This window comes from Miscanthus floridulus, chromosome 18 (assembly GCF_019320115.1).
Source record: "Miscanthus floridulus cultivar M001 chromosome 18, ASM1932011v1, whole genome shotgun sequence".
NCBI classification, from domain to species: domain Eukaryota; kingdom Viridiplantae; phylum Streptophyta; class Magnoliopsida; order Poales; family Poaceae; genus Miscanthus; species Miscanthus floridulus.
The window spans coordinates 122,369,100-122,441,188 of record NC_089597.1 but is presented as its reverse complement, the minus strand read 5'-3'; the positions used below and the strand labels follow the sequence as shown (position 1 = coordinate 122,441,188).

Here is a 72,089-nt window from a genome sequence, read left to right as displayed (position 1 = left end):
CCACCAACTTTGGAAGAGCAACAAGATTGAGTGCACGAAGGGAGCACAACCCGCTCATGGCTTCCTCTGGTTCCATCAGATCAAGCACAATACAATTATTAATAACCAACTTCTGGAGTTCGGAGAGCTGACTCATGGCAGAGGGAAGAGAATGCAACTTTGGACAGTCGAAGATGCGTAGGTCTCTGAGGGAAGCCAAGCAGCCAAGTCCCTCTGTCAATGATGCTAGCTCAAGGCAGTTCTTCAATTGTAGAACTGACAGAGAAGGCCAACCACAAAACCCATCTTTTAACAAATGTTTCTGCTTTGAAGTCAAGAAGAGAAACGTCAGGTTAACAAGTCCATGCACGTCTCTTGGTAGCTCCACTAGTTGGTTACACTCACTAAGATGGAGCGTTTGTAGATTCACTAGCTTGCATAAAGAATTTGGTAGGTATTTGATTTTTCTATTCCATTGTAGATCTAGATACCTTAGGTGCCTTAAATTTCCAATCGAACTTGGCAGCTCTTCAAATCCAGCATAAGAAAAAACTAGGACACGAAGGTGCTTGAAAGTTGAGAAAAGGTCTTCAAGAAAGGCTTTACTCACAGTACCATAGCTTTGTGTGCTTATAAATGTCCTCGCCCTACGGGCCCTTTTTAGCTGCTTTGGAAATTTCATATCCATTGAGAAGTCTTGGCTGTCCCACTCTAGGTGTCTAATTCCTCTCAGAGACATCAAATTTTTTCACAACTGACAACTGTATGTTCCTTTTGGGACACTTTTATTGAAAAGGTCATGAATAAGATCATGCATTTTACAATACTGTATAGTAGAGTACAAAAATAATATACTGATCTTGTAAAAGTGATCTTCCTAAAAGTTCATGACAGTATTCTTGGCCAATACTGATAATGTCATTGCTTTCCTTTCCTCCGTCCAACAATCCTAATGCCATCCAGAACATAACAAGATCTTCTGTAAAAAGGTTGTAGTCTTTTGGAAAAGTGGACAAGGAAGCAAAACATGCCCGTAGATGGGGTGGTAGTGCATCATAACTTAGTTTTAGTGCTGCCAAAATTCCAACGTTATCTTGCTTCACATTCCATAATTTCAATTCGTTGATGCGATGCCACTCTCCAACATCTCGACTGCTTAACAACTGGGAACCCAATGTCTTTGCAACCAAAGGGACACCATAGCATTTCTCAACAATTGACGTGTCCAATTTTTAACAACTTAGCATCCCTTTTTTCGTCACCTTTGAATGCATATCGGAAAAATACTTCCGTGCACTCTTCTTGTGGTAGCTTTGCTACTTCATATGGCTCCAGTGTCTTCACCACTGATGCAACATTTGAACCACGTGTGGTTACTATAATTACACTTCCATTACGACCACTACATAGAAGGCTTCTCAAGTCTTCCCATTCACTCACTTCTTCATTCCACATATCATCTAGCACAAGAAAATATCTCTTTTCATGTAAAATCCCACGCAACATACACTGTAGCGCCTCAAGGTTTAGTTCTTTGTGGCTTGCACCAGAAGATGATTGTATTATGTCATCCAAGATCTTCTTAAGATCATATTACATCAGAGACACATGCCCATAACTTCATGTCAAATTTGTTGGTAATCTGCACATCATTGTAAATTAGTTTGGCCAATGCAGTCTTCCCAATGCCTCCTAAACCAACAATGGGAAGTATAGACAAAGGACTCGTGGAATCTGCAGCAGCTAGAATCCTTTCAACTATCTCATCTTTAGCACCATCTCTCCCAATAATGTTTGGTTCAATGATGGAGTGCGTTTCCCTACTACTACTTTTGGTTGCAGGGAAATCAATTAGCTTTTCAGCTAATCCAAACTGTGATTTGTTGGCTGCTATCTCATCAAGATTATCACGGACTTCTTTTATTCTGTGACTCAGTTCGAAGGGAGAAACCAGTAGATGTCGAAATTGAGCACATAAACCTTTATGTACTTCTTGCTCCCGAACTCTGGTAGCCACATCATCCATTACATCATCTATGTTGTATACTGCGTCCTTCAAGTTGTCCAACCACTCTTGGAGGGCATGCGAACTAGACTGCTTGCTCTCGGCATCTTGAAGAACAGCACAAATCGATCTCAGTGACCTTTCCAACTTCCCTATTTCTTTCTTGACGTTCCAGGCCGACTTGAGCTCATTAACAGCCCATTCTGTACCAAAGGATGTGACCTTCTGGAGAACAGAGGTTGCGAAGTGTGATAAAATAGCCTCAGCCATATCAGAGTGTCCGGCAATCTAGCCACTGAAAGCAAAAGAAAAACATCCATCAGGCTTTTACACTTACACAGATATGTATTTTGTTTTGTGGAACTCATCGATGCAAAACAAGGTTTCATGCTTGGATAGTTGCAGAAACAAAACAGAGTATATTTGGAAGATTAAATGCTACTAGTACCTTGATTTATTGAAGAAGAATACGGGGCCTATTTGCAGCAGATTGTAGCAAAGAACTAGTAGTAGTATGGAACTACTAGTGGTGCCATGTCGTCTAGTTTAGATGAGGCGAGTAGCATGGAGACGCAGTTCACGTCATATTCGTGATGTGCTCCTTGCCTTTTGAGTCACATGCTTGACAGTGAAGGGAACTGAGAGTTGAATGCAGAAACATCAAACAGGCAAGCCACGAAGAAGCAGCGTTCTAGTTAAGGTTAGGTTCTCTGAACAAAAAAGGATATCAAGATTGAACTGTAACGACGCACATACCAGGGAAACGGCGACTGAGAGCGCAGTAGTAGTCACTGATCCCCTAAGCGGTCCGAGGAGAGATGCAATTCTTGCTTCTTGTCCGTTCTCCCTGCCGGCGTTGAGGATTGAAATGCCGGGCAATGCAAGAGACGACTTGAGGTCGTCTTTGTTTTCGGAGTAGTAGGTGGTGAGAGCTAGCGATAATGATCGACTTCAGCAGACCGATAGAGTTAGTGATGCATCTTTCCGTACGTGCAGTAAAATATACGAGGTGTTTGCCTTTCCACCACGACAATGGGGGAAAAGACGAGCTGTTTCAAAAGTCTGCACGATAATTCGCGGCTTTGGCATCTCGACGCGCCAGCGCGTGCTTTGTCTGAATTGTTAATTAAAGAACCTCACCTGCCCAAGCATTGGTTCCATCAAAGCTTTTTTTTAGCCAGCAAGAAAACTTGCATCGCGGATCAACGGCCATGAGACGGAGCACATCCAGCACCTCGCATGATCAGGCAAACCAACCTAGACGACTTGAGGGCTGAGGTCGTCTTTGTTTTCCGCGTAGGTGGTGAGAGTAATGATCGACATCAGCCGCCCGGAGTTAGTGGTGCATCTTTCGTGCAGTAAAATGAACGAGTTGGTGTGCCTTTCCACCACGACAGTAGGGAAAAAGGCGAGCTCTTTGAGAATTCCACACAATAATTCGCTGCTTTGGCATCTGAGACGCGTTAGCGTGTGCTTTTGTCTCAATCGTTAATTAATGAACCCCAGCAGCTCAAGCATCAAGCTCCATAGAAGCTTGCATCGCGGACGATGGCCATGACACGGAGCAGATGATCCACCTACTTGCTGTTATTGCAGGGATACCACAGGAAGTGTGTATGCTTATCTCAGAGCTCACTGTATCGCAGCATGCTCTTTTAGCCAAGGGACGTGCTAGCGCCCGGAGATCCGACCGGATAGGATTCCGTCGGACGGCCGATTCCCGCGCGCACCTGCACAGTCCACCCTCCGTCCACTAATTCGCCCGGCCCGCATGCGCATCGCACCGTCGTCGCGTCCGTACAACTCGCAATACGCCCCGTCCGCCTCGACTTGACTCGCCCCCATCCACGCACCCCACCCCCATCCGTCGCCCCGCCCCGCAGGCGCACCCCGCCCCATCGTGCCCCTGACCGCCGGCCCCCAGCACGCTGCGTGCCACGTCCGCCGGCCACCGGCTCGCCGTGCCCCATTCCCGTCGCCCGTGCCGTGCCACCATCACTCCCCCATGCCCCTGACTCTCCCAACAACATGAAACTAGTGCAACATGAAACACTTGAATGCAACATACGTTAAAAACAGATGAAACATCTAGAAAATACACTTCCAACATATGTGCGAAAACATATGCAACATCCATATAGAACACTTGCAAGTTGTGTTGAAACTTGCGGTTTCTAACTACGTGGAAGAGGCCAAGGCCTCCGCCTGACGGACGGTCGGCCTCGGGCGGAGGCTTGGGAAGGAAAATGACAAAGGGGGAGAATGTTGAGTAAGGGAATGACTCGGAAAACTAGGGTTTCATTAATTCATTCACCAACCATCGCCACGGTTACAAGTGTCCCCTATTTATAGGACTCAACTACCACATAACAGAATTTATTACAATGCCCCTCAACTACTACAGTACATTCCTGGAATATTCTGCTGCTAGCCTTTTAATCGCGGGGCAGTCCCGCCATGCCGTTTCTAAGCAATGGGCCTCCACGAGCGGTCGGCCACTGTAGCTGGTCTTCGGCCCAAAGGCCTGGCTCCCCGGCGCCGGCCTTCATCCCCACGGCGTGCCGCTCCCTTGGCGGGCCTCCGCCGGGCAGTCGGAGACGCTCTCCGCGCGCCGCTGGCCTTCGCGTTCAGGGGCACGCTGTTGCCTCGGAGAGTCCCCGCCGGTCCGGGCGGAGACATCACCAGCTGGTCTCCGCCCGGCCCCTGGCCTCGGAGCCTTCGCCCTTAGTGGCGCGCTGTTGCCTTGGAGGGTCCCCGCCGGTCCAGGCGGAGACATCATCTGTAGGTCTCCGCCCGGCCGAGCATGGGCCATGTTGGCGCGCTTGCGCCCACCGCGAGCGCCCGCGCTTGAGTACCTGCGCACACTTGGGCAAAATAGTTCGTTTGGTTAGTTTAGAGATAAGGCTGCCTCGGCCCATAATACCGGAGACGCCCGCCTGAGCGGTCGGCGGGGTGCATGCCTGGCCTCGGCGGAGTCCGTGATGACCCCTCGAGCACGGTCAAGAAATCTCCTAGTCAGCGCCCGATCTTCGCCCGCTCGAAGACGCCTTGACGACACCCCACGGTCAAGGGCCTTCGCCACCCGCCAGGAGCCATGCTACAACAGTTCCCCCCTTTTGAGACCATGGTTCGCCAGAGCGTGCCGTGAGCTCAAAACGCATTAGCCGAAGGCGTGCGCGGGGGCGGAGGCCACTTTCGGCGTCTTCGATCGAGACCCCGCCACTTCCCCCCTGGCCCGCTCTGGCGTAGCCGTTGGTCTCATCGAGAATAGCCGTTGGGCGGCAAATGTAGCCGTTGCCCCGCGTCGCGGCCGTTTCCACTGTGTCAGAGTCCGTTACGTTCTCTGCGATTTTTTCGGAGGTGACCGTTGTGCGGCGGGTGAAACTTCCAGAGATGACCGTTGTGCCCGCTGCCTATATAAGGGTGCTCTTGGTGGCGGGTCCCCCCACACACCGCTCACTCGCTTTCATTGCGTCAGAGAAAACGTTCTCTGCCCTCTTCGCTTTCGCCTCTCGCTGCCCTTGCTCGCTCCGTCTTTCTGTTTGCATCTCGCGCATAGGTTGCTGTCGCGGTGGCTCTCCTTTCCGCTTCCACCCAAACTCACCGGCCTGCCTTCTCCAGACCCTACCGCCGCCTTCTCGGCGTTAGGGCCGTCAGCTGGGGTGCACGCTTTGAGGAGTGCATGCTTGCCTCTGCCTCCGCGTTGGAGTTGGAAAAGCTGGTGGAGGAGGATTTGGGGAGCGTCTCTGCGTCCATCGGAGACCTAGTCGCTGCGGACTCTGGGGACATGGCGATAAAATCTTGGGACTTTGGCCCGTCCTCTATTACTGAGGAGGCAATCACGGAGATGCTGAAGGAGTCATGTTTTCCTTCTTCCTGGGTGAAGATCCCTCCACCGGGTTAGACTGTTCCGGAGCCGGAGGAAGGATATGCGGTGGTCTTCCGGGACTTCTTCACCTGCGGCCTCTGATTTCCTTACATTCCCTTCCTCCGCCGAGTGTTGGAGACCTTCAACGTTTAGCTCCATCATCTGACTCCCACTGCTTTCCTGACTCTTAGCAAGTTTTGCTGGGCGTGCGTCTCTTATGGTGCCGAGCCAGATGTGGACACCTTTTGCACGTACTATGAACTGTAGAAGCAGCCGAAGAGGAAGAAGGAGGTGCGAGATGGCAAGGAGGTGGAAGTGACCTATCAGTACGGTAGTTGCACTTTCATGTCCAAGAGGAACCAAGGTGTGGATCGTCTGGAGATATCTTTTTGCCAGAAGGGCAAGTGGGACCGCGACTGGCTCGAGCAATGGTTCTACGTGAAGACTTATGGGGTCCGCAGCACAACTGAGGATGGCGAGGAAGTCTCGGAGTATCCACTGACTTCTCGGATGGAGGAGATGGCGCCACACACGCGCGTGGATCCGCCGAAGGAGGTGTCTCCGACGCGGGAGGCCTGTGATCGGGCTTTTGCAGCCGCGTCCCGCTACTCTGGTGGTCACGATCTGGTGGAGGAGATCATGGCCTCCAACTACTGGCCCTTGGGCAAAAACAACCCAGCTTTTCAGCTGGAACAGGTCAAGGTTCCCGTTTTCGGGCCGGAGGCCGGGATTCCGTTCCCTCGCTTTGGTCAATCTTTGGGGGAGGGAGTAATGGAGGACGGTTTCGTCTCCGAAGTCGAGGAGGCCGCGATAGGGTTGGTCGGCAAGATTTCCGAGCGTGAGTACACGTCTCGGATGGCCGTGGCAGGCACCATGCCGCGGCTTAATCGAGTTTTTGAGGAGGTCGGGATTATCTACCGGGAGCGCGAGGTTCCCGCTGAGGTCCTGGCCTCGATTGAGAAGAAAAAGAAGAAGCCTATGCAAAGAATGTTACGGCGGAGGCTGAGTCTAAAAAGAAGAAAGGCGTCGTCGGCTCTCGGGCGCCTGTGAAAAAGAGGAAGAAAAGCGGAGCTCCGTTGATCGCGCCGGCCTTTTCTTCTGCTGGCAGCGCGGGCGCTGCCTCCGTTGGCAACGAAGACGTCGAGAGCTCCTCCGCCCCATCAGCGGATGCTCGAGTTGTGAGCGGAGGGGATCGTAGCGCTCCCGCAGCTCTGGTGTGCCCAGCGGGCGGAGCCATGAGCGGTGTCGGGCGGTCGAAAACCGGCGTTGCCCCGGCGCGCTTCTCGCATGGTGCTACGAGCGTCAGCGAATAGCCGGAAGGTAGCGCCATCGAGCCTATGCCCGACATTCTTGGTGGGCTGTGCTCGAGCTCTGAAGAGGACACGGAGGCCATCCCGCGGCATGCTCCTTCATCCCCTACCGTTGTCGCGCCTTCGCCCGTGCCTATGGCCGACGTCGAGCGGCGGGATGCCGCTCCTGCGAGGAGGCCCCGGCAGCTCGGGCTTCCTTGGGTCCTCCATCCTCCGGGCCGCTGGCTAATGAAGTCCGGCTCCTTGGGCCTTCGCCACACGATACGGTGGAGACTTCTGCTCAGAGGGCGCAGGAAGCTGCCCTACCAGGGCTTTATATGTGTAGGTCTATCTGGCGCACACCTTTGTGTTTATTGTCTTCGCCCGTCTGATTCCTTTGCGTGTTGGGCTAAGTGCCACTACTGTGCATCTGCTGCTTTGCAGATGATGTCATGGCTGGGCTTCTCACCCCGGAGGAACGAGCGGTCGCTAGGGGCGCTAGGTTCGGTCCGGGGCAACCGGGGCCGACGGAGCCGGGTCCGAGTAAGTAGAAAATGTTTTTACTTTGGTCATCATCTGGCTTGTTTTTGATCTGTTCTCTGACCTGAGCTGTCGTTGTTGTTGTGTATTTTTTGTGTAGGTTCCTCCGACACTTCTATCTCAGGTTGGGAGGAGTGTTATCTTGCCATTCTTGGAGACGTCGGAGGTGGTCTTTGGTTGTTGGTGTGTTTATCGTGAGATCTGCTTCTCACCTTATCGTTTTGTGTTTGTTTCTTCTTGTTTGGATAGATCGCTTTAAACGGCGTCTGAGGGATATGGATTTCTTCCAGCTTCTCCATGTTCACCTCGAACACCAGTGCCTGGTTCGTCTCCGGCGGTTTTGCCCCTTTCCTTCTTTTACTATTTTTCGTGTATGTTCACTTGTAGACTTGTTCTTGATTTCGCCGCTGTTTGCTTTGGTTTTTTTTTCTGGCCGCAGGGGTATCACACGGGTGTTGTTATGGAGGAACGCTGTACCCGCGAGGTCATGGACCGTGACGTCGCGATCGAGGCGCTCAAGGCGGAAGTCGAGCGCCTGGAAGGTGAAAAAGGGGGTTTGTCGGACTCTGTCGCGGCTCTCCGCCTGTCTCTTACGGAGAAAGAGCGAGAAAAGGATGGCTTAAGGGCCGATGCCGCAAAGGCCCGGGAGGCGGAGGCATTGTTCGCCGAGCAGGCCCATAGGGCGAGTGAGCTGACCAAGGGTCTCCGTCGAGAGCTTGCCTCCGAGAAGGAATCCGCAGCGGCGGTGAAAGAGCAGCTTTCTCTGATGACGAGGCGCCTGGACTCGGTCAAGGGGGTCCTCGCTGCGACCATTGGTCATTACCGGGCCACCGTTGCTGAGGTCGGAGGCGAAACCTCCGCTCCTCCGGAGGAAGACAGCGTTTACGCCCTCGCCTCCTGGCTAAAACGTCATCTTGCGAAGCTCCCCGGTCTGATCAACGGTTGCACGGACTACGGGGCGCTGGCGGGAGTGACGAACTATGCCAAACTTTTGGCACGCGGCGGGTGTACGCACACCGAAGGTATTCCGGAGGGGGCGCTGCCTGGTCCGGAGGAACTCGGTGAGACTTCTCTTGGTTTGCGAAAAGCCTTGAGAAATTTCATCGGGCACTTTTGGGCTCCATTTGGGAGATCAGCAGCCCGGAAACTGGCGGAGGACAAGAGGGCGAAGGTATTTATAGTTTGTGTAGTCGGCCTTCCTTTTTTTTGTTTCTTGACATTCTGGCCTGTGTTGCAGGATGCGCAGAAAGGTCTTGCGGGCAGGCCTCCGTCGATTCCGCACTCGGCGACTGCGGTTGTGGCCTTGGCCACCAGTGGTGTTCCGGGGGGATCTACGATTGGCGGAGGCGGTGGTCGAGGGCCGTGCCCGCCCACCGTTGATACGAGCTCCGCTCCAGAGACTTCTGCTGCGGCCAATGCGCCGGAGGTCTAGGCCCTTTGTAGCATTTAGTTGTACTGGCTTGTATCTTGCAGTCCAACTGGGCTTTTTATGAATAAAGTATATTTTTTCCTAAATGTTTTTGTGGAAAATTTTAACCTTGCGCAGGTTCTGAACCAGGAGCCTGCGCAAGATGTTGCTCCTTTGACTCTCTACAACGACGGTCTTTACGTGAGCGAAGAGCTCTAGGAGTATTGGCGTTCGGCCTTTCCCCGCAGCGTTGCGCACGACGTTTTTGAGTTAGTTAGGTTTGACATAGACGACGAGCGCGCTGAGTTTACTCGCGCGCTTGCTTGGCGTGGACCTCCGCCACAATAGTTAGTATTTTATTTCAAGTTGGTGTCCTGTAAGAATGTTTCTTGATGCTTTATGGAATACAAGACAGGTTGACTTTCTTGATTGTTTGAGCTGTGGCTTGATCCCGTTGTGGTGGTTTACATATTTCATCTAGTCCCGAGCTCGCGCACCATTGTCCTTCGCCTTGGCGATCGAGCGCGATACAGAGGTGGTGGCTAGGACCTTCGCCCCATTTTTTCTCCTTCTCTGTGCTTGCTTGATGGCCGGGGTAGAAGTCTCTGCCATTTTTCGACCAGCGGAGGCGTACTTGAAGTCCGCCTGGCGAGGCTTGCCAGATTGGTGTTTGATCCGACTAGAGGTTTGGCGCAGCTTGTGCAGACGGCGGAGACTTTTGATGTTTCTTTAGCTGGGTGTTTTAGCTGTCTGGAGGCATGGGTCTCTGACGCCGTACTCCCGTGGGACATGGTTGATCTTTGGAGATGGCAGGTTTGGTCTCCGGAGTCAGGGGGATGTTACGAGTTTTCGTGCGATATCCCCCTGCTTCCATAGGCCTTCGTCGGTCATCACCGTGCCATAGGCCCTCTCTCTTTTCCCACTGTCTCCGACTATCTACCGTTGCTTCCGCCCTTACGAGTTTTCGTACAATATCTACGGTGGACTTGGATATTTAAGGAGACCCCTGCCTCCATGGCTATCGCTGTGGCTTTTGCCTATGTTGCGCCTTGCTCCCCCCTTGCGCCCTTGCGCCTTATGCCGACTGAGTTCCTTTGGGGTATGGGGGGAATCCATTTTTATAGTGTGGTGGTTGCCTTCGTGGGTTAATATTTTTGTACGTTGTTAGTTGGAACATATCTTGGCTTTGATGGCCTGTATCTTGCCTTATTTATTTGTTCCCCTTGAGATCTTTTTGAAGTAAAGAGGTCTGGCACCGCATTGGCGGCAGTGTTTGGTCGGGCATTTATTGGTTTTCCTGTTTTGGATGGCGGAGACGTTTTTCTTGGGTTGGATGCATGTTTTGTCAAAAGAGAATTTTGTCTTGATGCCTGACTTTTGTCAGGTCTTTGTCAAGGGTCGGAGGCCTGTTTGACCAAAAGAAATTTTGCCCTGATGCCTGTCTTTGGGCAGGTCTTTGTCAAGGGTCGGAGGCCTTTTTGGCCAAAAGAAATTTTGCCCTGATGCCTGTCTTTGGGCAGGTCTTTGTCAAGGGTCGGAGGCCTTTTTGGCCAAAGGAAAATTTTGCCCTGACGCCTGACTTTGGTCAGGTCTTTGTCAAGGGTCGGAGGCCTTTTTGGCCAAAGGAAAATTTTGCCCTGATGCCTGACTTTGGTCAGGTCTTTGTCAAGAGCGAAGGCCTGTTTGGCTGTAGAGGTCGTTTCAAATTGCCCTTGCCTATGGCTGGCGCTTTGAAAGGACCTGTTGTTTTTGTTTACCAAATATTGCGGCGCCATAGCTGGCCGCTTTCGGTTTTGTGTTATTTGAGGCGTTATTTTGGGGAATTACCTCTTTATACTTGTAGAGGATTTTTACACTGAGCCTGCCTCGTTAAAAACCTCACCTCCGTTTGGAGTTCCCCTGTGAGGAAAAGAGTGTAGGCTCTTTTACATTTTGTTTTGAATGAAAGAAAAAACTTAGGTAATTGCATATAGGGGCCTCCGCTTATATTTTGCGAAGGTTGCCCTTGTATGCTAGTAGTATCTCCGAAGGCTGTCGATATTCCATGTGTGGGTTGTTGTGACACCTTCGCTGTCGGTCAAGTGGAAAGAACCAGGTCGGCCTGCTGCCGTTGCTGTGTATGGGCCTTCCCATTTCGGTTGCAACTTACCGACAAGTTGTGCGTTTGGTTTTCTCCTGAGTACGAGGTCTCCGTGTTTTATATCTTTCCTTACCACCTGAGAGTCTCTCCACTTCTTGGTCTATGACTGATATTTTGCAATGTTGTCGACTGCTTCCAGTCTGGTGGCTTCTATTGTTTCTTTTGCATACTCTTCATCTTGCAACATCAGCTGGCTTGTTGTGCGGAGGCTTTCGTGCTTTATTTCTTCTGGCATCATGGCTTCTTCTCCATAGAGCAGTTTGAATGGTGTGAATCCTGTTGTTCTTGATACGGATGTGTTGTGTGACCAAATAACTCTAGGTAGTTCATCTATCCATCTTCCTTTGCGTAGGCCCAGCAGTGTCTTTGATATTGCTGAAAAGACTATTCTGTTTGCTCTTTCAACTGCTCCATTGGACTCTGGGTGGTATACAGAGGCGAAGGCTAATTTCGTCCCTATGCTTTTGCAGAATTCTTTGAAGTTCTCTGAATCGAATTATTTTCCATTGTCTACTGTCAAGATCCTTGGTACACCGAATCTGCAAACGATGTTCTGCCAGAAGAATTTTCTGATAGTTTATGAGGTTATCTTCGCCAGCGGCTTTGCCTCTATCCATCTTGTGAAGTATTCTACTGCTACTACTGCGAATCTGTTTCCTCCTTGGGATGGGGGTAAAGGGCCGACCAGGTCCATCCCCCATCTTTGCAGTGGCCATGTCGGAGGTATAAGCTGTGTCTCCGACGATGGCTTCGACTGTCCTGGAGAGAATGTTTGGCATGCTTTGCATGTTCTGACTGTCTGCTCTACGTCTTGTATGTGTGTTGGCCAATAGAAGGCCTTGCCTTATTGCCTTTGCTGATAAAGCTCTGGAGCCAATGTGCGACCCGCAAATTCCTGAGTGTATTTCTTGAAGCAACTCTATGCCTTCGCTCTACGATATGCATTTGAGGAGAGGCTGGACTACTCCCTTCTTGTACAGTACGCCGTTTATGATTGTGTAGTTTCTTGCCCTGGCCTGCATTCTTGCTGCTTTTGCTTCATCTTCTTCGGTGGCTTTGCCTTCTAGGAATTCTGTTATCACCTTTCTCCAATCTTCATTGTGTAGTTGAAGTATTGGTTTTAGTGCCTTGGATGTCTCCTGCAGTTGCCGGAGACTTCAATGTCTGGTAAAAAGTGTTGGGAGGCAGTGGTAGGTTGTTTGCCGCCGCCTTTGCCAATTCATCTGCCTCTGCATTTTCTGATCTTGGGATGTGCTTTAGGGTGAAACCCTCGAATCTACGCTCCAAATTTCTGACTACGGATAGGTATTTGATGAGTTCTGGCTCTCTTGCTAGTGTATTCTTTCTCTACTTGGCCAGTAACCACTTTAGAATCTGTTTTGACTGTCAATGTTTTTGCCCCTAAGGCCTTTGCTTTGCTCAGCGCTAAGATCAGGGCTTCATATTCTGCTGTATTGTTTGTTGATTTGAACTCTAGTCTTGCTGCGTATTTCAGTTTGACGCCGGAGGGTGCCGTTAGGACAGCGGAGGCTCCTGCTCCTGGCTTGGCCCCAGGCTCCATCCTGTGAATGCTATCCAGCCTTGAGTTGGTGGTTGTATCTTGGGCTCTGTCGGAGGTGTCCAATCTGCTACAAAATCAGCTAATGCTTGTGATTTGATTGCTGTTCTGGGGACGTATGAGATTCCAAACTATGATAGCTCTGTAGCCCATTTGCCTATTCTGCCGGAGGCTTCTTTGTTTCTGAGCAAGTCTTGTAGTGGCAGCGATGTTGGAACTGAGATTTCGTGAGCTTGAAAGTAATGCTTTAGTTTTCTTGATGCCATCAGCACCGCGTAGGCAACTTTCTCTACCTCTGTATAGTTTAGTTTGGCTCCGGACAATGCTTCTGAGATGAAATAAACTGGTTTTTGAGTTTTGCCTGCTTCTTTTTCCAGCTCGTGGATTAAAACTGCGCTGACTGCATGGTCGGAGGCCGCCACATACAACAATAGGTGGCTGTCCGCTTCTAGGACGGAGACCATCAATGAGTTTGCCAGATACTCTTTCAAGTTGTGAAATGCTTCCGACTAGCTTGGACCCCCATTCGAAGTTGTCTCCGCCCCTCAGGGCTTGGAAGAAGGGTAGGCTACGTTCTGCTGATTTTGAGATGAATCTGTTGAGCGCAGGCTATTCTTCCCGTTAGCTTTTGTACTTCCTTCTTGTTTTTGGGCTCTCCCATTGCCATTATTGCTCTGGTTTTATCCGAGGTTCGCTTTGATGCATTCGCTGCTTATGATATAACCGAGCATCTTCCCTTTTGTGACTCCGAATATACATTTCTCTAGGTTGAGGCAGGAGGCCAGCTGTCCTTAGGTTGGCGAAGGTCTCCTGTAAGTCGGAGACGTGGTCGTCCTTGTTCTTGCTCATGACCACTATGTCGTCGACATAGGCTATGATGTTTCTATCTAGCTGTGATCCCAAAACCTCCTTTGTCATTCTGGCAAAGGTTGCTTCGGCATTCTTGAGTCCCTCCAGGCATTCTGGTGTAGCAGTATGTCTCGAATGGGGTGGTGAAACTTGTTTTGTCTTCATCTTCTTTTTTCATCCAGATTTGGTGATACCCAGAGAAACTAGTCGAGGAGAGAGAACCTCTGGCATCTAGCTGCTTTGTCGACGGAGGCGTCTATTCTTGGCAATGGGAAAGGGTCTTTCTTGCAAGCTTTATTCAGATCTGTGAAATCTATGCACATTCTCATTTTGCCATTTTTCTTTGGTACCAAGACTACGTTTGCTAGCCATTCTGAATACTTGACTTCTCTGATCACTTTTGCATCTAGCAGTCTTTGCACCTCCGCCTTTGCTGCCAGGATTCTAGTCCTCCGACATTTTTCTCTGTTTCTGCTTTCTTGGTCTCATGTTTTCGTTGATGTCCAGTTCGTGCTGTATGATGTCCCTGCTGACTCCCTGGAGGTCGGAGGCTGACCAGGCGAAGATGTCCTTGTTTTTTACTAGGGTTGCCATGAGCTCTTCTTCTTCTGCCTTGCACAATTTTGAGCTGATTGTCACTTTTCTGTCTGGTAACTCTTTTTCTAGAGGGATCAGCTTTGTCTCTTCCTGTCCTGCCATATCTGTTTCTCCTTTGGGCATGTCCGGAGGCTGTAGTTCTTTGTTCGCCGACTCGACTGCATTGATGTTTCTTTGGGCTCTGTAGATAGCTTTCTCTATGTTTCTTGCTTCTTTCTGGCTACCTCGGACTGTGATAATACCGTGGAGTGCTGGTATTTTCATGCATAGGTAGGCCATATGCAGGGCTGCGTTGAATTTGGTTGTGAATCCTCTTCCCAAGATGGCATTGTATGGATAATACAGATCGACGACGTCGAACGTTATGTACTCGGTTCTGGCATTCACTTGGGTTCCGAACGACACTAGGAGTGAGATTTTTCCTAATGCTTGTATCTGCTTGCCTTCGAATCCTATTAAGGGGGATTCGGAGGGCTGTAGTTGATTTCTGCTGAGCTTCATTTGGTCGAAGGTATTTGCGAAGATTATATCTACTGAACTGCCAGTGTCGATCAGTATTCTGCTTATCTCCCATGCTGCTATGTTTGTCCTGATCACCATTGCGTCTGTGTGAGGGTAGCTCTCTAGCTGGAGATCTTCTTCTGTGAAGGTGATTGGGACTCTGGACCAATCTGTGTGTTTCGCCGGGCCTTGGACTGCCACATTGTTTACCAGGCGGAGGTGATCCTTTTTCTGCTTTTTCAGTTTGAAACTCCATTGATGATCCTTCCGGCGATTGGCAATATCATGCCAATTGTTGGCAGTGCTCCATGAGGGTTGACTTGGTTTTCTGGGTTCGGCTCGTTTTTTGGTGTTTGGGGTTGGTTGTGCGGTGGTGGCGGAGGCAATTGTTGCATGTGGTGCTGTGGCTGCGAAGGCTCGAACCTTATTCGGTTTTGCTCCGGTGTGTTTGTTTCAAGGTAGGTTATATGGGGAGATTTTGGGTTTATGTAGGTCAAGCTTGCAGTCCGACCTGTAGTTGCCCGTCGGAGGCTGCTGCGAAGGTGATGACCGCCATGCTGGTAGGAAGTTTGGGTAATAGGTGGAGGCCAGTGTGGAGGGATGTATTTGGGTTGCGTTTAGCGCTGGGTACATTGGGCAGTACTGCTGGTGGCTAGTTGTGTATGTGGTGTTGACCTCTCTTGCGCTCTGCTAGTGTCGGAGGTTGGGCAGTTTGCTTGTTCTTTATCCTTTCTTGTGTTTCTTTTGTCTCCGGACAATCTTTGGTGCTGTGCCCTGCGTTTTCGCCAGTGAAAAACGCAATATGGCCTGCGTTGTTTCTGGCTTTGGTTTCTGTTCTAGTTTTTGCCTTGGTAACCTTGCCGATCTTGGTTCCTTGTCTGGGCCTCTGGCCGTGTTGGCGCTGTCTGTTGCCGTTGCTCAGTGTGGGGTTGACCCTCGATACTGAGCACTTGCCCCTGGCCTGGCTTCTGATTTGATACATTCTGGTTCATATAGGTTTTCTGGGGATTTTTGCTGCTGTTTTGTTGTCTGTTTTGACCTTGCTCCTCCAGCCTCTTGCACAGGTCATTGTCTGATCTGCAGTACTTCTCAAATTGGTCATACAACTACTGTATGGAGGTTGGTTTCTCTCTTGCTAAGTGTGCTGCGAATGGCCCAATTCGGAGGCCTTTGATTGCTGCTTCGATGGCGATCTCGTCTAGGGACATCTGGTGCCTTCGCCTTTAGTTGCACGAATTTCCGGAAGTAGTCATGGAGTGTCTCTCCCTGTATTTGCTTACACTGAAACAGATCTGTGGAAGTCAGCGACTGTGCTGTTAGGCCTTTGAAGTTTGCCAATATCTTGTCCCGGAGGTTCTCCCAAGAGTAGACTGTACTTGGTTTGAGCATAGAAGTACCAAGCCAGTGCGTCACCTTCGGCTGCAATGACAAATGACTTTGCCAAGACGGCATCGTCTCCGCCGGCGGAGGCTACTAGCTGCTTCGTAACTCATGATGAACTGATGGGGGTCAGTCTTTCCGTTGAACTTGGGTAGTGTGATTGGCTTGTACGCTGTTGGCCATGGCGATTGTTGTATGCCTTCAGATAGTGGTGACTTGGGATCGATAGGCCTCCGCATCACCTGAGATGGTATTGTCGGCTGGCTGATCACTGGCATAGAACCTTGAAGCATGGTTGCAGTTGGTGTTGCTACGGAGGCTGGGATTGCGGAGGTTGTTGCTGGTACTGCATGCTGCATACTTAGCATCTCAGCATGTAGGACTGCCAACTGCTGCCTTATTTCTGCTGCTTGTGCTGATGCTTGAATAGCTTGCTGATTAGCTGCAAATGCTGCTGCCATTCTGTCCCTCTCTTGTTGCGCTCTTTGCAACTGTGCTTGCAGCTGTTGTAGTTCTTGCTCGGGTGCCGTGGCTGAATTTGGTTGGGCCTCCGGATCTTGAATCTCTCGGTCTTGGGGTTCCGGTGGTTGACCCTGGGCATCTGCTCTGGTGTCATCCTCCGCTGGCGAGGTTGCGTAGGCGCTACGAGTGTTGCGCCTAGGCCTTCCTCGCTGACCCGTGGTCGCTGCTGCTCTGGTGGTGGTCTTTCTTTTCCCTACCATCGTTGGTTTGCCTTGGCCTAACCACGGTGGGCGCCAATGTTGAAACTTAGTGGTTTCTAACTATGTGGAAGAGGCCAAGGCCTCCGCCTGACAGGACGGTCGTCCTCAGGCGGAGGCTTGGGAAGGAAAATGACAAAGGGGGAGAATGTTGAGTAAGGGAATGACTCGGAAAACTAGGGTTTCATTAATTCATTCACCAACCATCGCCACGGTTACAAGTGTCCCCTATTTATAGGACTCAACTACCACATAACAGAATTTATTACAATGCCCCTTAACTACTACAGTACATTCCTGGAATATTCCTGCTGCTAGCCTTTTAATCGCGGGGCAGTCCCGCCACGCCGTTTCTAAGCAATGGGCCTCCACGAGCAGGTCGGCCCACTGTAGCTGGTCTTCGGCCCAAAGGCCTGGCTCCCCAGCGCCTGGCCTTCATCCCCACGGACGCGCCGCTCCCTTGGCGGGCCTCCGCCGGGCAGTCGAAGACGCTCTCCGCGCGCCGCTGGCCTTCGCGTTCAGGGGCGCGCTGTTGCCTCGGAGAGTCCCCGCCGGTCCGGGCGGAGACATCACCAGCTGGTCTCCGCCCGGTCCCTGGCCTCGGAGCCTTCGCCCTTAGTGGCGCGCTGTTGCCTTGGAGGGTCCCCGCCGGTCCAGGCGGAGACATCATCTGTAGGTCTCCGCCCGGCTGAGCAGGGGCCATGTTGGCGCGCTTGCGCCCACCGCGAGCACCCGCGCTTGAGTACCTGCGCACACTTGGGCAAAATAGTTTGTTTGGTTAGTTTAGAGATAAGGCTGCCTCCGCCCGTAATACCGGAGACGCCCGCCTGAGCGGTCGGCAGGGTGCGTGCCTGGCCTCGGCGGAGTTCGTGATGACCCCTCGAGCACGGTCAAGAAATCTCCTAGTCAGCGCCTGGTCTTCGCCCGCTCGAAGACGCCTTGACGACACCCCGCGGTCAAGGGCCTTCGCCACCCGCCAGGAGCCATGCTACAACAAGTTGCAACAAGAAAACACTTGCTGCAACGGAAGACCGGAACAGATGAAACATTTAGAACATATTGTTGCAACATATGTCTGAAACATATGCAACATCCTGATGAAAACGCTTGCAACATATGTTTGGAACAGATAAAACATTTTGAACAAACTCTTGCAACATGTCTCTAAAACACTTGCAACATATGCAACATGTGCAACATCCGCCGATCTAATTTTACAACATCCATATGAAACAACTGCAAAATACATATGAAACGTCTGAAACACTTGAAACATATATTTGCAACATACGGCAGGGGGAGCGCCTGTGCCGGTCAATTCCGGCCATCGGGGTGGGAGCCGGCGGCGATTGACGGCGCGCGAGCACCACTACCATCCAGCACCAGCGGCGCACGCGAGCACCACTGCCACCAGCGTCACCAGCAATGGGCTTGGGTCGGTCGGGCGGGCGGCGCGCACGACGAGCGAAGCAAGCACCACTAGCACCAGCCCGCGCGACGGGAGGGGCGAGAGGCGCGCGCGCGATGGGGCGCGAGCGAGCGGCGGCGGATGGGGCGCGCGGCAGCAGCGAGGGGAGTGCGTGTCCGCGCCCAGGACGGGACAGCCGCAAGGCACGGAAACAGGGGAGGAGGAAGCGGAAGAGATAAGGATGGGTGAATTTTTTTTATTAAACTCGCGGGCAGAGCAAGCGCCGACAGGGTAAAAGCGCAAGTAACGAGACAGTGGGCTGCAGAACGTCCGACGATTTACTCTTGTCGGACGTAAGACGTGTAGTATTACTGTTTAGCCAACGCACGATTCAGGATGTGGGCATGTGGCCAGTGGCCAGTGGCCCTGTGCGATAGCCAACGACGCCACGGTGAACGTGCTCGGTCCGGCGGACGGACGAACCAGCCGAAGACACCAAGCCACATGTTGAGATCGATTGCTCGTCGACCAAGCCACTGCCGTGCCCCATCGAGGTGTTGGACGGCCTGGGCCCGCGCGTGGCGGTGTAGCAGTAGTTGGAGTGGCGCTAGCTGCCGCCGCTTGCTACTCCGATGTATCCACTATCCAGTGCGCTTCGTTCTGAGATAGCAGTTGATGGAACCCTGCCACTGAATGATCATAAGCAGTGCTTTCATACATGCATCTTCCTCTTCCTAGCTAGAAGACTCTCTCGAGCAATCATCAATTTGCCGTCATGGGAGCTCGGAGGGACAAATTAAAGGAAGCAGCCAAGGTTGGGAGCAGCGACACAGCACAACAGTAACCGAGGAAGAAGGAGCCGGCAGGCCTAGTTTCCTCCTTATATGCATGTGGACCCAGTCCATTGCACTTCTTACATTTTAAGTTTCATTGGGGGCCCTGAGGCCCATTATTTGACCCAAATAAATGCATGCACCAGGTCGCGAGAAGCTAACCAAAAAGAGTAGCAAAATGTTATAAACAAGCAATGCCAACAGAGGTTAATAGTGCATTTGCAAACAAAACATATACTAAGCTGCGTAAGCTCACGTCGTTTGCTGTAACACAGATTAATAGTGCATTTGCAATAGTTCAACCCACGGAAGGAACAAGTAAATGTGCAAGTTACATTACACTTCAAGCCACTTTCTATCCAGTCCACCTTATTGTAGAAGGAAAAGCACAGAGAGAGTATGATCCAAACTCCACACCTTGTATTGATCTCAAGTGTTACATATATATATATATATATATATATATATATATATATATATATATATATATATATATATATATATATATATATATATATACATGAGAGGCCATTGGCCATGATTACACAGGTGGTGCGGGCGAGCACGCTACGGCAGTTGTGCGAGCGCGCATCAATCGGATCGCAGGAGAATCGCCGTGGAGACCGCGTCCAGCGGAGCAAGTGCGGGAGCTTGGGCACGTTGTGCCCCTGAAGACTCGGCAATGATCTAACCACCACGGGAGATACGACTCTGCTGACACCCCCCCTCAGTCTTGACGTCGTCGGCGGTGACGGAAAGACTGTCTCGGAAGTCGAAGAATAGAGCGGAGGGTAGACCCTTGGTGAACACGTCCGCGAGCTGCCGCGCACTGGGCACATGTGTGACGCGGAGCTCGCCAATGGCGACCTTCTCCCGGACGAAGTGGATATCCAGCTCAATGTGCTTGGTCCGCCGATGATGAACCGGGTTCTTGGACATGTAAACGGATGAGATGTTGTCACAGAACGCAACAGTCGCCGTGGGCACCATGCACAGAAGTTCACCGAGGAGATGTCGTAGCCAGGAACACTCGGCGACGGCGTTGGCGATGGCACGGTACTCCGCCTCGGCGCTGGACCGCGACACGGTCGTCTGTCGCTTGGAGGACCAAGAGACAAGAGAATTGCCGATGAAGATGCAGAAGCCTGAAGTAGAACGCCTCGTGTCCGGACAGCCAGCCCAATCGGCGTCCGAATACGCGGTGATCGTCGGTGATGTCGCGGTTCGGAGCTGTAGTCCCAGATGGAGTGTCCCTTTGATGTACCTAAGAATTCGCTTGAGCATAGTATGGTGAACATCGCGCGGTGCATGCATATGCAAGCATACTTGTTGCACGGCGTACGCGATATCAGGACGTGTGATCGTCAGATATTGCAGTGCACCGGCAACACTCCGGTAGGCAGTGGCATCCTTGAGAAGTGCTCCATCAATTGTGGACGGCTTTGGCTTCGTGTCGGCTGGCGTTGCCACTGGATTGCAGGTGGCCATGCCGGCGCGTTCCAGGAGTTCGGCGGCATACTGAGATTGGGACAAGTAGAAGCCGGTGCTGTTCCGACGAACAGTGATGCCAAGGAAATGGTTCACCGGTCCCATGTCCTTCACAGCAAAGGCCTCCTGTAGACGAGCAATGATTTGTCGAAGTAGACTGGAGCTTGACGCAGACAGGATCATGTCGTCCACGTACAATAGCAGGTACGCCGTCGAGCCGCCATTGTTGTAGACGAATAGCGACGAGTCCGCCTTGGATTGCACGAACCCAAGGGATGTAACATGGCCAACAAATCGGCCGAACCACGCCCGTGGAGCTTGACGAAGGCCGTAGAGCGATCTGGAGAGGAGGCAGACTGCATCCGGCTGATGAGAGTCGACGAAGCCAGTGGGTTGCTGACAGTAGACGTGCTCCTGAAGGTAGCCGTGCAGGAATGCGTTGGAGACGTCTAGCTGATGAGCCGACCAATTGTTTGTTGCGACGAGCGTGAGGACGGTGCGTATGGTGGCCGGCTTGACTACCGGCGAAAATGTCTCGCCGAAGTCGATGCCGGGTCGCTGATGGAAGCCTCGGACAACCCAACGGGCTTTATACCGCTCGAGCGTCCCGTCGGAGTTGAACTTGTGTTTGAAGACCCATTTCCCGGTGATGATGCGAGCGCCGGGTGGACGTGGAACGAGAGTCCATGTCTTGTTGGCCTGTAGAGCGTCGAACTCACACTGCATGGCGGCGTGCCAGTGTGGGTCTTTGATGGCGGCACGGACACTGCGAGGGATTGGTGAAATTGCTGGAGAGGCCGTCAGTGCATACTTGGGGTTCGGTTTGTGGATGCCGGCGCGAGCACGGGTGACCATGTGATGGCCTATGGGTGCTAATGTGGGTGAGGTTGGTGCGGTGGCAGGCGCTGGAGATGAGCTGGGTGCACTGGGCGACGACGAGGGGGACCATGACGAGGAGGAGCTGTCGCTGATCACTGATGGCGCTTGCTGAGGTGCAGGTTGTGCAGCACGCACCGTTCGCGCACGTGTGGGGTGTTGGGGAAGGATGTCGACGAGGCGCGGTGGTGTCGATGGTGGAGTCGTGGGCGCGGTCGCGGTCCCGCGTCGACCCGTAACGGGAGGAGGCGGATCCTCAAGTTCCAGTGGAGAAGAAGGCGTGGGGGAGCAAGCCGTGCGGAACGGAAACTCGGTCTCGTCAAATGTAACGTGACGAGACGTGATCACCCGCCTTGTCGCGACGTCGTAGCAGCGGTAGCCGCGATGATCTGCGGGGTAGCCGATGAAGATGCACGGCGTCGAGCGTCGTTGGAGCTTGTGCTGTGCGGTTGCCATGATGTTAGGGAAGCAACGACACCCGAACACGCGCAGCTCGTCGTATGTGGGGGCGATGCCGAAGAGGAGCTGGTACGGCGTCAGGGAGCCGGTGGTTCGGCAGGGACGGCGGTTGACAAGGTACGTCGCCGTGGCCAGTGCCTCGGCCCAAAAATCTGACGGTGCTGCACTGTGAACAAGCATAGTTCGAAGACAATCGTTAAGCGTACGAAGAACTCGCTCAGCTTTCCCATTTTGTTGCGATGTATACGGGCAGGACAGACGCAGGTGGATGCCGTGCGCAGAGAAGAGAGAACGGAGAGCATAGGAATTGAATTCCTTGCCATTGTCAGTTTGCAAAGCCAAGATAGGCAATCGGAACTGAGTCTGGACATAGGCTATGAAGGCGCGAATGGTGGGCAGGACTTCAGATTTTTGCCGAAGAGGAATGGTCCACAAATAGTGTGTATAATCATCAAGAAACACAACATAATATTTGTAGCCTGAATAGCTATAAACTGGTGAAGTCCAAACATCTGAGTGTAAAAGTTGAAAAGGAAATTAAATAACTATGGGAAGTGGAGTTACTGAAAGGTAACCGGGCGTGTTTGCCCATTTGACAGGAAGAGCAAACATGTGCATCGGTCTTATTACACTAAAAATCAAAAGACTGTAATAGCTGGGATAGAACGGGTGTCCCTGGATGGCCAAGCCGCTGGTGCCAGAGTGAGATTCCGGAGGAAGCAGCAAGAGCTTGATGATGCGGGAGCCAAAGAGGATAGAGGTCGCCCATGCTCTCACATCGGAGCATGTCCGCCCTGGTACGAAGATCCTTAACGGAGAAACCAACAGGGTCAAACTCGATCGAAACATTATTGTCGCGGGTTAAGCGACGAACAGAGATTAAGTTTTTGATCAAAGATGGTGAAATAAGAACGTCATTCAGATGAAGGGGATGGGTGGCAGTGGGAATGAATGTTCGTGCTTGGTGCGTGACAGGCATGCTAGCACCATTACCCACTGTGATAACAGATGACGAAGGATTAATGGAAGAAGAGGGAAAGTTACCCGGGGACGAGGACATGTGGGACGTCGCGCCGGTATCGAAGTACCACTCAGATGTGCTCGGTGGTGCTTGCGGAACGCCGGCAGAGTTGAGGGCGGCGTAGAGAGCAGCAGTGTCGAACGCGTTCTGGGGCGCGCCACCGTGGTGACCAGCCGTCATGGCGTGTTGAGGTTGGAAGGGCGGCCGTGGGCCGAGAACACCGGCCCCTGGCGCACGGAATGGCATAGGCCACGCCTGCACCATGCCCTGCCATGGGTTGTAGCCGGCGGCGTAGGGTGTACCCTGGTTGTTGGAGGAGTTGTTGTTGTTCCTCAGTCCGCCGCGTCCACCGCCGCCGCCCCCGCCGCGTCCGCCACGACGTCGGTTGGAACGATTGTAGGAGCCCCCGGTGTTGGTGCGGTTGTTGTGACGGGGGGTGTCGGAGGAGGATGATCCGTCGTTGGCGGAGCCGGATGACGCGCTGGATCGATCACCATGAGAGGCGGTGAGGGCTTGACTGGCTTCAGCCTTGGCGTCGTTCTGGAGACTGATTTCCTCGAGGATGAGGAAGGAACGAGCGCTCATGAAGGTGTGCGGCGGGTGTTTGGCGGTGATGACCGGCTTGACGTAGCGGTACTTGGGGTTGAGGCCGCGGAGTAGATTGAGCACCTGGCACGGCTCGGAGACGGGGTGTCCGATGTCGCGGAGCTGATCGGCGAGCCTCTTCAACTTGGTGCAGTACTCATTCATCGACAGATCGCCTTGCTGCAAGGAGCGCAGCTCCGCCTCCAGGTAGATGGCGCGCTGCAGCTCATTATCCTGGAACAGGTCCTCGACGGCGTGCCACAGAGAGAACGCGTCGTGGCGATCACGGCGAACAATGTCGAAGACGGACTTGTGTACGGTGGAGAGGATCCAGTTGACGATGCATGCGTCAACCATGCGCCACTCGTCGTCGCGATCATCATCGGGCGTAGTAGAACGGACGTGGCTCTGAAGGTCGAATTTTCCGAGGGTCGACTCGAAGAAGAGACGCCATTGGCCGTAGTTGGCCTCGTCCATGTCAAGGATGACAGGAACGTGATGGCGGATGGAAAGTCCCTAGATCTGGGAGGCGCTGGCTGGAGCAATGGAGAAGCCATCATCAGAGGACTCTGAGTTGTTGGAAGAGGGAGCCATGGCAGCGGAAGAAGTGACGAAGGGATTTACGAAACCTTGGACGATGATACCATGTAGAAGGAAAAGCACAGAGAGAGTATGATCCAAACTCCACACCTTGTATTGATCTCAAGTGTTACATATATATATATATATATATATATATATATATATATATATATATATATATATATATATATATATATATACATGAGAGGCCATTGGCCATGATTACACAGGTGGTGCGGGCGAGCACGCTACGGCAGTTGTGCGAGCGCGCATCAATCAGATCGCAGGAGAATCGCCGTGGAGACCGCGTCCAGCGGAGCAAGTGCGGGAGCTTGGGCACGTTGTGCCCCTGAAGACTCAGCAATGATCTAACCACCATGGGAGATACGACTCTGCTGACACCCCCCTCAGTCTTGACGTCGTCGGCGGTGACGGAAAGACTGTCTCGGAAGTCGAAGAATAGAGCGGAGGGTAGACCCTTGGTGAACACGTCCGCGAGCTGCCGCGCACTGGGCACATGTGTGACGCGGAGCTCGCCAATGGCGACCTTCTCCCGGACGAAGTGGATATCCAGCTCAATGTGCTTGGTCCGCCGATGATGAACCGGGTTCTTGGACATGTAAACGGATGAGATGTTGTCACAGAACGCAACAGTCGCCGTGGGCACCTTGCACAGAAGTTCACCGAGGAGATGTCGTAGCCAGGAACACTCGGCGACGGCGTTGGCGATGGCACGGTACTCCGCCTCGGCGCTGGACCGCGACATGGTCATCTGTCGCTTGGAGGACCAAGAGACAAGAGAATTGCCGATGAAGATGCAGAAGCCTGAAGTAGAACGCCTCGTGTCCGGACAGCCAGCCCAATCGGCGTCCGAATACGCGGTGATCGTCGGTGATGTCGCGGTTCGGAGCTGTAGTCCCAGATGGAGTGTCCCTTTGATGTACCTAAGAATTCGCTTGAGCATAGTATGGTGAACATCGCGCGGTGCATGCATATGCAAGCATACTTGTTGCACGGCGTACGCGATATCAGGATGTGTGATCGTCAGATATTGCAGTGCACCGGCAACACTCCGGTAGGCAGTGGCATCCTTGAGAAGTGCTCCATCAATTGTGGACGGCTTTGGCTTCGTGTCGGCTGGCGTTGCCGCTGGATTGCAGGTGGCCATGCCGGCGCGTTCCAGGAGTTCGGCGGCGTACTGAGATTGGGACAAGTAGAAGCCGGTGCTGTTCCGACGAACAGTGATGCCAAGGAAATGGTTCACCGGTCCCATGTCCTTCACAGCAAAGGCCTCCTGTAGACGAGCAATGATTTGTCGAAGTAGACTGGAGCTTGACGCAGACAGGATCATGTCGTCCACGTACAATAGCAGGTACGCCGTCGAGCCGCCATTGTTGTAGACGAACAGCGACGAGTCCGCCTTGGATTGCACGAACCCAAGGGATGTAACATGGCCAACAAATCGGTCGAACCACGCCCGTGGAGCTTGACGAAGGCCGTAGAGCGATCTGGAGAGGAGGCAGACTGCATCCGGCTGACGAGAGTCGACGAAGCCAGTGGGTTGCTGACAGTAGACGTGCTCCCGAAGGTAGCCGTGCAGGAATGCGTTGGAGACGTCTAGCTGATGAGCCGACCAATTGTTTGTTGCGACGAGCGTGAGGACGGTGCGTATGGTGGCCGGCTTGACTACCGGCGAAAATGTCTCGCCGAAGTCGATGCCGGGTCGCTGATGGAAGCCTCGGACAACCCAACGGGCTTTATACCGCTCGAGCGTCCCGTCGGAGTTGAACTTGTGTTTGAAGACCCATTTCCCGGTGATGATGTGAGCGCCGGGTGGACGTGGAACGAGAGTCCATGTCTTGTTGGCCTGTAGAGCGTCGAACTCACACTGCATGGCGGCGTGCCAGTGTGGGTCTTTGATGGCGGCACGGACACTGCGAGGGATTGGTGAAATTGCTGGAGAGGCCGTTAGTGCATACTTGGGGTTCGGTTTGTGGATGCCGGCGCGAGCACGGGTGACCATGTGATGGCCTATGGGTGCTAATGTGGGTGAGGTTGGTGCGGTGGCAGGCGCTGGAGATGAGCTGGGTGCACTGGGCGACGACGAGGGGGACCACGACGAGGAGGAGCTGTCGCTGATCACTGATGGCGCTTGCTGAGGTGCAGGTTGTGCAGCACGCACCGTTCGCGCACGTGTGGGGTGTTGGGGAAGGATGTCGACGAGGCGCGGTGGTGTCGATGGTGGAGTCGTGGGCGCGGTCACGGTCCCGCGTCGGCCCGTAACGGGAGGAGGCGGATCCTCAAGTTCCGGTGGAGAAGAAGGCGTGGGGGAGCAAGCCGTGCGGAACGGAAACTCGGTCTCGTCAAATGTAACGTGACGAGACGTGATCACCCGCCTTGTCGCGACGTCGTAGCAGTGGTAGCCGCGATGATCTACGGGGTAGCCGATGAAGATGCACGGCGTCGAGCGTCGTTGGAGCTTGTGCTGTGCGGTTGCCATGATGTTAGGGAAGCAACGACACCCAAACACGCGCAGCTCGTCGTATGTGGGGGCGATGCCGAAGAGGAGCTGGTACGGCGTCAGGGAGCCGATGGTTCGGCAGGGACGGCGGTTGACAAGGTACGTCGCCGTGGCCAGTGCCTCGGCCCAAAAATCCGACGGTTCTGCACTGTGAACAAGCATAGTTCGAAGACAATCGTTAAGCGTACGAAGAACTCGCTCAGCTTTCCCATTTTGTTGCGATGTATACGGGCAGGACAGACGCAGGTGGATGCCGTGCGCAGAGAAGAGAGAACGGAGAGCATAGGAATCGAATTCCTTGCCATTGTCAGTTTGCAAAGCCAAGATAGGCAATCGGAACTGAGTCTGGACATAGGCTATGAAGGCGCGAATGGTGGGCAGGACTTCAGATTTTTGCCGAAGAGGAATGGTCCACAAATAGTGTGTATAATCATCAAGAAACACAACATAATATTTGTAGCCTGAATAGCTATAAACTGGTGAAGTCCAAACATCTGAGTGTAAAAGTTGAAAAGGAAAATAACTATGGGAAGTGGAGTTACTGAAAGGTAACCGGGCGTGTTTGCCCATTTGACAGGAAGAGCAAACATGTGCATCGGTCTTATTACACTAAAAATCAAAAGACTGTAATAGCTGGGATAGAACGGGTGTCCCTGGATGGCCAAGCCGCTGGTGCCAGAGTGAGATTCCGGAGGAAGCAGCAAGAGCTTGATGATGCGGGAGCCGAAGAGGATAGAGGTCGCCCATGCTCTCACATCGGAGCATCTCCGCCCTGGTACGAAGATCCTTAACGGAGAAACCAACAGGGTCAAACTCGATCGAAACATTATTGTCGCGGGTTAAGCGACGAACAGAGATTAAGTTTTTGATCAAAGATGGTGAAATAAGAACGTCATTCAGATGAAGGGGATGGGTGGCAGTGGGAATGAATGTTCGTGCTTGGTGCGTGACAGGCATGCTAGCACCATTACCCACTGTGATAACAGATGACGAAGGATTAATGGAAGAAGAGGGAAAGTTACCCGGGGACGAGGACATGTGGGACGTCGCGCCGGTATCGAAGTACCACTCAGATGTGCTCGGTGGTGCTTGCGGAACGCCGGCAGAGTTGAGGGCGGCGTAGAGAGCAGCAGTGTCGAACGCGTTTTGGGGCGCGCCACCGTGGTGACCAGCCATCATGGCGTGTTGAGGTTGGAAGGGCGGCCGTGGGCCGAGAACACCGGCCCCTGGCGCACGGAATGGCATAGGCCACGCCTGCACCATGCCCTGCCATGGGTTGTAGCCGGCGGCGTAGGGTGTACCCTGGTTGTTGGAGGAGTTGTTGTTGTTCCTCAGTCCGCCGCGTCCGCCGCCGCCGTTGTTGCCGCCGCCCCCGCCGCGTCCGCCACGACGTCGGTTGGAACGATTGTAGGAGCCCCCGGTGTTGGTGCGGTTGTTGTGACGGGGGGTGTCGGAGGAGGATGATCCGTCGTTGGCGGAGCCGGATGACGCGCTGGATCGATCACCATGAGAGGCGGTGAGGGCTTGACTGGCTTCAGCCTTGGCGTCGTTCTGGAGACTGATTTCCTCGAGGATGAGGAAGGAACGAGCGCTCATGAAGGTGTGCGGCGGGTGTTTGGCGGTGATGACCGGCTTGACGTAGCGGTACTTGGGGTTGAGGCCGCGGAGTAGATTGAGCACCTAGCTCGGCTCGGAGACGGGGTGTCCGATGTCGCGGAGCTGATCGGCGAGCCTCTTCAACTTGGTGCAGTACTCATTCATCGACAGATCGCCTTGCTGCAAGGAGCGCAGCTCCGCCTCCAGGTAGACGGCGCGCTGCAGCTCATTATCCTGGAACAGGTCCTCGACGGCGTGCCACAGAGAGAACGCGTCGTGGCGATCACGGCGAACAATGTCGAAGACGGACTTGTGTACGGTGGAGAGGATCCAGTTGACGATGCATGAGTCAACCATGCGCCACTCGCCGTCGCGATCATCATCGGGCGTAGTAGAACGGACGTGGCTCTGAAGGCCGAATTTTCCGAGGGTCGACTCGAAGAAGAGACGCCATTGGCCGTAGTTGGCCTCGTCCATGTCAAGGATGACAGGAACGTGATGGCGGATGGAAAGTCCCTGGATCTGGGAGGCGCTGGCTGGAGCAATGGAGAAGCCATCATCGGAGGACTCTGAGTTGTTGGAAGAGGGAGCCATGGCAGCGGAAGAAGTGACGAAGGGATTTACGAAACCTTGGACGATGATACCATGTAGAAGGAAAAGCACAGAGAGAGTATGATCCAAACTCCACACCTTGTATTGATCTCAAGTGTTACATATATATATATATATATACATGAGAGGCCATTGGCCATGATTACACAGGTGGTGCGGGCGAGCACGCTACGGCAGTTGTGCGAGCGCGCATCAATCGGATCACAGGAGAATTGCCGTGGAGACCGCGTCCAGCGGAGCAAGTGCGGGAGCTTGGGCACGTTGTGCCCCTGAAGACTCGGCAATGATCTAACCACCACGGGAGATACGACTCTGCTGACACTTATTATTTAGACGATGAACTGATACTGCCATTGTCACGACCACAAACGAGAAAGACCACAAACATATAAGCATGGTGCCCGTAAGGACCAACCAACCATATGGGTAAAAACACAATGGAAAAAGTCTACTCCACCCCCCCCCCACTATAGGGGGTGGTCTACATAACTCCCTCAACTATGAAACGGTCTGATTTACCCCCTGAACTTTTCAAAATCGTCTATTTTATCCCCCCAGGCGGTTTTCAGCGGCGGTTTGCTACAGTAACAACGGGGCTTGCTACAGTGGCACGTTTTGTCTTTTTCCCTTATTTCTGCTGAATCTTTGAAAAATCATAGTAAATCACAGAAAAATCATAAAATGAAAAATCTAATTTTGTTGTACTCCACATGAGTAGATCTACACAGTGAACATATAATATAGTACGCTTTAGTACAAAGTTTTTGCTGTAGCTTTAGATTAATTGGAAAATCCAATTTTTTCTGTAATTAATTACGTTTACGCTTACATTACGCTTTAGTACAAAACCCTGCCACTGTAGCAAACCCCTGTTACTGTAGCAACCCGCCAATGAAAACCGTCTGGGGGGGTAAAATAGACAGTTTTGTAAAGTTCATGGGGTAAATCAGACCGTTTCATAGTTGAGGGGGTTATGTAGACCACCCCCATAGTTGGGGGGTGGAGTAGACTTTTTCCAAAACACAATAGCGACACCACAGGAAGCGTGTGCTCTTAGCCGAGAGCTCCTGCATCGCTGGCATAAGGCGTCCTGCCACGAATCGGGATCAGCAAGAACTTGTCGGCTTCTCAACTCTTCCTGTGCATAAAAGTAGGCAGAGATACAGAGTAAGATAAACCAGTACTGTTTTTAGTTGGTGCAAGCAAGCAAAAAAATAACGTGAATTTATATTAACCAGCAAGTCAACCGCAACCGATAATTATACCTTTCAAACCGCACTCCATCAATCTTTATCTCAAGGACGTGGCTGATGAGATGAAAATCCTCTCCGGAACCTACCGTGCATCTCCTACTCAACGCAGGGGAGTTAGGAATGATGATTTTCTTAAGAGATGTAAAGTCTTTGACTACAGTTGGCAGCCTCTCCAATCCTTTGCAATAGTCAATGCAAACATATTCAAGAGAGGATGCAGCAGATTTAAAGGTCTCCGGAAATCCCACCAACTTTGGAAGAGCGACAAGATTGAGCGAACCAAGGCAGCACAACCCGCTCATGGCTTCTTCTGGTTCCATCAGATCAAGCTCTGCACAATTATTAATAACCAAGAGTTTGGAGAGTGGCTCATGACAGAGGGAAGAGAAGCCAACTTTGGACAGTTGAAGATGCGTAGCTCTTTGAGGGCAGCCAGGCTGCCAAGTCTCTGTGTCAATGATGTTAACTCAAGGCAGCCATCCAATACTAGATTTGCTAGCAAAGGCCAACCACGAAAACCCATGTTTCAACAAATGCCTCTGATTTGAAGTCAAGTTGAGGTATGTGAGGTTAACAAGTCCATGCACGTTTCTTGGTAGCTCCACTAGTTGCTCACATCGAGCAAGAGATGGAGCGTTTGTAGATTCACCAACTTGCATAAAGAATTTAGTAGGTATTTGATTTTTTCTATTCCATTGTAGATCTAGGTACCTTAGGTGCCTTAAATTTCCAATCGAACTTGGTAGCTCTTCAAATCCAACTTCAGAAAAAACTAGGACACGAAGGTGCTTGAAAGTTGAGAAAAGGCCTTCAAGAAAGGCTTTACTCACAGTGCCATAATTGTTTCTGCTTACAAATGCCCTCACCCTGCCAGCCCTTTTTAGCTGGTTAGGAAATTTCATCTCTATTGAGAAGTCTTGGTGGTCCCACACTAGGTGTCTAATCCTTTTAGAGACATCAAGTTTTTCACAACTGACAACTACATGTTCCTTTTGGGACACTTTAGTTGAAAGATCATGGATAAGATCGTGCATTTTACAATGCCTTATAGTATTGTCAACAACAATAAATTGATCTTGTAAAAGTGATCTTCCTAAAAGTTCATGAAAGTATTCGTGTCCCATAGTCATCAGGTCCTTGTTTTCCTTTCCTCTATCCAACAATCCTAATTCCATCTAGAACATAACAAGAATGTTTGCAAAAAGTTTGTAGTCTTTTGGAAAAGTGGATAATGAAGCAAAGCATGCCCGTAGATGCGGTAGTAGTGCATCATAACTTAGTTTTAGTCCTGCCAAGATTCCACCCTTGTTTTGCTTTACATTCCATAATTTCTCTTCATTGATGCAATGCCACTCTCTTACAGCTCGGTGACTTGATAGTTGGGAACCCAATGTCTTTGCAGCCAAAGGGACACCATAGCATTTCTCAACAATTGAGTGTCCAATTTTTAACAACTTAGCATCCCTTTTTTCGTCACCTTTGAATGCACGACATAAAAATACTTCCATGCACTCTTCATGTGGTAGCTTTGCTAGTTTGTATGGCTCTAAGGTCTTCACCATTGATGCAACATTTGAACCACGTGTGCTTACTATAATTACATTTCCATTACCAGCACTACATAGAAGGCTTCTCAAATCTTCCCATTCACTGGCTTCTTCGTTCCACATATCATCTAGCACAAGAAAATATCTCTTTTCATGTAAAATCCCACGCAACCTACTCTGCAGTGCCTCAAGGTTTAGTTGTTTGTGGCTTGCACCTGTACTTGATTGTATTTTGTCATCCAAGATCTTCTTAAGATCATATACATTAGAGACACATGCCCATAACTTCATGTCAAACTTGTTGGTAATCTGCAAGTCATTGTAAATTAGCTTGGCCAAAGTAGTTTTTCCAATGCCCCCTAAACCAACAATGGGAAGTACAGACAAAGGACTTGTGGAGTCTGCAGCGGCTAGAATCCTTGCAACTATCTCATTTTTAGCTCCATCTCTCCCAATAATGTTTGGTTCATTGATGAAAGAGTGTGTTTCTCTGTTACTTCTTCTGGTTGCCGGGATATCAATTAGATTCTCAGTTAATCCAAACTGTGATTTGTTGGCTGCTATCTCATCCAGATTACACAAACTTCTTTTATTCTTTGACTCAGTTCAAACGGAGAAACCAGTAGATGTCGAAATCGAGCACGTAAACCTTTATGTACTTCTTGCTCTAGATCTCTGGTAGCCACATCATCCAATATATCATCTATGTTGTATACTGCATCCTTCAAGTTATCCAGCCACTCTTGGAGGGCATGCGAACTAGACTGCTTGCTCTCGGCATCTTGAAGAATAGCACAGATCGATCTCAGTGATCTTTCCAACTTTCTTATTTCTTTCTTGACGTTTCAGGCTGACTTGGACTCATTAACTGCCCATTCCGTGCCAAAGGATGCAACGTTCTGGAGAACAGAGGTTGCGAAGTGTGATAAACTAACCTCAGCCATAGCGAGTGTCCAACAATCTTGCCACTAGAAAGCAAAAAAAAAAAACACCCATCAGGTTGTTATACTTACTCAGATTTGTATTTTGTTTTATGGAACTCATAGATGCAAAACAAGGTTTCATGCTTGGATAGTTAGAAAGAAATTAGAGTATTTATAGTATATTAAGTACTACTAGTACCTTGATTTACTGAAGAAGAATACGGTCCCTATTTGCAGCAGATTGTAGCAAAGGACTAGTAGGAGTTTTTTTTAGACGAAGAAGAATTATTTTAAACAATAGCTAGGTACATCATTACGTTAAAGCACTTTGGAATACACTACATATATCTAGAAACTGATTTTCATCTATATTGTACCCGTGCTGTGAATAGCTCCAAATCTCAAAACCAAACATGTATGATGCTTGATATGGATGACCATACAGACAAACACTCGGCAAAAGGCCTAAAAACATATGCTCAACGAATGACTGTCAACATTCTTGCAAGCGGAGTTAAGAATCTTCTTCTTTCTTGTGTTGTCTTCCTTCTTCTTTCTGCCACTGAAGAATGAGGAAGACTGATGTGAAACTTATTCTCCCTAGTCCTTCATTGTGGCCAGATCGATCTAACCACAATAAAACGGAGAAGAGAACGGATAAAGTTATTACATGGTGGCGACATCATCTCAGCCATTATGTCGCCGTTCAGAAAGAAAAGTCTCCATGTCGTCATGCTGATGAAGTTGTTGACGCCGTAGTTGTCGTCTTCATCTTCAACAGAGCCGCCATAGAGAAAACGGCTCCACCCTGCCCCCTTGCTGTCGCCGGGGAGGAGGAGGAGGAGAAGATAAATCTCCAATATAAAAAAAAACATGGCATAGAGAGACCCTAATTTTAAGGACTTGATCTACTAGAAAACTTACTAAAAACGATGGATGGTCACTCCCTCCGACCTCCGGTGAGATGCCGGAGGGGAAGGGAGAGGGATCAGCGGTGGTGGAAGGCGGGGGGACGGCGGTGGCAGCGCTAGGGCGAGTCGCGAGGGAGAGAAAAGAACTAGTAGGAGCATGAAACTACTAGTTGTGTCTTCTTGTCTAGTTTAGATTAGAAGAGTAGCTTGCAGACCGGCTAGTCGTAATTGCAGCGGCCGGACATCACAAGTTCGCACCATATTCATGGTATGCTCCTTGTCTTTTGCATCACATGCTTGACGGAGAAGGCAACTGAATTGATTGCACAAAAATCAAATAGGAGCGTCACGAAGCAACCTCCTAACTGAAGTTGGATTGTCTTGAAATAAAAAAAAAAGATTAAAAGAATATATAACCATGGTTGAACTATAACGCACATACCAGAGAGAATTGGCTATTGCGAGCTGCAGTTGTAGTACTCTCCTGATTCCTGCTTCTTCGTTCTCCCTGCCTGAGGTGAGGATTGAAATGCCAGGCAAGAGACGACTTGGCTAGTTGAAGTCGTGGTCTTTGCTTCTAGGGTAGGTGGAGCCTTTCTTCGTGGAAATCATTATCACGATGTGTTGGGCTATTTGGATAATGCGTAATGACATCATTTTTAAGAATATCTCCCACTCCATGCAAAGATGCAAGACTATCTTTGGAAGAGAGTTTGCACTAGCAAAGTCGGCACTCCACCTGTTTATAGATCTATGGCTAGAAGGCTTTGTGTAATTTTAGCTTTTTTATCTTTTTTTGTCTCTTAAAACCTCGCTGCACTATATTTATTCTTATTTTTTACTATAACTAGATATATGTCTGTGCACCGTGTCATGTATTTTTGTGCACGCCTACGATGACCTTTAAATCTCAGCCGTAGATCATGAGATGGATGGCTCAGTTTTGCTGTTAGTGTGAGACACGTATACGTGTATTCCTATAATATAATGAATCTATTTATGAGATTATTTTTCTAAAGGAAAATGGCCATATAGCGCGTATGACGTCATGATGACATCAAGCAAAGGAACACTGGGGCAAAACAGAGCACAGCTCGCAGCGGGCGTTCAGGGTTCGCGGCCGCGGCTGCACGGGCGAGGGAGCCTGTGACAGCACGAACGGAGCAAGGCAGAGCATGGCGGCTGGCAGCAGGAGCTCGGTTTGAGAGGGGCAGCGCCGCGTCAGTGGTCAGGCGAGCTGGGCAGGCGCGGCCGGCCCCGCGGCCTCTCCCGCAGACGGCGCGGCCAGGGCCGGAGCTTGCAGGCGCGGCGGCGGGACGGGCATGGTCTCGCCGGAGCTCGCAGGCGCGGCGGCCTTCTGTGAGTTGGTGCTGTGTCCTGAACGCGCCGGCACTGCTCATGCACGCCTTATCCGCGCTGACCGCGCCCGTGTCCGTGATGGCTGCCCCAATGGCGCGGCGCCTGCCCCCGTGTCCACAACGGCCCGCTCCGAGGCCACGGCGCCCGCCCCATGGTCGCGTCGGATGCCTGCGAGGCCGCCTCTGTGGTCGCGCCGGCCGCCACCATGGTCACGCTGGCCGGCTGCCTCGATCTTGGGTTACAGGGAAGGAGTCACCCGTTGTCTGGTAATAGTAGTAGGGATAGTCGAAGAAGGGATCCGAGGACCACGGACGACAACTCGTCTAGATAATCGAGGGTGTATTTTAGTCTCGACCGACCCGAAGGGATGGTTTCCGCCTCGCCAGACCCCTTGGGGCACGGGCCCTGTGTCGCCCAACCCCGAGGGTATGGGAGCCGTCTCGCCCGACCCTGAGGCCACGGGCTCCGTCTCGCCCGACCCTGAGGGCACGAGCTATGTGTCGCCCGACCCCAAGGGTACGGGAGCTGTCTCGCCCGACCCCGAGGGCATGGGCTCCGTCCCGCCCGACCCCGAGGGCGCGGGCTCCGTCTCGCAAGACGGGGACCCATATCGCCTCCAACCACTACGAGTCTAAGGGTACGACCCCGGGGTCAAACTTCTGACACTGAGAGGGAAGCAGGCACGTCTCGATGTGACCCGTGGCCACGTCAGGCCACGCCCGGGGGATCGCATCGCCAACAGTGACGGGCGCGTGATTGTTGTGCTGTCTAATCTCCGTACGGCCGCTGACAGGCACGTCGGTTCACTGCGCCGTCCGCCGGGACGGGATGGGACGCCACAACCTGCTGATGACGTCGAGGCATGACACCAGTGGTGAACAAGAGCCCGACATGGAGCCGTCCCCGTTACCATCTACAGCGTCGACGAGACCCGCATGAAGGAGAAGAAGGACGCGGTGGCCTTGGAGGCCTTCTTCTCGCTCGCTTTTCCCCTTTCCTCTCTTTTTCTCTCTCTGTAACCTGCGCCTTCTCCTTCACCTATAAAAGGGGAAGCGGGATGCCCCACGAGCACACGGCTGAAGGAACACATGGCAGAACGAGCTCAACAAGACTCAACTCTGTTCGATCCTTTCATCAGAGACTTGGGACCTTCTTCCTCTCTCGCCCGTTTGTAACCCCTACTATAAACTAGTGCAGGTAACACGAGCAGCGGTAGACTGGACGTAGGGACATTCTGCCCGAACCAGTATAAATCCTTATGTCCTCCGAGCACACCATCCGGACCAGACGCGCAGATACAAATTTACTAGCCGGTGGTTCGAAACACCGACAACCGTAGGAGCACGACTTGGGAGGATGAACAACCACGACTCCCCGAGATGACTGAGTTCATTTGCTTCCCTCAAAGGGCATAACGGTGTCGGAAAGGAGCGCCGTGGACGTGGGCGATCCAAACGTGGCCGCATCTAGGGGCAGGCTGCGAGCCGCCAAGGGGGGGGGGGGTGTTCAGTATCGTCGGTAGTTAACTCTGGAGATTATTACGAGCGGGGCAGCAGACCATAAGCATAGGAACTTTTTAGGTGGAGAGATTCCAGTTGGGGTTAAATCCCCTCCTGTTTTATAAAAAAAAAGGGTCATGTCAGATATCGCCGTCGTCGGAGGGACAAACGGAGGAGCGTGTAGATATCGCCAGCAAGCAACTTGTCTTCTGGAGTTAATAGTAATAGGGACGGTTTTCATCAAAATATTAATAGGGACGGCCGGACGGCTTGAGGGGAGCCGGTCAGTTGAAAAGACAACCATTGCATTGGAGACCAAGTGTTAACGAGCGCAGCAGCCCAAATATCTGCTATCGACATGGCACGAACTCGCGCGAACAGGCTTGGATGCTGAATCGTTGATGGTACGACCGCTTCTCCTGAAACAATCAAACGAACACTGATGAGCAGGGATCATGCAGCAAAACTCATCGAGTTTCCAAGTTCCCATCGCGCCGTCGTGGCTACACATCGGCGACGGCGAGCGCGCTCGTGGCCGCCTGCCGGCGGCGGAATCCACGGCTACTAGTAGCTCCTTGCAGCACGCGGCGTGCACCTACTCAAACACTTTTGCTTTCTCCCATAATGAACGCGATGGCCATCCATGCATTCCAAGGGTACGGTCACAGTCCTTGATCAACGCGTGTGGATCGTGGCATGGCATGGGTTCAGAAGTTGACATCAACCAACAGCGACCGTCGGAATGTCCGATACATCTCCCCAGCAGGTACTAGGCTACTAGCTGCGGAATATGCCAGAGGCCATGCAGGTTGCATAGATCACGTGTGGTAAATTGGTAATCTCGCTCCGCCAGGTGCCAGCTGAACATGTTCAGTCGAACTGTTTGCCTGCTTGTTTCTGTGAAGAGCAGAAATTACATGTTTACACTCCTCCCAGAAAAGTGAGGAGCAGGCCAGTTCAAGCACTGCTCTTCATGCTTCAGAGTACAGCAATCTATAAATAGGAACACCCAATACAAAAGATACGTCATCTAAAAGTAGTGGTGCTTCATTCAATTTGAAATAGTTCAACCCACTGAACAACTGTAAATGTGCAAGTTACATTACACTTCAAACCACCTGTGTCCAGCTTATTCTTGATTACAAACTGCTACTGCCAGTGTCACGACCACATAACAAGAAGACCACAAACATATATATGCATGGTGCCCTAAAAGAACAATCAATTACACAAGTAAAATACACAGTAGCGACACCATAGGAAGCGTGTGCGATAGCTAAGAGCTCACTGCATCATCATATCGGTGGTGTATGGCGTCCTGCCGGGTTCTCAGCTCTCCCTGTGCACGATGGTAGGTAGAGATATCTTTTTTAGAAAAAAAAGGATTTTTTTTTTGGATTTTGGGCATTGAATGGTCAACAAAACATGCATGCATGGCCTGTTGAAGACTTGAAGCTAGCTAGTTATGTGAAACAAACCCGTTGTCCGGTTATATATACACGTCGGCTTAATTCATCTCGTAGCCAGTGGCCAGTGCCCCTGTGCGATAGCCAACGACGACGACGCCGCGGTGAAAGTGCTCGCGGACGGACGAGCCGTCCAAAGACGCCAAGTGAAGTGATGAAGCGCAATCGCGTGACATGTTGAGATCGATTAATTACTCGTCGACCAAGCCACCGCCGTGCCCGTGCGAGGCGACGGGGCGACCGTCTCCAAGGCGAACGAGGGTGTTTTTTTGGAAACACAGAGACAGGGAAAGAGACGGCGTTGTACGTACCCTGACGAGCCCGATCGAGGTGTTCGACGGCCTGTGGGACTGGTGCTGCCGCCGCTTTCTATACTCCGATGTATCCAGTTGCGCTTCGTTCGAGATAGCAGTAGAAGTTGATGGAACCCTGCAACTGAATGATCCTTACATGCATCTTCCTAGCTACAACTCCTACAAGAGTCTCTCGAGCAATCATCAATCTGTATGTATTAGTAGTGGCCACACTTTCGTATCATCGAAATGAACAATCATTCGTCTATGTGCATATGCCTACTCCGGTCAACACTTGATCAGCAACCGCACACCCTCCCAGCTACTGCGTCGAACCCAAACCATCTCACCAGCTCCAGGCTTCGTCGCCTTCGCTGGAGCCCGGAGGGGCAAAGCCTTTGTTACAAAGGATGGAGACAAGGTCAGGGAGGAAGAGCAGAGAGACAGGAAGAACACAGGAAGACAAAGCCAGCAGACAAGTCACGAGATGTCACGACAGGTCACTATAGTTTTAATAACTTGACATAATAACAAAGCAAAAGCTAACGTACAGAGGTGCGTAAGCTCACCAAGTTTGCTAATCGGTTGATTGTACATTTGCAACAACTCACGTAACAAGTAAATGTGCAAGTTACATTACACTTCAAGCCGACTGTGTCCAGCTTAATATTTAGGTGACAAACTGCTACTGCCATTGTCATGACCACGTAACCACAAGACCACAAACACATAATGCATAGTGCCCGGAAAGAACAACCAACTACGCAGGTAAAAAAAAACACAATAGCGAACTAGCAACACCAGGAAACGTGTGCGCTTAGCTGAGAGCTGCCATGATTCGGGATCAGCAAGCTTGCTAGGTTCCCCTGTTCCTGTGCATAATAGTAGGCAGAGAAACAGAGTAAGATAAATCCGTACTATTTTTGGTTGGTGTAAGCAAAAAATAACGTGAATTTCTATTAATCGGCAAGTACACCCCAGCCGATAATTGTACCTTTTCAACCACACTCCATCAATCTCTATCTCAAGGACGTGATAGATGAGATGATAATCCTCCCCAGAACCCACCACGCATCTCCTGCTCAACGCAGGGGAGTCACGAATGATGATTCTCTTAAGAGAAGTGAAGTCTTGGAGTACACTTGGCAGCGTCTCCAATCCTTTGCAATCGCCAATAAAAACATATTCGAGAGAGGATACGACAGATTTGAAGCTCTCTGGAAATCCCACCAACTTTACAAGAGCAACAAGACTAAGGGTCCGTTTGGTTGGGCTTTTGGCTTTGGCTTTTGGCCCCAAAAGCCAAAAGCCCAACCAAAGGGGCTGCTTTTCCAGGCTGCTTTTTCAGAAGCAGCTGCTTTTCCGTAGTACAGTTTTGAAAGCTGGTTTGACTCTGCTTTTGGCTTTCTGCTTTTCGAAATTGGTGGAATAAAAAGCTCTTTCATAGTTGTTTCAAGAGAGATAAAAATAGAAGGTATATTTTATACTTGTTTAACCAAACAGCTTTCAGCTTTTCTACAGCTCACAGCCCACAGCAGCTTTTTTCCACAGCCACAGCTCAACCAAACACAAGTGTACAAAGGAAGCACAGCCCGCTCATGGCTTCCTTTGGTTCCATCAGATCAATCTCTGCACAATTATTAATAACCAACCACTGGAGTTTGGAGAGTTGCCTCATAGCAGAGGGAAGAGAAGCCAACTTTGAACAGTTGAAGATGCGTAGCTCTTTGAGGGCAGATAGGCTGCCAAGTCCCTCTGTCAATGATGTTAGCTCAAGGCAGCCTCTCAAATGTCGATGTGCTAGCGAAGGCCAACCACAAAACCCATGTCTTAACAAATGTTTCTGCTTTGAAGTTAGCAAGAGCAATGTCAGATTGACAAGTCCATGCACATCTCTTGGTAGCTCCACTAGTTGGTGACATCGAGCAAGCAAGAGCATTTGTAGATTCACCAGCTTGCATAAAGAATTTGGTAGTTATTTGATTTTGATACTCCATTGTAGATCTAGGTACCTTAGGTGCCTTAAATTTTCCATCGAATTTGGCAGCTCCTCAAATTCAACATGGTTAAAAACTAGGACACGAAGGTACCTCAATGTTGAAAAAAGGTCTTCAAGAAAAGATTTACTCACAAAGCCATAACTGAATTTACTTAGAAATGTCCTATAACACCCTAAAATTTGCTTCTCTTGAAATAGAGCTAAAATAATTTAATTTTGTATTTTTGTGCTCATGAAAACATAGGAAAATAATAATTTTTCATTAAGTAAAATTTACCATAGGGTGTAGAAACATTTGTGATGCATTCATGCCACTGCATATGATTTGTTTGGGTGAGTGGTTTTGACTCAAAATCAAAATGAATTAAAATTTTGCTTTTGAAAGGTTTTGAAATGGCTATAAAATAAAAGAAAAGAAAAAAAGAAAGAAAAACCTCCTTCTCTCTTTAGGCCCATGGCCTCCATTCTCTCCCCCTCTCTTTTCGGCCTATAGGCCCAAGCTGGAGCTCAGCACTGCTCTCCCTTCGCGCAGCCCACATCCTCACTGGAGCCCAGCTCCTTTCCATCCTCGCTACTGCACGTGGTGGCCAGCTAGCTCCGCAGGCCCAGTCCCATCCCGCAGACCCAGCTCGGCCTCACTTCTCCCTTTCCCTTTCTCTCGCGCGGCACGCAAAGTAGCCGGCCCAGCAACGCAAGTGCTCTCTTCTCTCTTTGTGGCTGACCGCAGGGACCCGCGCGTTAGTCGCCGATAGGTGGGCCCACCCTGTCAGGGCCGTCTTCAACCCCGAGTCGTGCCCAGGCCGGACTCTGCTCCGAATCGAATCCGCGCCGTCCTCGCCCAATTTGGCGTGTTGCCCACGCCGAGGCGCCCCTATAAGACTCCTGCGACCCTGCCGCATCCCCGTTTCCCATCTATGGGTCGCCGTTTTGCCTTGGACTCGTCCTACCCTGTTTCGGATCTCATCGAGTTGGGAGCCGAAGCCGCCGCAATTGTGCTCGCCATCTGCTGCCTCGCCGCCGTTCGCCAATCTTTTTCGAGCTCCGCGTTGAGGTTACGAAGCTGTCGAGCCCCTCCCCTTCTCTCTCTCGGTCTCTGCTTTTCTCACGCCTTAGCCAAACTTTGCAGGTAGCTGCTGCCGCCCCATCGAGCTACACGTTGTTTCGGAGCCTTCTCCAACACCGGGAAGCCCTAGGTGAGTTCGCTGTCTCCCATGCTTTCCTCCCGTGCTTTCCCCGTCGAGTTTCGCGCCCAGGACCGCCCTTTCACCGATCACCGGCGAGCTTCTAGCCGTCAACCATGGCGCCGCCGCTGCCTGGAAGAAACACGCCGATGACTCCATCCTTCCCTTCTTCTCTGGCCTTCGAACACAAGATTAGCGACCCAGATCGGGTCAATACCGATCAGCACGTCAATTTTGCTAAAGAGTCCTTCAGGTTTTTAATTATATAACCCGTCGTCCCTGTATTTTTGCAAAAGAGACCCTATGCTTCCTACAAATTCCGCCCGCCGTCCCTGACCAGATTTAAATTCTGATTTTGATTTATTTTTAATTCGAAAATCAGTTCTGGATATTTACAATATTGCCATCCAACTTCTAAACCCTATATCTTCCGCGTTTTAACTCCGATTTGACCCGTTCAAGTTGTGTTAGATTAGTAACGACGTAATCTACGCATTAGTAAAAATATTTGTCATATCACTAGCTCTGGAATTTCGTGGTTTAAACTCTAACTTGAATAATAATTATGCAACTGGATTTTATAAATAAAATATGATTTGTTTTACTTTAAGTTTTATAATTCAAATCTAAATTTGACTTAATTCAATTTATATTATTTATAAAATATCTTATATATATATATGATTTTATATAGTTAAAATAAATGAAGCCTATAATTTTCTTCTTATATAAAAGTATATCTTTCGGTAGTTGTATCTTTTGCATCGTAGCTCCGATTTGTATGCTTTTTGCGCCTGTGTGTTCATAACAACGTGTTGAACATCTTTAAAACCTTTTTACTTGCTATTTCCTATGTTTGGTGTACTGTTCTAATTTAGATCTATTGTTTGCTTCGTGCATGATTGCATGGATTCTTGTGTGGTGCTTTATAATCATGTCCAGTCGGTGAGAAGTACGTTGGTGATATAAAAGAAGTTGGTGATCCAGAAGAAGTCTTTTGGAGGTTACAATTCAATAGAAGAAGATCAAAGTTTTAAGGCAAGTATAGCATGTGATCTTCCTTGTTGTCCTATTCACTTTAATAATTTAATCATATGCATGTGTCTACTTTGGCAACCGTAGTAATTTTTCTAACTATTTGATATCCTGGATTCCTTGTTTCCTATGAGTTATTGCATTGGGTAGTATGATGCTAGTGCTCAAACTAAAGCCATGATCTTATAACTTGACTAATGGATTATGCAATAAACACTAAAAGATGCTTTTTAGCAAGATGGAATAAGGGGGCTAGAGCATTGGGCTGTTTTTATGGTGCTCTAGATTCCTCTCCCTAAGGACTTATCTATGAGCGAACATCCGGGACTTACAGTACAGCTGTAAGGGCTACATGGCTCTGGCTTTAGCTTAGTATAAGGACCTTTTCTAGCTTGTTAGTGGTTACCTTTATGGCGCAAGAGGGGCTCCGACAGGTATGATCTCGACCTGCCAAGAGGGTGCACTTTGGTTTCTTGGTCTTTTATTAGTCACTCCTTGGAGGGGGGTTCATGCTTATTGATGGGGAAACCTTAGCGGCCCTAACTTGTTAGATGAATCTTTGAAAGGCTTCATAGTGAACTCTGCCGACCTTCCTTGGTAGTGGGTCAAGAGGTTGGCCGCCTCGGACAAAAGGGTAAATCACGACTCACAGTGAAAGTGTACAGCCTCTGCAGAGTGTAAAACTGGTATATCAGCCGTGCTCACGGTCATGAGCGGCCTTGGACCCTTACGGAATAGATGAAGAACACGGATGATATCGATGATGAAGATGCACACTAATGATTACTGTTTATGCTGTTCATTATTCATGTTTACCTGATCATGTGTTTATATGGGCTTGTGAATAAACTTGTTGCCACCCAATTGCTAAAGGATGACTCATTAAAAGCTAATCGTAGTTAAACTAGTGTCAGCCTTTTGAGACTCATGAACCTCATGTTATATTTGTTGAGTACTACATGTACTTACGCTTTCTTTATTTTTCAAATAGTTGGATAAAAATCCCGGATGGGTACCAGATTGCTAGAGTTTGGAGAAATTAGGCTTGTGATCAACCGGTCAGTTGTCCCTGTAGATTGGAGTCTTCGTCCGAAGATCGGAGTTGTCTTTCCGCTGTTTGCTGTCTAAGGTTATATCATTTATACTAAGTACGTTATATATTGAGCATTGTCTTTTGATATTACCCTTATTTGTAGCTATATGTGAGATTTGACTTCCTGGGCTCACATATGGTGCGTATCTGGTTTTGTTCTTAAAACCGGGTGCTACGTGTCCTTGCCCTGCATGCCCTTTTTAGCTGGCCAGGGAATTTCATCTCCATTGTGAAGTGTTCGTGGTCCCACACTAGGTGTCTAGTCCTTTCCTTTTTTGGACACTTCTACTGAAAGATCATGAATTAGATCATGCATTTTGCATCTTGAAATAGTTCCATCAAAAAATATATAATGATCTTCTAAAAGGGATCTTTCTCCAGTAGACATCAGGTCATTGCTTTCCTCTGCACTATGCAGCAACCCAAGTGCCATCCAAAACATAATAAGAATATATTTAAAAAGTTCAGAATCCTTGGGGAAAGAGGATAAGGAAGCGAAACAGGCCCGTAGATGGGGTGGAAGCGCATCAAAGCTTAGTTTTAATGTTGGCAATATACCATCTCGTCTACATGCTTACGCCACTCCAGTCAACTTGATCATCATCCCCACACCGTCCCAGCTACTGCATTGAACCCAAACCGGCCATCTCACCGGCTCCTCCCTTCGTCACCTTCACCGGACTGATGGAGCCCGGAGGGGCAAAGCCTTTGTCACAAAGGATGGAGCCAACGTCAGGGTGGAAGAGCAGATAGACAGGAACAACAGAGGAAGACAAATCCAGCAGACCAAGTCACTAGATGTCACGACAGATCACTATAGTTGTAATAACTTGACAGAACCAAGCAAAATTTAAACGTACGGAACTCTGTAGGCTCTGGGCTCTGGCTCACCACGTTTGCTAATCGATGGATCGTACATTTGCAATAGTTTCAACCCACGGAAGGAATAAATATGCAAGTTACATTACACTTCAAGTCACCTGCCACTCTGCCAGCTTATTATTCAGATGACGAACACTGCTACTGCCATTGTCGCGACCACATAAAACGAGAGACCACAAACATATATGCATGATGCCCAGAAAGACCAACCAACTACGCAGGTAAAAATAACATACAACTTCCTACCACGATTCAGGATCAGCCAGCTTGCCGGGTTCCTCAACTGTTCCTGTGCATACTGGTAGTAGACAAGAAACAGAGTAAGATAAACCAGTACTATTTTTGATTGGTGCAAGCAAAACAAAAGTAACAATTTTGTTTTAACCGGCAAGTAAACCACAATCAATAGTTATACCTTTCCAACAACACCTCATCAATCCATATCTCAGGGACATGGCTCATGAGATGATAATCCTCTCCGGAACCCACCATGAATCTCCTACTCAATGCAGGAGAGTAACGAATGATGATTCTCTTAAGAGAAGTGAAGTCTTTGACTACACTTGGCAGCCTCTCCAATCCTTTGCAATCGTCAATGCAAACATATTCAATAGAGGATGCAGCAGAATTGAAGCTCTCTGGAAATCCCACCAACTTTGGAAGAGAGACAAGATTGAGTGTACGAAGGGAGCATAGCCCGCTCATGGCTTCCTCTGGTTTCATCAGATCAAGCTCTGCACAATTATGAATAACCAACCTCTGGAGTTTGGAGAGCTGACTCATGGCAGAGGGAAGAGAATGCAACTTTGGACAGTTGTAGATGCGTAGGTCTCTGAGGGAAGCCAAGCTGCCTGTTGTAACATGGCTTTGGCGGGTGGCGAAGGCCCCCGACAGCGGGGTGTCGCCAAGGCGTCTTTGACCGTCTTAGGGCGGAGACCCGGCGCTGACCAAAGGAACTTTCCCGGCTATGCTCGAAGGGTGCTGAATCTCCTTCTCATCGCGGACTCCGCTCAGGCGGGCGTCTCCGGTATCACGAGCGGAGGCCGCCTTATCTCTAAACTAATCAAACAAACGATCTTGCCTAAGTGTGCGCAGGTACTCAAGCGCAGGCGCTCGCGGTCCGCGCAAACGCGCCAGCATGACCCCTGCGCGGCCAGGCGGAGACCTGCAGATGACGCCTCCGCCCGGACCGGCAGAGGTTTTCCAAGGCGACGGCACGCCCCTGAAGGCGGAGGCCAGCGGCGAGAACCATGGCCCCCGCGCGGCCGGCCGGAGACCCGCGGGTAATGCCTCCGACCGTCCGGCGGAGACCCGCCGGGGCAGCGGCGCACCCCTGGAGACGAAGGCCGGCACTAGGGACTCAGGCCTTTGGGCCGAAGACCGAGCTGCAGTGGGCCGGTTGCTCATGGAAGCCCATCACTTGAAGACGGTATGGCAGGATTGCCCCACGAACAAGAGGCTAGCGACGGAATATTCTAGGAATATACTATAGCAGTTGAGGGGCATTGTAATAAATTCTGTTATATAGTAGTTGAGCCCTATAAATATGTGACACTTGTAACCGTGGCGGGCGGTTGGTGGACGAATTAATGAAACCATAGCTTCCCGAGTCATTCCCTTACTCGACTCTCTCCCCCTTGTCATTTCCATCCCGAGCCTCCGCCCGAGGCCGACCGTCCGACAGGCGGAGGCCTTGGTCACTTCCACGTAGTTCGAAACTGCTAGTTTCAACATTGGCGCCCACCGTGGTTGGGCCAAGGCAAACCAACGATGGCAGGGAAACGAAAGACCACCACCAGAGCAGCAGTGACCACGGGTCAGCGAGGAAGGCCTAGGCGAAACACTCGTAGCGCCTACGCAACCTCGCCAGCGGAGGATGACACCAGAGCAGATGCCCAGGGTCAACCACCGGAACCCCAAGACCGAGAGATTCAAGATCCGGAGGCCCAACCAAATTCAGCCACAGCACCCGAGCAAGAACTGCAACAGCTGCAAGCATAGTTGCAAAGAGCGCAACAAGAGAGGGATAGAATGGCAGCAGCATTCGCAGCTAATCAGCAAGCTATTCAAGCGTCAGCACAAGCAGCAGAAATAAGGCAGCAGTTGGCAGTCCTACATGCTGAGATGCTAAGTATGCAGCATGCAGTACCAGCGACAACCTCCGCAATCCCTAGCCTCCGCAGCAACACCAACTGCAACCATGCTTCAAGGTTCTACGCCAGTGATCAGCCTAGCCGACAATGCCATCTCAGGTAATGCGGAGGCCTATCGATCCCAAGTCCCCACTATCTGAAGGCATACAACAGTCGCCATGGCCAACAGCGTACAAGCCAATCACACTACCCAAGTTCAACAGAAAGACTGACCCCCATCAGTTCATTATGAGTTACGAGGCAGCAGTAGCCTCCGCCGGCGGAGACGACGCCGTCTTGGCAAAGTCATTTGTCATTGCAGCCAAAGGTGACGCGCTGGCTTGGTATTCTATGCTCAAACCAAGTACTAGTCTATTCTTGGGAGAACCTCCGGGACAAGATATTGGCAAACTTCAAAGGCCTAACAGCACAGTCGCTGACTTCCACAGATCTGTTTCAGTGCAAGCAAATGCAGGGAGAGACACTACATGATTACTTACGGAAATTCGTGCAACTAAAAGCAAAGGCACCAGATGTCCCAGACGAGATCGCCATCGAAGCAGCAATCAAAGGCCTCCGAATTGGGCCGTTCGCTGCACACTTAGCAAGAGAGAAACCAACCTCCATTCAGCAGTTGTATGACCAATTTGAGAAGTACTGCAGATCAGACAATGACCTACGCAAGAGGCTGGAGGAGCAAGGTCAAAACAGACAACAAAACAGCAGCAAAAATTCCTAGAAAACCTATATGAACCAGAATGTATCAAATCAGAAGCCAGGCCAGGGGCAAGTGCTCAGTATCGAGGGTCAATAACACCCTGAGCAAGGACAATAGGCAGCGCCAACACGGCCAGAGACCCAGACAAGGAACCAAGGTCGGCAAGGTTACCAAGGCAAAAACTAGAACAGAAACCAAAGCCAGAAACAACGCAGTCCATATTGCATTTTTCACGGCGAAAACGTAGGGCACAGCACCAAAGATTGTCTGGAGACAAGAAACACAAGAAAGGATAAAGATCAAGCAGACTGCCCAACCTTCGACACAGCAGAGCGCAAGAGAGGTCAACACCACATACACAACTAGCCACCAACAGTACTGCCCAATGTACCCAGCGCTAAACGCAACCCAAATACATCCCTCCACACTGGCCTCCGCCTATTACCCAAACTTCCTACCAGCATGGCGGTCATCACCTTCGCAGCAGCCTCCGGTGGGCAACTACAGGTCGGAGGCAAGCCTGACCTACATAAACCCAAATCTCCCCATATAACCTACCTCGAAACAAACCCACCGGAGCAAAACCGAATAAGGTTCGAGCCTTCGCAGCCACAGCACCACATGCAGCAACTGCCTCCGCCACCACCGCACAACCAACCCCAAACACCAAAAAACGAGCCAAACCCAGAAAACCAAGTCAACCCTCATGGAGCACTGCCAACAATAGGCATGATATTGCCAATCGCCGGAGGATCATCAATGGAGTTTCAAACGAAAAAGCAGAAAAAGGATCACCTCCGCCTGGTAAACAATGTAGCAGTCCAAGGCCTGACGAAACACACAGATTGGTCCAGAGTCCCAATCACCTTCATAGAAGAAGATCTCCAGCTAGAGAGCTACCCTCACACAGACGCAATGGTGATCAGGACAAACATAGCAGCATGGGAGATAAGCAGAATACTGATCGACACTGGCAGTTCAGCAGATATAATCTTCGCAAATACCTTCGACCAAATGAAGCTCAGCAGAAATCAACTACAGCCCTCCGAATCCCCCTTAATAGGATTCGGAGGCAAGCAGATACAAGCATTAGGAAAAATCTCACTCCCAGTGTCGTTCGGAACCCAAGCGAATGCCAGAACCGAGTACATAACGTTCGACGTCGTCGATCTGTATTACCCATACAATGCCATCTTGGGCAGAGGATTCACAACCAAATTCAACGCAGCCCTGCATATGGCCTACCTGTGCATGAAAATACCAGCACTCCATGGTATTATCACAGTCCGAGGCAGCCAGAAAGAAGCAAGAAACATAGAGAAAGCTATCTACAGAGCCCAAAGAAACATCAATGCAGTCGAGTCGGCGAACAAAGAACTAGAGCCTCCGGACATGCCCAAAGGAGAAACAGATATGGCAGGTCAAGAAGAGACAAAGCTGATCCCTCTAGAAAAAGAGTTACTAGATAGAAAAGTGACAATCAGCTCAAAATTGTGCAAGGCAGAAGAGGAAGAGCTCATGGCAACCCTAGTCAAAAACAAGGACATCTTCGCCTGGTCAGCCTCCGACCTCTAGGGAGTCAGCAGGGACATCATACAGCACGAACTGGACATCAACGAAAACATGAGACCAAGAAAGCAGAAACAGAGAAAATGTCGGAGGACAGAATCCTGGCAGCAAAGGCGGAGGTGCAAAGACTGCTAGATGCAAAAGTGATCAGGGAAGTCAAGTATTCAGAATGGCTTGCAAACGTAGTCTTGGTACCAAAGAAAAATGGCAAAATGAGAATGTGCATAGATTTCACAGATCTGAATAAAGCTTGCAAGAAAGACCCTTTCCCATTGCCAAGAATAGATGCCTCCGTCGACAAGGCAGCTAGATGCCAGAGGTTCTCTCTCCTCGACTGTTTCTCTGGGTATCACCAAATCTGGATGAAAAAAGAAGACGAAGACAAAACAAGTTTCACCACCCCATTCGGGACATACTGCTACACCAGAATGCCGGAGGGACTCAAGAATGCCGGAGCAACCTTTGCCAGAATGACAAAGGAGGTTTTGGGATCACAGCTAGATAGAAACATCATAGCCTATGTCGACGACATAGTGGTCATGAGCAAGAACAAGGATGACCATGTCTCCGACTTACAGGAGACCTTCGCCAACCTCAGGACAGCTGGCCTCCGCCTCAACCCAGAGAAATGTATATTCGGAGTCACAAAAGGGAAGATGCTCGGTTATATCATAAGCAGCGAAGGCATCAAAGCGAACCCAGGACAAAACCAGAGCAATAATGGCAATGGCAGAGCCCAAAAACAAGAAGGAAGTACAAAAGCTAACGGGAAGAATAGCTGCGCTCAACAGATTCATCTCAAAATCAGCAGAACGCAGCCTACCCTTCTTCCAAGCCCTAAGGGGCGGAGACAACTTCGAATGGGGGTCCAAGCAGTCGGAGGCATTTCACAACTTGAAAGAGTATCTGGCAAACTCATTGATGGTCTCCGTCCCAGAAGCGGACAGCCACCTATTGTTGTATGTGGCGGCCTCCGACCATGCAGTCAGCGCAGTCTTAGTCCACGAGCTGGAAAAAGAATCAGGCAAAACTCAAAAACCTAGTTTATTTCATCTCAGAAGCACTGTCCGGAGCCAAACTAAACTATACAGAGGTAGAGAAAGTTGCCTACGCAGTGCTGATGGCATCAAGAAAACTAAAGCATTACTTTCAAGCCCACGAAATCTCAGTTCCAACATCGCTGCCACTACAAGACTTGCTCAGAAACAAAGAAGCCTCCGGCAGAATAGGCAAATAGGGCTACAGAGCTATCACAGTTTGGAATCTCATACGTCCCCAGAACAGCAATCAAATCACAAGCATTAGCTGATTTTGTAGCAGATTGGACACCTCCGACAGAGCCCAAGGTACAACCAACAACTCAAGGCTGGACAGCATTCACGGATGGAGCCTAGGGGCCAAGCCAGGAGCAGGAGCCTCCGCTGTCCTAACGGCACCCTCCGGCGTCAAACTGAAATACGCAGCAAGGCTAGAGTTCAAATCAACAAACAACACAGCAGAATATGAAGCCTTGATCTTAGCGCTGAGCAAAGCAAAGGCCCTAGGGGCAAAAACATTGACAGTCAAAACAGATTCTCAAGTGGTCACTGGCCAAGTAGAGAAAGAATACACAGCAAGAGAGCCAGAACTCATCAAATACCTATCCGTTGTCAGAAATTTGGAGCAGAGATTCGAGGGTTTCACCCTGAAGCACATCCCAAGATCAGAAAATGCAGAGGCAGATGAATTGGCAAAGGCTGTGGCAAACAACCTGCCACTGCCTCCCAACACTTTTTACCAGACATTGAAGTCTCCGGCAACTGCGGAGACATCCAAGGCACTAAAACCCATACTACAACTGCACAATGAAGATTGGAGAAAGGTGATAACAGAATTCCTAGAAGGCAAAACCACCGAAGAAGATGAAGCAAAAGCAGCAAGAATGCAGGCCAGGGCAAGAAATTACACAATCATAAATGGCGTACTATACAAGAAGGGAGTAGTCCAGCCTCTCCTCAAATGCATATCGCAGAGCGAAGGCATAGAGTTGCTTCAAGAAATACACTCATGGAATTTGCGGGTCGCACATTGGCTCCAGAGCTTTATCAGCAAAGGCAATAAGGCAAGGCTTCTATTGGCCAACACACATACAAGACACAGAGCAGACAGTCAGAACATGCAAAGCATGCCAAACATTCTCTCCAGGACAGTCGAAACCATCGTCGGAGACCCAGCTTATACCTCCGATATGGCCACTGCAAAGATGGGGGATGGACCTGGTCGGCCCTTTACCTCCATCCCAAGGAGGAAACAGATTCAGCAGTAGTGGTAGTGGAATATTTCACAAGATGGATAGAGGCAAAGCTGCTGGCGAAGATAACCTCAGAAACTATCAGAAAATTCTTCTAGCAGAACATCGTTTGCAGATTCGGTGTACCAAGGATCTTGACAGTAGACAATGGAAAACAATTCGATTCAGAGAACTTCAAAGAATTCTGCAAAAGCATAGGGACAAAATTAGCCTTCGCCTCAGTATACCACCCAGAGTCCAATGGAGCAGTGGAAAGAGCAAACATAATAGTCTTTTCAGCAATATCAAAAACACTGCTGGGCCTACGCAAAGGAAAATGGATAGATGAATTACCTAGAGTTATTTGGTCACACAATACATCCATCTCACGAACAACAGGATTCACACCATTCAAACTGCTTTATGGAGAAGAGGCCATGATGCCAGAAGAAATAAAGCACTGAGAGCCTCCGCACAACAAGCCAGCTGATGTTGCAAGATGAAGAATATGCAAAAGAAACAATAGAAGCCACCAGACTGGAAGCAGTCGACAACATTGCAAAATATCAGTCCCAAACCAAGAAGTGGAGAGACTCTCAAGTGGTAAGGAAAGACATAAAACACGGAGACCTCGTACTCAGGAGAAAACCCAACGCACAACTTGTCGGTAAGTTGCAACCGAAATGGGAAGGCCCATACACAGCAACGGCAGCATGGGCCGACCTGGTTCTTTCCACTTGACCGACAGCGAAGGTGTCACAACAACCCACACATGGAATATTGATAGCCTTCGCAGATACTACATCTAGGTAATGTACCAAAGGGCAACCTCCGCAAAATATAAGCGGAGGCCCCTACATGCATTTACCTTAGTTTTTTTACTTCATTCAAAACAAAATGTAAAAGAGCCTGCACTCTTTTCCTCATAGGGGAACTCCAAGTGGAGGTGAGGTTTTTAATGAGGCAAGGCTCAATGTAAAAATCCTCTACAAGTATAAAGAGGTAATTCCCCAAAATAACGCCACAAAGAACCCAAAACCGAAAGCGGCCAGCTCTGGCGCCGCAATATTCGGTAAACAAAAACTACAAGGTCCTTTCAAAGCGCCAGCCATAGGCAAGGGCAATTTGAAACTGACCTCTATAGCCAAAAAGGCCTTCGCCCTTGACAAAGACCTGACCAAAGTCAGGCATCAAGGCAAAATTTTCTTTTGGTCAAAGAGGCCTCCGACCCTTGACAAAGACCTGACCAAAGTCAGGCATCAAGGCAAAATTCTCTTTTGGCAAAATAGGCATCCGACCCTCGAATAAGACCTGAACAAGTTTAGGCGCCAAGCATCAGGGGCAACAAATTTGTGGTGCCTAGAGCCAGGAAAAATGTCTCCGCCATCCAAAATAGGAAAAACAATAAGTGCCCGACAAAACACTGCCACCAATGCGGCGCCAGACCTCTTTACTTCGAAAAGATCTCAAGGGGAACAAATAATTCAGGCAAGATACAGGCCATTAAAGCCAAGATATGTTCCAACTGACAACGTACAAAAATGTTAACACTCGAAAGCCACCACCCCACTATAAAAACGGATTCCCCCCATACGCCCAAGAAACTCAGTCGACATAAGGCACAAGGGCGCAAGGGGGGAGCAAGGCGTAGCATAGGCAAAAGCCATAGCGATAGCCATGGAGGCAGGGGTCTCCTTAGATATCCAAGTAGACCGTAGATATTGTACGAAAACTCGTAAAGACGGAAGCAACGGTAGACAGTCGGAGACAGTGGGAAAAGAGAGAGGGCCTACGGCACGGTGATGACCGACGAAGGCCTACGGAAGCAGGGGGATATCGCACGAAAACTCGTAACATCCCCCTGACTCCGGAGACCTAACCTGCCATCTCTAAAGATCAACCATGTCCCACGGGTGTGCGGCGTCGGAGACCCATGCCTCCAGACAGCTAAAACACCCAGCTAAAGAAATATGCAAAAGTCTCCGCCGTCTGCACAAGCTGCGCCAAACCTCCAGTCAGATCAAACACCGATTCGGCAAGCATCGCCTAGGCGACTTCAAGTACGCCTCCGCCGGTCGAAAAACGGTGGAGACTTCTACCCCAGGCCATCAAGCAAGCACAGAGAACGAGAAAAAATGGGGCGAAGGTCCTAGGCCACCACCTCTGTATTGCGCTCGATCGCCCAAGCAAAGGACAACGGTGCGCGAGCTCGGGACTAGACGAGATATGTAAACTACCACGACGGGATCAAGCCACCGCACAAACAATCAAGAAAGTCAACCTAGTCTTGTATTCCATAAAGCGTCAAGAAACATTCTTATAGGACACCAACTTGAAATAAAATCCTAACTATTGTGGCAGAGGTCCACGCCTAAGCAAGCGCGCGAGTAAACCCAGCGCAGCTCGTCGTCTATGTCAAACCTAACTGACTCAAATACGTCAGTGCGCTAACGCTGCGGGGAAAGGCCGAACGCCAATACTCCCAGAGCTCTCCGCTCACGTAAAGACCGTCGTTGTAGAGAGTCAAAGGAGCAACATCTTGCGCAGGCTCCCGGTTCGGAACCTGCGCAAGGTTAAAATTTTCCACAAAAACATTCAGAACAAAATAAACTTTATTCATAAAAAGCCCAGTTGGACTGCAAGATACATGCTAGAACAACTAAATGCTACAAAGGGCCTAGACCTCCGGCGCATCGGCCGCAGCAGAAGTCTCTGGAGCGGAGCTCGCATCAACTGTGGGCGGGCACGGCCCCCGACCACCGCCTCCGCTGATCGTAGATCCTCCTAGAACGCCACCAACGGCGAAGGCCCCAACCACAGTCGCCGAGCGCGGAACCGACGGAGGCCTGCCCGCAAGACCCTTCTGCGCATCCTGCAACATAGGCTAGAATGTCAGGGGCAAAAGCAACAGAAGCCTCTGTAGCGTAAAAAAAAGGGGCGACTACAAAAACTATAAATACCTTCGCCCTCTTGTCCTCCGCCAGTTTCTGGGCTGCTGATCTCCCAAATGGAGCCCAAAAGTGCCCAATGAAATTTCTCAAGGTTTTTCGTAAACCAAGAGAGGTCTCACCGAGCTCCTCCGGACCAGGCAGCGCCCCCTCTGGAATACTTTCAGTGTGCGTACACCCGCCGTGTGCCAAAAGTTTGGCATAGTTCGTCACTCCCGCTAGCGCCCCGTAGTCCTGTGCAACCATTGATCAGACCGGGGAGCTTCGCAAGATGACATTTTAGCCAGGAGGCGAGGGCGTACACGCTGTCTTCCTCTAGAGGAGCGGAGGTTTCGCCTCCAACCTCGGTGACGGTGGCCCAGGTAATGACCAACGGTTGCAGCGAGGACCCCCTTGACCGAGTCCAAACGCCTCGTCGTCAGAGGAAGCTGCTCCCTCATCGCTGCTGCGGATTCCTTCTCAGAGGCAAGCTCTCGCCGGAGGCCCTCGGTCAGCTCATTCGCCCTACGGGCCTGCTCGGTGGACAAAGCCTCCTGCCTCCCGGGCCTTGGCGGCATCGGCCCTTAAGCCATCCTTTTCTCGCTCCTTCTCCATAAGAGATAGGCGGAGAGCCGCAACAAAGTCCGACAGACCCCCTTTTTCACCTTCCAGGCGCTCGACTTCCGCCTTGAGCATTTCGATCGTGACATCACGGTCGCAGACCTTGTGGGTACAATGTTCTTCCATAACAACACCCGTGTGATACCCCTACGGCCAGAAAAAAAAACCAAAGCGATCAGCGGCGGAATCAAGAACAAGTCTACAAGCGAACATACACGAAAAATAGTAAAAGAAGGAAAGGGGCAAAACCGCCGGAGACGCACCTAGGCTCTGGTGTTCCTAGGTGAACGCGGAGAAGCTGGAAGAAATCCATATCCCTCAGACGCTGTTTAAAGCGATCTGTTCAAACAAGAACAAACAAACACAAAACGATAAGGTGAGAAGCAAATCTCACGATAAACGCACCAACAACCAAAGACCACCTCCGACGTCTCCAAGAACGGCAAGATAACACTCCTCCCAACCTGAGATAGAAGTGTCGGAGGAGCCTACGCAAAAAAAACAACAACAACAACAGCTTAGGTCAGAGGGCAGATCAAAAACAAGCCAGACGATGACCAAAATAAAAACATTTTCTACTTACTCGGACCCGGCGCCGTCAGCCCCTGGTTGCCCCGGACCGAACCTAGCACCCGCGGCAGCCGCTCGCTCCTCCGGGGTGAGAAGTCCAGCCATGACATCACCTGTAAAGCAGCAGACGCTCAGTATTGGCACTTAGCTCAATACGCAAAGGAATCAGATGGGCGAAGACAATAAACACAAAGATGTGCACCAAACAGACTTACTCATAAAAAGCCCAGGCAGGGCAGCTTGCTGCGCCCTCTGAGCAGAAGACTCCGCCATATCGTGTGGCGAAGGCCCAAGGAGCTGGACTTCCTCAGCCAGCGGCCCGACAGGCGGAGGACTCAAAGAAGGCCGAGCTGCCGGGGCCTCCTCGGCAAGAGCGGCCTCTAGCCGCCCGACGTCGGCCGCAGGCACGGGTGAAGGCGCGACAGTAGCAGGGGACGAAGGAGCATGCCGCGGGATGGCCTCCGTGTCCTCTTCAGAGCTTGAGCATAGCCCACCGAGAACGTCGGGCATAGGCTCGATGGCGCTACCTTCCGGCTGTTCGCCGACGCTCGTAGCACCATGCGAGGAGCGCGCCGGGGCAACGCCGGTCTTCGGCCACCCGGCACCGCTCATGGCTCCGCCCGTAGGGCACACCAGAGCTACGGGAGCACCGCGATCCCCTCCGCTCGCAACTCGAGCGTCCACTGACGGGGCGGAGGAGCTCTCGACGTCTTCGCTGCCGGCGGAGGCAGCGCCCGCACTGCCAGCAGAAGAAAAGGTTGGCGCGATCAACGGGGCTCTGCTTTTCTTCCTCTTTTTTCACAGGCGCCCGTGAGCCGACGGCGCCCTTCCTCTTTTTAGACTCGGCCTCCGCCGTAACATTCTTTGCGTAGGCCTTCTTCTTCTTCTTCTCAATCGAGGCCCAGGACCTCAGCAGGAACCTCGCGCTCCCGATAGATAATCCCGACCTCCTCAAAAACTCGATTGAGCCGCGGCATGGTGCCTGCCATGGCCATCCGAGACGTGTACTCACGCTCGGAAATCCTGCCAACCAACCCTATGGCGGCCTCCTCAACTTCGGAGACTGAAACCGTCCTCTGTCACCCCCTCCCCCAAAGACCGACCGAAGCGGGGGGAACGGAATCCCGGCCTCCGGCCCGAAAACGGGAACCTTGACCTGTTCCAGCTGAAAAGCTGGGTTGTTTTTGCCCAAGGGCTAGTAGTTGGAAGCCATGATCTCCTCCACCAGATCACGGCCACCAGAGTAGCGGCACAGCTGCCGCAAAGGCCTGATCACAGGCCTCCCGCGTCGGAGACACCTCCTCCGGTGGATCCACGCACGTGTGTGGCGCCATATCATCCATCTGAGAAGTCAATGGATGCTCTGAGAGCTCCTCGCCATCCTCAGTTGTGCTGCGGACCCCATAGGTCTTCACGTAGAACCACTGCTCCAGTCAGCCTGCGGTCCCACTTGCCCTTCTGGCAAAAAGAGATCTCCAGGCGGTCCACGCCTTGGTTCCTCTTAGACATGAAGGTGCAACTACCATACTGGTAGGTCACCTCCACCTCCTTGCCATCCCGCACCTCCTTCTTCTTCTTCGGCTGCTTCTGCAGCTCATAGTACGTGCAAAAGGTGTCCACATCCGGCTCGGCACCGTAAGAGATGCACGCCCAGCAGAATTTGCTAAGTGTCAGGAAAGCAGTGGGGGTCAGATGATGGAGCTGGACATTGAAGGTCTCCAACACCCGGCGAAGGAAGGGAATGTAAGGAAAGTGGAGGCCGCAGGTGAAGAAGTCCCGAAAGACCACCGCATATCCTTCCTCTGGCTCCGGAACAGTCTGACCCGGCGGAGGGATTTTTACCCTGGAAGAAGGAAAACATGACTCCTTCAACATCTCCGCGATTGCATCCTCAGTAATAGAGGACGGGCCGAAGTCCCAAGACTTTATCGCCATGTCTCCGGAGTCCGCGGCGATCAGGTCTCCGATAGAAGCAGAGACACTCCCCAAATCCTCCTCCACTAGCTTTTCCAACTCCAACGCGGAGGCAGAGGCAAGCATGCACTCCTCAAAGCGCGCACTCCAGCCGACGGCCCTAATGCCGAGAAGGTGGCGGTAGGGTCTAAGAAGGCGGGCGGCCGAGTTTGGGTAGGAGGCAGAAAGAAAACCCACCGCGACAACAACCTAAAAGCGAAATGCGAACACAAAGACGGAACGCGCGAGGGCAGCAAGAGGCGAAAGCGAAGAGGGCAGGGAGCAATTTCTTGAATGCAATGAAAGTGAATGAGCAGCGTGTGGGGGGGACCCTGCCGCCAAAAGCACCCTTATATAGGCAGCGGGTAGGCGGTCCAACTCCCGCTGCACAACGGTCACCTCCGGAAGATCCGCCAGCTGCACAACGGTCAACTCCGAAAAAATCGCGGGGAATGCAACAGACACCGACACGGCAGAAACGGCCGCAACATAGGGCAACGGCTAGATTTGCCGCCCAACGGCTACTCTCAACGAGACCAACGGCTATGCCAGAGCGGGCCAGGGGGGAAGTAGCGGGGCCTCGGTCGAAGACACCGAAGGCGGCCTCCGCCCCCGCGGACGCCTTCGGCCAAGGCGTTTTGAGCTCACGGCACGCTCCGGCGAACCATGGCCTCAAAAGGGGGGAACTGTTGTAACATGGCTTTGGCGGGTGGCGAAGGCCCCTGACAGCGGGGTGTCGCCAAGGCGTCTTCGACCGTCTTAGGACGGAGACCCGGCGCTGACCAAAGGAACTTTCCCGGCTATGCTCGAAGGGTGCTGAATCTCCTTCTCATCACGGACTCCGCTCAGGCGAGCGTCTCCGGTATCACGAGCAGAGGCCGCCTTATCTCTAAACTAATTAAACAAACGATCTTGCCTAAGTGTGCGTAGGTACTCAAGCGCAGGCGCTCGTGGTCCACGCAAACACGCCAGCATGACCCCTGTGCGGCCGGGCAGAGACCTGCAGATGACGCCTCCGCCCAGACCGGCAGAGGTTTTCCAAGGCGACAGCGCGCCCCTGAAGGCGGAGGCCAGCGATGAGAACCATGGCCCCCGCGCGGCCGGGCGGAGACCCACGGGGTAATGCCTCCGACCGTCCAACGGAGACCCGCCGAGGCAGCGGCGCGCCCCTAGAGACGAAGGCCGGTGCTGGGGACTCAGGCCTTTGGGCCGAAGACCGAGCTACAGTGGGCCGGTTGCTCATGGAAGCCCATCACTTGAAGACGGTATGGCAGGATTGCCCCGCGAACAAGAGGCTAGCGACGGAATATTCCAGGAATGTACTGTAGCAGTTGAGGGGCATTGTAATAAATTCTGTTATGTAGTAGTTGAGCCCTATAAATATGGGACACTTGTAACCGTGGAGGGTGGTTGGTGGACGAATTAATGAAACCATAGCTTCCTGAGTCATTCCCTTACTCGACTCTCTCCCCTTGTCATTTCCATCCCGAGCCTCCGCCCGAGGCCGACCGTCCGACAGGCGGAGGCCTTGGTCACTTCCACGTAGTTCGAAACCGCTAGTTTCAACACTGCCAAGTCCCACTGTCAATGATGCTAGCTCAAGGCAGCCATCCAATTGTAGAATTGACAGGGAAGGCGAACCACAAAACCCATCTTTTAACAAATGTTTCTGCTTTGAAGCCAAGAAGAGAAACGTCAGGTTAACAAGTCCATGCACGTCTCTTGGTAGCTCCACTAGTTGGTTACACTCACTAAGATGGAGCGTTTGTAGATTCACTAGCTTGCATAAAGAATTTGGTAGGTATTTGATTTTTCTATTCCATTGTAGATCTAGATACCTTAGGTGCCTTAAATTTCCAATCGAACTTGGCAGCTCTTCAAATCCAGCTTCAGTAAAAACTAAGACACGAAGGTGCTTGAAAGTTGATAAAAGGTCTTCAAGAAAGGCTTTACTCACAGTGCCATAATTGTATCTACTTATAAATGTCCTCGCCCTACAGGCCCTTTTTAGCTGCTTAGGAAATTTCATCTCCATTGAGAAGTCTTGGTTGTCCCACACTAGGTGTCTAATCCTCTCAGAGACATCAAATTTTTCACAACTGACAACTGTATGTTCCTTTTGGGACACTTTTATTGAAAGGTCATGAATAAGATCATGCATTTTACAATGCTGTATAGTAGAGTCAAAAACAATATACTGATCTTGTAAAAGTGATCTTCCTAAAAGTTCATGACAGCATTCTTGGCCAATACTGATAATGTCATTGCTTTCCTTTCCTCCGTCCAACAATCCTAATGCCATCCAGAACATAACAAGACTTTCTGTAAAAAGATTGTAGTCTTTTGGAAAAGTGGACAAGGAAGCAAAACATGCCCGTAGATGGGGTGGTAGTGCATCATAACTTAGTTTTAGTGCTGCCAAAATTCCAACGTTATCTTGCTTCACTTTCCATAATTTCAATTCGTTGATGCGATGCCACTCTCCAACATCTCGACTGCTTAACAACTGGGAACCCAATGTCTTTGCAACCAAAGGGACACCATAGCATTTCTCAACAATTGAGTGTACAATTTTTAACAACTTAGCATCCCTTTTTTCGTCACCTTTGAATGCATATCGGGAAAATACTTCCGTGCACTCTTCTTGTGGTAGCTTTGCTACTTCATATGGCTCCAGTGTCTTCACCACTGATGCAACATTCACTACCGGAAACACCTAAGTTGCCGAGTGTCCCCACCTTTGCCGTGGGCACGATTTCGGGCACTCGGCAAACATGGTGTTTGCCGAGTGTCCCAAAGACGACACTCGGCAAAAATAAAACTCACGGCATAACAGTTTATACCGAGTGCCTACACTCGGCACAAAATAGGCACACGGCAACATCATGTCCAGTAACACCGTCGATCTCCGTTATCCTATATGCCGAGTGCCAAAATACAACACTCGGCAAACACACATCGATACCGAGTATCACCTTTTGACACTCGGCAAACGGTGTTATATGCCGAGTGTCAGAATCTTACACTCGGCAAACATTTTTTTTTGATTTTGCCCCCCCAAACTTTTTGTACTGTTGTCTTACAACACCTGTTGCTCTCTGTTCAAGTAATGTACATTTCTGAGTTATTTTACTATATTTCATCAATTTATTTTAGTCAAATGAATTTTCGGTAATTTTTTGGATTTGAACTGCAAGTGCTTCGAATATCCGAAAAAAGTGAATAAAAAAATGATATTCTTTTCACTGAGTTTGTTTTGATACCGTATCCAAGGCCAGACCAGAAATCTCGAACATTGTGTTCGCGAAACATGAGCAGAAACGCGTGGCGGAAACGTCTGAAAATTCTATAAAAAACAAACGAAGTCTGAAAATCATGAAATTCATCGAGTTGTCATGATATCATACGTGGAGGCTATGGTAAAAAATTGAGAGTGTTTCGGCAAAGTTGACACGTACGTTGCTTACAAATCGGATCATCTCCGGAGAAGTTTCTGAGATGTGAGAAAGATCCGGTAAGATGAGGAGACAATTTGAATGTCGATTTGGAGTTTCACTTCAAATTTTTTTTGTATATATAATAGAGAACAAAGATCACTTCTTGTGAATTTTTGGCAATTTTTCGAAGTCATTTCGTAATTTTTATTCTTTCGTCGCAATTATTGAATTTTATATGCGTGATATACAAACACAGGAAATAATAGTCCAATTTTTGTACAAGCTTGAAATATACATTTGTGAGTGCACCTAACAAAGTGTAATGCAAGTTCATTTCATGAAATTAGTGAAACATGAAATAGAGGAAAGTAATTAAGTAGAGGAAAGAAAAGGGTAGCATGAAATATAGAAATAAGTTTGCCGAGTGCTGCATAGATGGCACTCGGCAAACTGATGGAATTTTTTAAGGGAGAACAGGGATTTTTAAGTAGTTTACCGAGTGCGCCATCGGCCGACACTCGGCAAACTGATGGAAATTTTTTTTAAAAAACGTTGCCGAGTGTCGTATCGGGCCGACACTCGGCAAACAGGCCACAAAATAGATAGGTCGCGGGCCGGCTCTGGCCATTTCTCCATTCCTCCCCACTCCACTCCCTCCCCACTCGCGCCGCCGTCGACCTCCCTCCCCTCGCGCCACCGTCGAGCTCCCCCCCCCCCCCCCCACGCGCCCTCCTCCCTCCCCACTCCATCGTCCTCCCCACGCCTGCCGCCGTCGAGCTCCCCCCCACGCGCCCCCTCCCTCCCCACTCCGCGGCCCCCTCCCTCCCCACCCTGCCCGCCCGCCCGGCCGTCGACCTCCCCCCCCCCCCCCGCCCGGCCGGTCTGCCACAGCCACCGGCTGGCCCACGCCCCTGTCCCCGCCGCGAAACCGAGCGCGGGCGCGAGCACGCCCACGAAACCGCCCTAGGGTTGTGGAGAGAACCTTGAGACTTCGCCGTCGCCGCAGGAGCCCACCGCAGGATCCCACCGCTTCCCCCATTCTCCGGTAAGCCCCATTGTATTCTCACTGCTTCTCATACTGTCCTGCTTAGACACCATCAGAGTGATTTCAAAAATAGCTGTTCATTTGAGGATGGAGATAGTTTATAAATTAGAGTTGATGGTTGATGAATGCTTGAATTGGTGTTAGCAGGTTGTCATGATTTGTGATTATTAGTCTGATTATGTTCCTACTGTCCTTGATATCCTTTTTTGAGTCAGATTTGCCTTTTGAAGTCTGATTGCTTAAAGTTTAATCTACAGTTGATCTGTAAATATCGTTTTGAAACCCAGAAGGGAGGAATGGACTAGATATTCCTCTTTTGAGCATGTCTTTCATTGTGTATGCGTGATCATGGGTGCGAGTCTTATGGTTGGCCAACTTTTGAAGGATGATTATTGGTAAATAAAGACAAAAATAAATACTCCCTCGCTCCCAGTCGAAATACAAAGTATCAAATGTTCAAAAAAATAAGGTATTTTGATCGTTCAACATTAACTATGCATGTTTGCTTTTTTAAACCACATCCATGTATGACTTTTAGGTCCATCTTGAACAAAATGACTTCTATAATTGATAGCTGAAATCAATAACAAGTATGAATGTGTTTTAATTAAAAACTATGTGTTATTAGGAAATTAAACAACTTGACAACCAAACTAACTAGTGAGGAGTGAGTTAGTTTTTTAGCGAATATTATTTGATCCTACAATTGCTCAGGTATCTCATATTTTAGGATGAAAAGGAGTACTAGGTACTACGGTCTATTTGGATCTTTCTAACTTTAGCATCCTATAACATACATTAATACTCGATTCGTTTTAAATTATAAGTTATTTTAAATTTTATGAAGAGTCAAGCATCTCAAGTTTGATCTCTGAGAGTTGCTAAAATTAGTAGTAGAGCAGGTGCTAATTTTAAGTTTTTTTAAAGCAGACGGGACCTTAAGTGGATCCAAGGAGGCCATCTATGCGATAGCCCAACACGTAACAGATTCGCAGGTGTGAGCCACAGCTGTTAACTAGTGCCTGACACCCCATATTTTGAAAATTTGTAGGCTGTTTTTTTTCATTAGCAATCTTCCTAGTTGTAGCATGCCTATGAATATAGTCATATGTCTGTCTTTACAAAGCTCACTTGGTGGACTAGCAGCTGTTCTCTTGGCCATTTAGTGTGTGTGTGTGTTGTTTATCTTAAAATAAAATCCTGTGGATTTTCCATTTGAGCTAGTTGTTGGTGACACACTACTGGTGCCATCCAATGAGGATAGATGCGCAAGGTCAATCCTGTTATAGATGTGGAGAAAAAGATGCTAACTAGATCATATCCTGGTGAAGTGAAGGAGAATAAAGCCATTTGAGGCTATAGTGCAGTTGCAGTTGCAATGGCAAGCATGAGATGACACCACTCAGGCTAAAGAGAGATCTGCTTTACTGCTAGCTGTTACAGCCTCACTTTCTCTTCTTGTGTGGTAAGGGTAGAAGCCAAAGCATGCTGTCACTTGCAAGCTGTGCGTGATGCCCAGCACCAGCAGTAGCATTAGTGGATTGAATAAGGGCAAAGGAAGAGAAGGGCTAGAGTCATGAATATACGGGAGAGACATTCCTGTAACTAACCACTTTGTTGTTACCAGGACCAAGATCTTTTCACTGAAAACTGAATTTTTCCTTTTCACTGAAGACTGAATCTTGATCATCTAGTTCCAAGTGTATATGCAACTATGCATGTATTATGCCTGCTAACTTTGATTGTTTTGCAAAAATTATGGGGGTGTACATATGCAAATGGACACAGCTCTGCCTTTCTAGAGTTCAATTCTCCTGATGCAAATTCGACATAGATAGTACTGGTGGCCGGTCTTATTCTAGTATTTTATTTTGGAGTGAGTGAGGATGCCAGTATATTAATTATATTCTAGCTACTACTTTGACCAATTGCTCTACTCACGCATTTCCTTGTTGTGCAGGCTGCAGCAGGTCCTCCCTTCTTCCGACCAGCAGCAACAACAAAAGGTTCAGATTTGAGCCGCTAGTCGCTGCAAGCCTCAACACCACCACCTGGCCCACTGCACTGGTATACACTGAGGCCGTTGAAATTCTTCTGCAATAATATTTTATTTATTTATTTATTTCCGCAGCATATTATATATAAACTACATTACTAAGTAGAAGTACGTGTAAGGGAGCATATATAGAGAGAGGTCTACATATGGTAGTGCAATCATCCCCTGGTGTTTCTTTTTTGGGTCTGAACAGTACATGTGACCTAGTCAGGTAGTATGTTTCTGTTGAAACCAAGAAAGTGCACCTCCATGAGACGTGAACTGCCCATCAATAATGAGCCATGTACAAACGTTGCTGGCTGTGCAGGATATATATATAGATATAGCCTAAGCTAAGTGCATTATAAAGTAAGAGATTGAAGATTTAATTTGCTGGTGCTGCGATCATGTTTGAAAACGGAAACGTATAGTAGAGAGTACGTATGTTTTTCTACCGTTTCAAGCTAGTCAATAATGCGCCGTAACAATGACGATCTATCGCTGCTAAAGTAGCCAATCGCATCATGAGGATTTATTAGTCTTGTATACGATTTCAGTAACCTAATGATGATGAACGAGGACGCAGTCTACTTTGTATGACACTAACTAGCTGATAGAAGGTAACTCTAGAATAGTGCTAGATCAAACAATTTTTAGTTTGACTGATAGAAGGTATATATATTACAAGATTGCCATGTCCGGCTGCTGACTAGGCTCAATTGGAAGCTGACAAGTGATGTGGTGGTCCATGATTGGATGAACATGCTGACTGGATAGGAGTTTTGGCTTACAGTGACTTAGGTCAAAGGCAAAGTCTAGCTTGCTGTCGGTGGTTAAATTCATACATGTTGATACTATTTCTTATAAATTCGGTTAAATATAAGATATTTTAAATTTGAACAGACTTATTCTTTTAGGGAGGACTGAAGCTTCTGGCTGTTTGTTGGTGTTCCGTGGACCTTGTAGCGGTTGAGGCTTCTCCTGTTTACGGGACAGCGAGGTGAGGCATAAAACACCCCTCTTTTCTGTATCATGCATGTTTGTAGAGCACGTAACCCGGTTAGGCGTCTCCCGTTCGAAAGAGATACGGTTAGAAATATGCAGCTCTTTGCATGTCGATAACCGTATCTGTTTCGAATTATCCACGTTTTTTGGACAGCCCTAGGATGCGTAGATGGGGTTAGTCTCCATGGTCTACTCTGTTCCGAGGCAGAGTTTCGGCAGCATCTCCCTGTTGTTCTCCGGATACACAATCTCCCTACCGGGACGTGTATTTGGAGAACAACGGGGAGGTGCTGCCAAAATTCTATCTCGGATCGAAGTAGACCATGGAGACTAACCCCAGCTACGCATCCTCGGGTGGGATTAGGACCTATCCTGACCTATTAGATGGTAGGAACATTGTGTACATGCAATTGATTCTTAATGTCTCGCTGGTATGTATATATATATATATATATATATATATATATATATATATATATATATATGTCAGAGGATGGATGACCGTGAGTGGATGTACACGGGCCGCCCAAGTCAGCGTGCTTTGACTGATGAATGGATTGAGAAGACGGAGGCTTTCATAGATAGAGCATTTGCCCTAGTTCCAGGAGCGTCAGCCATTTGGTGTCCGTGCAGTAGATGTGCAAACAGGCGTCGGCAACCAAAGGATGTCATGTCTACTCATCTTTGCAAGAATGGATTCACGGCAGATTATACTCGGTGGATCTACCACGGTGAAGCCGATCGGATGAGAGAGGAGGTCGTGAGAGCACGCGTCGAAGATTTCGATGCTGATGCCGGGGTAGGTGACTGGCTAAATGACTTTCACGAAGCACACGTAGGTGAAGAAGGTGGGGAGGAGGAGCCAGAGGCAACCGCAAAGGCGTATTATGACATGTTGTCTTCGGCACAGAAACCCCTTCACGGCCACACAAAGGTTTCTCAACTAGATGCCATTGGACGGGTAATGGCCTTAAAGGCTCAGTTTAGCATGAGTCGAGATTGTTACGATGCTACGTTGGCAGTTATTGGCAGCTTGCTTCCAGAAGCTCACATTATGCCAAAGAGCATGTACGAGTCACAGAAACTCCTTCGTGCACTCAAGATTCCATATGAGCAGATACATGCTTGTCCGAAGGGGTGCGTCCTATTTAGGAAAGGACACGAGAAAGCAAAGTACTGTCCAAAGTGTCAATCCTCTAGGTACCTGGAGGTAGAGTCTGGTGATGGTCAGAAGAGGCAGCTTGAGATCCCCGTGAAGATCCTACGGTACCTTCCATTCTTACCGAGGATCCAACGGCTATACATGACCGAGGAAACCGCGAAACAGATGACCTCGCAAGAACCTTGACGCTGACCAAAGAGCAATACATGCTGGTAAATACTGTTTCTTCCTGAGATTAAGTACACTTACTGTGTTCTTATATGACAAATGCATGTTGACGTGTAGGTGCCTCCAATTTGGGTGGCCGGTAAAGGCGAGTGCTGGAGGAAAATGGTGGACAAGTGGTGCTCCCCGGAGTGGTCGGAGACACACGCCGCTTGTCGGGAGCGGCGTTTGATGATGACAGGTGCACCACACCATCAGGGGAACCTTACCCTTGCCGAGTACGCGGAGAGATGGGTACGTGACTTCATTTATGTATTCCAACGCTTGCTTCTGCATAGTTTCTAATGATCTTACTGTTTGTTTCACAGTCGGCGTCACATGGTGGCGCACCTTGCTCCCAGGTGAAGGCATGGGCTATGGCCCACAAGGGCAAGGCGACATCCGCCGTCGACTTCAACCCGGAGGACCCCCCCCCCTCGGCGTACAGCAATCCCTCCATCCAAAGCTGTCTCACCGAGTACACAATGGCGGCCAAGGCGGTCCATGGGCCGGAGTACGATCCGAGCACCCAGGATTTCGAAGGTGACCTTGTCATGAGGGTGGGAGGAGGCAAGAAGCATGGCAGGTACTGGCTTGGCGACAGCGTCGTCGACACGGCCACTACCCCCACTCTCTCCCAGATCCGAGCAAGCGACACGGGCCAGAGGCCGCCCATACGCCCACGGCCGACCAGTACACAGCACGCCATGCAGACTTTGCAGGTTATTACTCTTTTATTCGTCGTTCATTGTTTCTTACATACCTTTGACTTCCATTGTAACAGTGGGGTGAAATTTTGTAGGCCGAGCTTGAAGAAGAGAGGAGGCAGAGAATAGCGTTGGAGGCGAAGATTGACGCTGATCGGCAGAGGCAGGAGCACATGTTTCAGTGGATGCACCATCTCGGCGCGAAGATGGGTGAACCTCTGCCACAAGCGCTATTCCTTCCTCCTCGTCCTCCTGAAGACACTCCTGTGAGTACATCTATCCCCAGTGCCGATTAGTCTTTAGCAATGGGTGTTAAGTTTTTGAACATGGAGAATGGCGGTGGTAGCCGACCTGCACTATAAGGACTTGTTTGGATCAATTTTACATTACTGGAATCTGAACTATGAATGAGATTATAATAATCTAGATTATGAATTATGATAATCTAGCTAGGTTGTTTGTATCCTTGGGGTTTATTATAGGTTCTGGATTACAAAATTTGTAAGAAACAACAATGTGAGAAAAAAAAAGAATAAAGCTAGACTGACTGGAATATATAGAAGGAAAGAAAAAAATACCCGTAACCGGCCGGTCATACCGTATACGGCCTATCATATAAGTCGTTTCTCGTCTTCATAATTGCCTCTTGGCCTCGGCCGCTAGTTTAAATTTACACTTTGCTTGCCTGAACAAAACTCTCTGATGCATTGAACCACACTTCGCAGTGGTTGACTTGAGATTAGCGTCATATATCAATATATATCTGGCATTCTTATAGTAAATGTTTTTCTTACAAATATTTGTGTGCAACTTGAGAATACTTTAGAGAAGCACCACCAAAATCTATGGCACTCATATAAATTTTTTTAGAAGGAGCAAAAGAGGCACTCAGAGTTGGAAAAATGAATCAGTCAAAAAGACTGACGCTGACATCGCCTCAGGTGAAAAGCAGCACATGCTATGACTGAAACGTAGCACAAGTGGTATATATGAACCACATCCAAAGTGACTATTAAAAGAATTGAATAGGACATACTTACCATCAAATAAACGACCCTAAGCGTGTGTCTGGCAGTAGTAGTAGAATAAAGAGGGGAGGAGGAGGACCTGGGCCACGTTTGAATGGAGCCAACAAGAGAGCCAGCAGTGGAAATAGTAGAATAAAGAGGGGAGGAGGACCTGGGGCTGCTGCCACTGCTGACTGTAGAGTGGACTGGCAGTAGCAGTAGTATTGCTGCTGCTACAGGCTACAGCATTGAGCAGCGGCAGCTGCCGACTGATCGAACAAGAACCAGCTTCCTCGCAGCCTGTTCCACGAGCTTATTCAGAGCTACTCCGTACTTTTTAAGTTATGAAACAGTGTTTTTGCCTCGCTAACGTTTCAGCCTAAACGTACCCGCACCAAAAGGACCCAACATATACAAAGTGACTATTAAAAGAATTGAATAGGGCATACTTACCATCAAATAAACGACCCTAAGCTATATATGTCTCAACAATTCCTTTTGCAGCTATCAAGTAATCTTATCTATTCTTTGTGCAGGGTCAATCAGTGGCATCAAACGATGTACCTCATGACCCACCGCAGCAGTCGCCGTGGTCTAATTGGTGATTTGCTTCTTTTCATGTGTTGAACTTATTCCTTGTGTTGCACTTATGCTTGTAATGCACTTGTGGTGGATACTTTAAACTCGAACCTTATGTTGGTATTGTGGTATGACATTTGTGTACCATTGTGGATTATTGTGACATATGTGATGTGGTGTGTGGAGATGATATATATATGTGATATATGTGCTGTGAAACATATCTGTGCTGTGAAACATATCTGTGCTGTGATATATATATATATGTGCTGTGAAATGTAATGCAAAAACAAAAAAAAAATCAGATTTCTGAGGCTTTGCCGAGTGTTATGACCAAGACACTCGGCAAAGAAACACAATTTGCCGAGTGTTATCATCGAGAAACTCGGCGAAAAGATATTTTAAAAAAAAACCAAATACTGTTTGAAAAATGTTTGCCGAGTGTCTTACAGTGCCACACTCGGCATATGTTTATTAGTTGCCGAGAGCAACACTCGGCGAAAAGGATTTTTAAAAAACCCAAATACTGTTTGAAAAATGTTTGCCGAGTATCTTACAGTGCGACACTCGGCATATGTTTATCATTTGCCGAGCGCAGCACTCGGCGAAAAGGAATTCTAAAAACCAAAAAATATTTTTAAAAAACTAGTTGCCGAGTGCCTTGCCGTTTGACACTCGGCGAAGTAACTGTTAACGGCGGGTCCGGCGTTACGACCGTTTACTTTCGCCGAGAGCTAAACTGCACACGGCAAAATATTTGCCGAGTGCCCGATAAATGGCACTCGGCAAAGTTGGCTTTGCCGGTACTATTTATGGCGAGTGCTATTCGCCGAGTGTGGCACTCGGCGAACAATTTGCCGAGTGTTTTATGTAGTTTGCCGAGTGTTTCGGGCACTCGGCAAACTCAAGGAGTCCGGTAGTGATTTGGACCACGTGTGGTTACTATAATTACACTTCCATTACGACCACTACATAGAAGGCTTCTCAAGTCTTCCCATTCACTCACTTCTTCATTCCACATATCATCTAGCACAAGAAAATACCTCTTTTCATGTAAAATCCCACGCAATATACACTGTAGCTTGCACCAGAAGTTCTTTGTGGCTTGCACCAGAAGATGATTGTATTATGTCATCCAAGATCTTCTTAAGATCATATACATCAGAGACACATGCCCATAACTTCATGTCAAATTTGTTGGTAATCTGCACATCATTGTAAATTAGTTTGGCCAATGCAGTCTTCCCAATGCCTCCTAAACCAACAATGGGAAGTATAGACAAAGGACTCGTGGAGTCTGCAGCGGCTAGAATCCTTTCAACTATCTCATCTTTAGCACCATCTCTCCCAATAATGTTTGGTTCAATGATGGAGTGCGTTTCCCTACTACTACTTTTGGCTGCTGGGAAATCAATTAGCTTTTCAGCTAATCCAAACTGTGATTTGTTGGCTGCTATCTCATCAAGATTATCACGGACTTCTTTTATTCTGTGACTCAGTTCGAAGGGAGAAACTAGTAGATGTTGAAGTCGAGCATGGAAACCTTTGTGTACTTCTTGCTCCAGAATTCTGGTAGCCACATCATCAATGTTGTATACTGCATCCTTCAAGTTATCAAGCCACTCTTGGAGGGCATGCGAACTAGACTGCTTGTTCTCGGCATCTTGTAGAACAGCACAAATCGATCTCAGTGACCTTTCCAACTTCCCTATTTCTTTCTTGACGTTCCAGGCTGACTTGATCTCATTAACAGCCCATTCTGTACCAAAGGATGTGACCTTCTGGAGAACAGAGGTTGCGAAGTGTGATAAAATAGCCTCAGCCATAGCGAGTGTCCAGCAATCTAACCACTGCAAAGCAAAAGAAAAACATCCATCAGGTTGTTACACTTATACAGATTTATATTTTGTTTTGTGCCACAAGACATTCTCTAATCATTGTTGGAATTCATAAATGCAAAATAAGGTTTCATGTTTTGATAGTTGCAAAAAGAAAGCAGAGTACGTATGAAAGACTAAATACTAGCTAGTAGTACCTTGATTTATGGGAGAGAAATACAGGGCCTATTTGCAGCAGAGTGTAGCAAAGAACTAGAAGTATGAAACAACTAATTGTGTCTTGTCGTCTCCTTTCAGTTATGAGAGCAGCATGCACCGGTCAAGGCTCAAGCATAACTTTGCAGCTGGAGCATCATATTCGTGGTAGCTCCATGTCTTCTGTGTCAAAACATGCCACAGGGAATAATGGAACTGACTTGATTGCAGAAACATCAGGCAAGCAAGGCACGAAGCAAACGTTGTAATTAAGGTTTGGTTGCCAGAAACAAAAAGGAAAATGATGGTTATACTGTAACGCACGTACCAGGAACCTGGCGATTTAAAGCGCGGTAGTAGTCCTCCCATGGGCGGTCTGAGGAACGGTTCTTCTCCTTGCCGGAGATGAGGATTGAAATGGCAGGCAAGCAAAGACTTGAGGTCGTCTTTGTTTTCCGCCGGACGAGTCAACTGTGATCCAGAGTTAAAAAGGGAGATCCATAACATAGATCTGCCGAGTTCGAGTCCTGCTTCATACACAGAAAATGAAGATTGAAGAGCAAGGGCGATTAATTTGTTTTCATGAAACCACGCATCAGTAGAGGAAATGAGATTCTGACTGAGGAGCAGGGATGAATACCTGAACAACTTAACCTTCAGATTTCAGTAGTGGAAGTGCTGATGTACAGACCACACCAACCGAGTTCAGCATGTGACACCCCTTGGAATCCGGAGGGAAGGATGACATTAGTTTGGTTTAAACATGTCAGATCCAGCAACACCGAGGCCGGCAAGCATATGTCGGTCTTCGTGCAATAACAGTGTTAGTTTAGTTGACAACCGGATAGAATACTTAATAGCCAACGACGCCGCGATCAACGTGCCCACCGACCAGCCGGACTAGTGCTTCTGAGCGACTGAGCCCGAGGCGTTTGGCCTGCCCGCGCGTCCTCGTCAGTCGGCCCGTGCGCACCTAGCTAGGCTGCCGGTGTTGGAGTGGCGCTGCCGCCGCTTCCTACTCCGATGTATCCAGCTGTGCACTTGCTTCGTTCTGAGATAGCAGTTGATGGAACCCTGCAACTTTCATACGTCTTCATAGAAGTGTGATAAAGTAACCTCAGCCATGTTGAGTGTCCGGCAATCTAGCTAGCCACTGCAAAGCAAAAAAACATCTATCGTGTTGTTACACTTACACAGACTCGTATTTTGTTTTGTGGAACTCATAAATGCAAAACAAAGTTTCATGCTTGCATATTTAGAAAGAAAACAGATTATGTATAGAAGATTCAGTACTACACATGCCTGACTGGGAAGGGATCTGAACTGATTGCAGAAATATCAAACAAGCGAGCCACGAAGCAACGTCCTGGTTAACGTTGGATTGTCTGGAACAAAAAAGATTAACAGAATATCAAGGTTGAGCTCTAATAATGCACATACCAGAGAATTGGCGATTGAGAGCTGCAGCAGTAGTACTCTTCTGAGCGGTCTGAGGAAACGCAGTTCTTGCTGCTTCTCCTTTCCTGGGCCGTGAGGTGAGGATCGAAATGCCAGGCAACAGACGACTTGACTACAAGGCCATCGTCTTTGTTTTCAGAGTAGATGGCACGAGTGATGACAAACATCTGCCGGCCGAGTTCGTGGAGTAGTTGGAATATGTAAAATATATACGAGCAGACGAGTGTGTGCTGGCCTCTATTGGGCGTTTCCATGCCGACACCGGGGAAACAGAAAAAGAAAGTGCTTCGTAAACCTGTGTGGCAATTCATTGTTTGGCATCTACGACGTATCAGCGAGCGGCTCCATGGGAACGGGCCTCCCGTCTTGGTCGCCGTCGTCGCGAGGGACAAAGGAAGGAGCC

General features: G+C 49.6%; 5 pseudogenes; all 5 read right to left on the bottom strand.

Moving 5' to 3' along the window:
• Window positions 1-581: 581 nt before the first annotated feature.
• LOC136522672 (putative disease resistance protein RGA1) lies at window positions 582-2,876 on the bottom strand (annotated as a pseudogene).
• Window positions 2,877-27,357: 24,481 nt separating this feature from the next.
• LOC136524531 (uncharacterized) lies at window positions 27,358-28,796 on the bottom strand (annotated as a pseudogene).
• A 1,146-nt stretch (window positions 28,797-29,942) lies between these two features.
• LOC136524530 (putative disease resistance protein RGA1) lies at window positions 29,943-33,874 on the bottom strand (annotated as a pseudogene).
• A 5,047-nt stretch (window positions 33,875-38,921) lies between these two features.
• On the bottom strand, window positions 38,922-44,403 carry LOC136524529 (putative disease resistance protein At3g14460; annotated as a pseudogene).
• Window positions 44,404-44,534: 131 nt separating this feature from the next.
• Window positions 44,535-71,859, bottom strand: LOC136524528 (putative disease resistance protein RGA1; annotated as a pseudogene).
• Window positions 71,860-72,089: the final 230 nt, after the last annotated feature.